This window comes from Nuphar pumila, chromosome 6 (genome assembly GCF_984573655.1).
Source record: "Nuphar pumila chromosome 6, dmNupPumi1.hap1.1, whole genome shotgun sequence".
NCBI lineage: Eukaryota > Viridiplantae > Streptophyta > Magnoliopsida > Nymphaeales > Nymphaeaceae > Nuphar > Nuphar pumila.
This window is the reverse complement of record NC_143254.1, coordinates 117043088-117115176: the sequence shown is the minus strand read 5'-3', so window position 1 is coordinate 117115176 and position 72089 is coordinate 117043088. Positions and strand designations below refer to the sequence as shown.

At 36.8% G+C, this 72089-nt stretch overlaps 1 protein-coding gene and 1 long non-coding RNA gene across 2 annotated transcripts in view; both read left to right on the top strand.

Annotated features, from left to right (window-relative positions):
- LOC149835857 (uncharacterized) overlaps positions 1-743 on the top strand; it is a 1180-nt gene extending 437 nt beyond the window's left edge. The window contains exon 2 of the long non-coding RNA XR_016432660.1: positions 543-743. This is a non-coding gene — a long non-coding RNA (uncharacterized LOC149835857). The remainder of the gene's footprint in view (positions 1-542) is intronic.
- Positions 744-30005: 29262 nt separating this feature from the next.
- LOC149835856 (tubby-like F-box protein 8) lies at positions 30006-38540 on the top strand. Its single transcript, XM_090008794.1, has 4 exons — positions 30006-30543; positions 30646-30733; positions 36869-36989; positions 37627-38540. Exons 1-4 carry the CDS (start codon positions 30214-30216, stop codon positions 38366-38368), a joined length of 1281 nt encoding a protein of 426 aa, XP_089864920.1. The 5' UTR covers positions 30006-30213; the 3' UTR covers positions 38369-38540.
- Positions 38541-72089: the final 33549 nt, after the last annotated feature.

Below are 72089 nucleotides of genomic sequence, written 5' to 3'. Positions count from 1 at the left end.
AGTTTTTTTACTGCCTAAGAACACATATGAGCATATTATAATCACATATTCTGTTTTTTGACTGCCTTAGCACACATATGAACATGCTATAATAACATATAGAGTTTTTTAACTGCCTTAGAACACATATGAACATGTTATATATCATTTATGATAGAATCACATATAAAATTTTTGGCTTTGCCTGCCTTAGAGCACATATGAGCATGCTATATTCACATATTCAATTTTTTTACTGCCTTAGCACACATACGAGCATGATCGAATCACATATATAGTTTTTTGCTTGCCTTAAAGCACATCTGAGCATGGTAGAATCACATATAGAGTTTTTTTATATGCCTTAGAACACATATGAACATGCTATAATCACATATTCAATTTTTTGACTGCCTTAGCACACATATGAGCATGATAGAATCACATATAGAGTTTTTTTATTGCCTTAGATCACACATGAGCACATGATAGAATCACATACAGTGTGTAATTTATTTCATTATATTTTGTTTATCAATACTGACTGTTCTTTTCTTGTGTAGGCTGCTAGCGATAATCAGGGTAGTGGAGCTGAAGGGACAGATAAAGACAATGAACAAGAAGACGCACAAAATCTTGGCGATGATTAGAGGACTGTGTTGAAGAAGTTCTATTTTTTTTATTTTTCCTAATTGTAATTGTTGAATTGTAAATAATTAAACTTCTTAGTTTTAAGGTGGAACGATTAATTATTATAGATACTTGTTATATGAATTTTTTTGTGTGGTTTGTTTTTTATTTACAGGAAATATAAATTGTACAGGAAATATAAATTGTACAGTTCTCCGTAATTAATTTTTAAATAAATTTTTTTTGATTTTTTTTCGTTTTTGCGACGGATTAGCGACGGATGATTCCGTCGCTATTCATATTAATCTAGCGACGGCTTAGCGACGGAATTAAATCCGTCGCCACGCCGTGGTCGCCGTTTAGTACCGGCGGATTGGCGACGGAATATAGCGCTCGTTATTCCATCGCAATTAGCGACGGACTTGGCGACGGAATAATTCCGTCGCCAGTTAGCGTCGAAATATTCGCGACGTAAGCATACTGTCGCCGCGTTGTCGCTAATCCGTCGCTAACATGGTTAGCGACGGATTAGCGACGGATTAGCGACGAAAGGTGGTCGTCGCTAATCTACTGCTCTGTTGTAGTGTTTGATCATTTTTTCTGCTCCATGTGCATGGGCCAATTCAAATAAAATGAGGGTGAATGCCACAAAGAAGGCTGGTAAACGAAAACAGGGCACGTTCGAGCTGGACTCGTTTATTAGTGGATTAAGCTCTTGACTCTGTTCGCATTCGTGTTTAGCCAAGCAGAACTTGAGCTCAGCTCATTCCTGAATGAGATGAACTGAACACAAGCTGGCTGGTGTAAAAGCATTCTATGTTATTTATACATAGAATATATATATTTATTACACTTAATTGTTCATATTATATATATATATATATATATATATATATATATATATATATTTCTTTGCATCCTTCTCTTTTTTGTATATATATTTTATGCATTTTATATGTTTCACTTAAATATATATTACATAATATATATTCTATCTTTAGGAGCTCTCTCGAGCCAAGCCGAGCCAAACACCCTATGTTCGGGCTCGACCCATTTAAGCTAAACGAGCTTCTCATGTTTTGGCTTACCAGCTATATGAAATGATCATGAACGAGTTCATGATGAGCCGAGTGATGAGCTGTTCGGTTCGTTTATCAGCCTTAGCCACAAAGCCATTTTCCTAATCTTATATCTTGTTTTTTACAACCACAATGCTGGGTTGAGATTTCCATTTATGGTTTTTTATGGGTTTAAAATAGGCTTGGTCAACTCCAGACAGAAATTTCCCCAATAAGGGGCCTGTAAAATATCGGGTCTGGGTGGCAGTGCTCACCCTGACCCTGTGAAACATCAGGACTGGTTGGGCACCACCCCGAAGTCCCCAACCCGACACTCTAAGCGTGCCCACCCCCTGACCCCGACCCCGACTCTCTCTCTCTCTCTCTCTGGAGGCCTCTGACTATTCGGCATCCAGTGGCCTTTCCATGCACGCCCTTGGTGGTTCCATGGTTGGGTCTTCTTAGTTCTTTCTGTTTTTTTTTCACAATTTCATGAATCATGAATGAGTGCTTGGATAGAGTTTTGATTTTAGGAGTTTTGTTTTGTTTTTTTTTAATTAGCATAATGTATGATGTTTATTGAGGTTTAGGTATAATTTGATTTAGTTTTTTTTAATAGCATGAATGTTGAATTTGGGTTTTAGAGTTCTTTGTTTTTTTTTTGAATTAGCATTAAGCATGAATAATGAATGCTTGATTTTGGTTAAAAAATTAAGGGTTTTATTTTTTTAATTAACATAAATCTATGATTTTCTTTAGGATTTAGGGTATTGATTTGGATTTTCCAAATAACAAGAATGTTTAATTAGGATTTTAAGGTTTTTTATATTTTTTTCTTTATAATCATGATTCCATTTTTTAGTGCTTGATTTTGGTTATCAAACCCTTAAATCTTTATTTTTTTTTTGGATTTAAGTTTTTTTATCTTTGGTTTCTCAAATGGCATAAATATTTAAATAGTCATTTTTTAATTAGCATATCTATGAATGACATTTGTTTGGATTTAGGGTTTTGATTTGGTTATTTTTAAAATGACATAAATGTTTAGTTTTAGTTTTAGGGTTTTTTGCTAATTACCACTAGGAATGAATCCATGAATATTGAGTGATTTGATTTTGGTTATAATATTGGAAGTTTTTTATCATTTATCATAAATGCATAATTTCTGATGTTGGCAGAAATTAAGATTTTGATTTGTTTTTTTTTTTTAAATGAGTTGAAGGTTTAATCATGGTTTTAGTGTTTTTATGTGCTTTTCTTTTTTAATTAGCATTAACATAAATCATAAATCATGAGCGCTTGATTTGGTTAGAGTATTAGTTTTTTTTTTTTCAATTAGCATAGATTAGAGATTTATGACTTTTGCTAGGATTTAGGTTTTTGATCTGTTTGTCTCAAATGATATGATTGTCTAATTAGGGTTAATCATTTTTTGTGCCTATTTTTTTCTTTTGAATTAGCAAATGATGATTTTAAGTTTGATTTCTACTAGGATTTTAGGGTTTTCTTTGTATTTTTCAATTAGCAACAATCCTGATTCCATGTTTGATCCTTTATGATTTAAGATTTTTTTTGCATGAATTGTTTTGGTATTTCATATAGCTATACTTTATCTATGTCACAAAGACATGTGGACACCAGGATGCATGACATGGATTTGACTAGAAAGTTCAAAAAAAACTAAAACATAGGACACAGAATTTTTTAATTTTAATCAATAAAAACCTAATTTTTTTTGGTATTTTAATATTTAAACTACATCTTGTATTGAAATAAAACTGAATTTATTAAATAATATTAAAATATTCACCATACATGTGAGTGTGTGTATCTACGTGTCCTCTTGGTCACTAAAGACACGCCACCAAAATGGTGTGTCCTTGTGACAGACTTTTACTGTGGTAGTTTGACTACTAAGATATTTTTGTGATATAGACATTAGATTGATATTGCATGCTTGGGACTTCATTTATCAAAAAGTTTCAGGAGACTAGGTTATTCATAGTTGTAAAAGGTAAGCTTTACAATAACTATTTAATTATTTTTTAAATATATTGTTAGTATAATTTTTATTTTTTCCTTTTTACAGTGCCTTTATGCCCACCCTAGTTTAGATTTCTTGCTCTGCCCCTGGTCAACTCCATTATGATTACAACCAACTCACTGGATCTGAAACGGATTTATGTTGGTTGGATCCGAGGGGAGAGACTGAATGAAATCAAGCTTATTGCAAGCTGCATTCTCTCATGTATATGAAGTCAGTATATGAGAGAGAGAGAGAGAGAGTATTTGGTGTGGATGTAAACAATACCAATGAGTTGAAATGAGAAATCTCATTGCCTATGTGTTCTGGAATTAATCTATTATGATCTGCATGGTCTGTTTAGTGGAGATTGGCTTCTTAATCACCTGATTCCAAATTTTTATGACTTAAATTTTTGTTTTTGTCAAAAAACATGATATAAGGATCAATCTCTAACAAATAAACCACATGTATATAAAAATATAAAATGATGGGAACAAGTGCAAAAGTAGGCTTATGGTTTTTTTTTTTAAAATTCTAATTGTACAGGTGTGACTTACGTGCTTGACTTCATATGAATCAGCTCTTGAATCATCCAATTCCCACTCATGGGTAGATTTTTATAGAGTTAGAAAAATAAAAAACTCAAAATCTTTGTAATATTTTGTGGCTCAAAAACTTGTTCTTTTTTCATTAAAAACCATGATCGAGGTGTCAATTTCTAGCCAATCATATGTTGTGAACACCTCCACAAGGTCGTGATTGTGAAAAAGTGCCATAAAACTCATTTTGAAGGGAGTAGTGTCCGACAGCCTAAACATCATTGGACGTGCAAATCGCACATTTTTTAGATGAAAGGGCTTTTAACATCGGTCTTTACTGTCGCTAAAAGCCTCACAGTTATGTCAAAATAACTGTGAGTCATTTAGCCTCTGAAGGCCATTTCAGCAGAAGAAAAATATCTGCCACTGATAGTGCGCGCCATCAGTGATGGGGTTTGTCCGACCCTTAAGTCCACTATTTAGGCATCTGACACTACTCCCATATATATATATATATATATATATATATATATATATATAGAGAGAGAGAGAGAGAGAGAGAGAGAGAGAGAGAGAGAGACTATCATCAAACAGCAAAAAAGTCCTATTGCATCGCTGATCGCATGTGCGATCAGCAGCGCAAAAACAAATTGCACTGAAAAGGGTTTTTAGTGGTGGTAAAAAACCGTGCTAAAAACTCTTTTTTTGAGTTTTTTTGGATGCACGACCCCACTTCTGAGCCTTGTTGGACGATAATCCAAAAACACGTGCAACTATATTTTTTTAAAAGCGTTTAGGATATAAATTGTTTAGGAGCTATATATAATATTTGATACTAATGAAGGTAAGGAACTGATGAGCTAGAAATCTTAAGTGCAAGTTGTATTGACTCCACGTAGATGTGTTCAACATGGTTTGTTTGCTAAGTATCAAACTTTCGACGTGCTTTTTTTTATGTAAAAATGTGATTATATATATAGAGAGAGAGATGATCGTTCTCGCTCTGCCTTATAGTTTTGAAGTGTTTTATTATAGATCTGAACCGTTAAATGTGTTTATCATGCTTGATTTAAGGGAATCGCCTCTTGGATCATGGTTTTCGATAAAAAAACATGTTTTTATGATTAAAAAAAAGTGGCATATTCGTAGCCATTGATTTTGGATCACTAGAAAAACCTGTAAACAGGTTAGATTCCGGTGATCCAAGAACTGGTTCCCACTAAAGAAAACATATAGATCACGTCTATGATATTAGATGTGAGAAAAAATGTCAAAAACAATGATTTTTGAGGCAGAATGGGGCATAATGAGAAGGTGGGCAGAAGGCGCGCATTACTCATATATATATATATATATATATATATATATATATATATATAGAGAGAGAGAGAGAGAGAGAGAGAGAGAGAGAAAGAGGTTTTTAGAATGATGTCAGTTATGTTAATCCGGCTAATTTAGTTTAGGATTAATCCTCTATAATATGGAGATGAAAATTAGTTTCTTCAACCAACACCATACAGAACAAAAGTTAGATGGTTGGACCAACTAAGTGGAAAGAGGAATGGTGTGTCATGTGTGCTCTTTCTCCACTTATCCAACCTTTGCTAATTTGTATTGAAATGAAGACACTAGAATGGTAGGCAATGTGGAACACGACCTTGATGGTCCAACGCCTGGCCTCAAATATTTCTTCACCCCTAAAGGGGTTTGGCGTAGTGAGATGGGTTCTAGGCCGCTAGTCAGGCGGTATAGGTTCAAATCCTACGAGCATTACCTCTTGCGCAAGCCGAAGCGTAGCAATTCCCTGGTGACAAAGGGTAAGCTAAAGGAATTTTACATTGCCAGCACAGTATTATGGCGGGCAGAGCCAGTGCAGCTGAGGGCGGGTTTCTCCATGTAAATATAAAAAAAAAATGTATTCCTTTCACCCTTTTTCGTGTTTGGATTCCACAAAGAAAGAGAAGTCCCTTTCCGCAATAAGTATGCTGACAATGGCGTTTGTTTAGGACAGCCACACATGGAGGAGTACTGGCCTCCAAGTCAAAGCTCAAAAAGGAGGTTAGACCAGGTCATATTAAATATAATTGATTCACAGACCGTCTTACTTGTTTGAGATGTGAATGGGCCCACTCTCATGGTTTTCAAGCGAGATATGCGGTGGAGATCCATTATAACTTACCCGATTGGTTATATTCAATATGACCTGATCCGCTCAAGGTGCATGCATTTTTACATGATTGACCTCTTCTAAGGGATCTCTCTCATGCGATGATGCAAGAGAGTTGGATCTAGGCATTACTGACTCCAAACTAATCGGATTTGGCAAATCATTTAAAACCAAATCCAGATTCGACTACCCTAAAATCTGAGATTCACATGCATTGAGATTCGAGATATTTTTCACACTCAGATTCAGATTTGAGTGCAAATATTGATAACGAGTCCAGATCCAATTATTAATTGAATCCCACTTTGGATACGGAATCTGACTAAAGGGATTCGGATTTGGTCGGATATCCAACCTGAATGCTAACCCTTATCTATGGGGAAGTCCCAGGTTCATCGAGAGAGAGAGAGTTGCAAGATATTTAAAATAAGTCACAAAATTGTCCTTTTATTTGTAATTATCTAGGGATGGGTAACTGTGGCACATAGTTAAGCTAATCGAAGCCTAATATTTCAGAAATTTGCATGTAACTTTTCATAGTACAGGCAGCTAAATGAAATACTCGGCATACATTAAGTGGCTATATGTAAATCCATTAATACTTTACTATACATATTAGTCTCTCTCTCTCTCGTGTTCATTCAGATGTCTAAAATTAATTAGGAAAAATTTCATTTATGGTGCCAACCTTTATTCCCTAATTTCAAAAAATGGCCATACTTTTTAAATTTCCTTTATGGCTTCACTATTTTTTAAAACTGTCAAATAGAGATTTCAGGTAATTTGATTATTCTGAGTTTTCTATATTTCCTTTTGGAGTTTAAAAATACTTATTTCAAGGTATTATTGGCACTTGAACTCAATTTATCTGAGATGTGACCTAAGTCAATGGTCAATAATAGGAGTATGTCTCTGTTTGACAGTTTTCAAGAAAACAGTGGCACCTATCGAGAAATTGAGAAATATGAGGGCTTTTTTTGGATTAATGATAAAAGGTTGGCCCTAAATGAAATTTTGTCAATTAATTTACAAATTAGCACGAGAATCGCCACAAAAAAAAAAAATTTATATAATATATTAATAAGGGTTTTAGAAGTAAGAACAGAGACAGGTCACCAAACCTCAGTGATTCGTCAACATAATGATGAAAGCCACATCAACAACTTCAATAATTATCTCTAAAAAAATAAACCTTCTGTAATTGACCATTTCTTAACGGGGCAAAAACTTTACCCACAAAACTCAGATATCCACGTGAAGACAGAAAACTGTGTCGACTGAGGTATTCACTCTGAAATAGTACACAATCTTTTTATATTGTTTTTTGAGGAATTTCATTGCAACATCTTGTACCCAAGTAAACATTACCCAAATAAATGCTGCAAAAGTTGAAGACTCTTGTCTATCATCTTCAAATATAAAAATTAGTAGCTTTTAAACAAGTTTATTTAATAAACATCCCAAGTACTTTGAGAAAATATAGTTACTGGTACTTTTTGCTTAATCCAAACTTTTATCATTTTTTTACTAACTGAAAAACATGTTATGGATGGAATCGATTTGACCAAAAAAACTTTTCTTTTTCAGCATCATATTTTTCTGTGACATGAACAGTTGATTTTTGAAGACTCTAAACATGAAAAGTATTTCATGTAAAAGATGTTTTCTCTATGAAGTAAATTATATAGAATACATTTATACGCTCAAATCAAGTAGGTACCTAGCTATCCTAATGGGTTCCAATCCCTCTAGTAAAATTTTTGTTTTTTCATATTTGGTCCTATAAATCTGATTTGCCTGTTTGATTTATAGTACAAACCCGCTCTTGGGATCATGTTTTTATAATTGAAAACTCAACTGCTCAAAAATCATAATTTGAAATTGAAAAAGTATGATCCAATGGTTCATTCTTTTTTACCATGTTGAACATATCCATGAGATTAAATTTGGTCAAAATGTCCACCCTTAACGAGTTTCAAGTAGGGACTTTGGAACTCATGACGGTGATTATATACATATCCACTAGAGTATGAGAAGTGTCGTGTGAATTGTGATTTTCATGACACTTTTGTTCTTTCCTCTTAAATTCAACCATAGGGATGCGATATACATGCTGGGTTTTATGAGGACAAGCTCTTGAATCATTCAATTACGGTACATCAACAAGAGTTTTAAAAGCTTTAAAATCAATGGCTTATAATCTTAGTAAATATGACTTATCTAAAAATTAGTTTTTTTTTTTTATAAAAAATACACTATCCAACAGTTGATTCCTAACAAATTCATCATGTTGATCCCATCTACATGGTTGGATTTGCAAAAAATGTATTGAAAGTGCCCCGTCCACAACGTAGTTCTTATATTTTTAATTCTCATATTCTAGTGACTGTTTTAAGCATTTTTTAAGTTTAGACGTGATTTGATGTGTGTTTAGCTCAATGAAAAAATCAACAGCACCATAAAACTTGATTAACTAAAAAACAATTTTTGTTTATTAAAAGCAAAAAACTCATGCAAGTGTGTTTTTTAGCGAGGTATGTGATTGTCTTGGGCCAATCTTTCAAATAAGATATGTGCAGTGCGGAGCTCTATTGAGTGGAAAATGCATCGAGTGTAAAAACGTGCGGTATGCATTCGCTTGATCGATGACATACAGTGGTAGCATGACATGCGATAAGCATCGATATCGTTATTAGTGCATCGTTGTGTGGCGACACAGATGTAGAGTGTTGTTTGGTTAATCAGTGTCAGTGGATCAAAAGATGTTGCCTTTGAAGATTTGGTTAAGGACCTCTCAGCTTGCAAGAGAAGTCCCACATGTAGCGATTGGACGCATGGGTGTGTGTATGGGTTAGGGCTAATTCTCTCAAGGATCACATTAGGTGATTTCAACCGAGTATGGTGACTCGGGGCTAGATGAGTGAATGCCTAGGCGTTGATGAATGAGTTTTGGTGGTGCTCTTCGCTATGGTGTTCAATCATCAAGTGGTCTTCGGACTGGGGTCACAAAGTCTTGTTCCTTCGGTGATGAGGTTTTGCTATGTCGTGCGCATGGAGCTACAATACGCTTCATGGCACGCAAAGCTAAAGCAAAGTTTGTACCTCTTTCGAAAGTGATAACTGGTATGAGATGGCTATGCATTAAACGATATGGACTATATGGAATGCGCATTTGGAAATGCGCTTGATCAGCTTTTGCTAGGCAGTTGTGCACGGGGTGGTGCACATGGCCAATGAAAATGATTTAGCACATGGAAAGATGTTGGTACATGGCCTTTGACCGTTAGACTGTCCAACTTAGGCAGCTTGGCACGTCGCGGGTTTGTGAAGCATTCTATGCCAATGAATCTGTGACAGAGCAATAGAAAGGCATACGGTGGTAAGGAAGGATCGTTGCATCGCATTGGCTTATTAAAAAAAATAAGCATGTGACAAATTAGTATAAGAGCAGAAAGATTCACAGAGACCTTGTTTTTCATTGTGTGCGACACTAAGAGGGACAACGATGGTTTATCTTGGTTACGTAAATTTTTGCAGCTGAAGTGTGGTTGACCAAGCACAGAAACAAGATGTTGGCATAATGGTATGGAACATCTTGTCGATGACAATGAGAAGTGTAAGGTTGCTATTCAGTTGGCTAAGAAAACGTAGATAAGCCAAAGATCCTATCAATTGTGTGTTAGGCTCACAGGTAGACCATGTCGTTTGCTTTGTACATGCAGAGAATGCATGTTGGATTCTGCTGGATGGATTTATACTTTTGGGTATGGGAGACTCAATTAAACTTCTGGATACTTTCTCAAGATTATAGGTTAGGATAGTACCCACGTTGAGCAGAATGTTCATTGTTTTGGTCTCTTGAGTTGGCAGATCCTCAATAGATTGTGTGTGCAAAAAAAGTTTTTGTTCGTGGATCGTTGGTTCCTACGAGAACGTTTTATTGACTCTAAGAGAAAGTTACAATATGTTGGCTTTAGGAGGAGAGTTTCAGCGTTAAGCCAAAAGTGCCCATGTGAGGACGAGTGTCCAGGAAGATACTCTGAATGACCACTTTTGGGTGATACGCAAGAAGGCGTCCCCCACTTGAGGATTAGTTTGCACAATTGAAAAACCGTAAGTTTGTGCTTATGAGAGTTGATATCTTTGTGGCACGCATTGGTGGACATCTTTTTTTGTGTGGACCACGAAGGGCTTGGAATTGCCCTTGCTAGGGTTGGAAGGTACCTCAATCATGAGCATGAAGATGCTAAGTTTGTCATGCGAGCGAGGATGACCCATTTTTGTTTGAGACTGTATTGGGGTCTCATGAGCAGAGAGTGCTCGATGTTGATAAAGCAGAAGACCATTGTCTAAGTGATCAAAGGTGCGTTAAAGAATAAGACCTGACATGTTAAAGGTTACGACGATGGTGGATATAATTTAGAACAAGTTGAGTAGGCTAAAAAAAAGAGTAAACCAAAGATAAGTACAAAGAGAAACTGACATATCAGTGAAGACTGTATTCTTACATGCATCAGCATTGTCGAAGACGATAATGGTTTTGGGTGGGAGAGAATGTCTCAGGCCGATCTTCCAGAATAAGATATGTGCAGTGTGGAGCTCTACTGAGTGAAAAATGTATCGAGTATAGGAATATACGATATGTGTTCGCTTGATCGATGATGTGAGGCGGTAGCACGACATGCGATAGGCATCGATATCATCGTTAGTGTATCATTGTTTGGCAACACAGACGTGGAGCATTGTTCGGTTAAGCATTGCCAGCGGATTAGAGGATATTGTCTTTGAAATTTTGGTTAAGGACCTCTCAACTTGCAAGATTATCTCACGCGTAGCGGTTGGATACATGGGGATGCGTGTGGGTTAGGGTTAATTCTCTTAGAAATCAACTTAAGTGGTTCCAACTGAGTATGATGACTTGGGGGTAGGCGAGTAAATGCCTAGACGTCAACGAATGAGTGTGGGTGATACTCTTCGCTATAGTGTTCAATTTTCAACTAATTTTCAGACTGGGGGTCACAAGGTCTTGTTCCTTCAGTGATGAGGTTTTACTATGTCGTGTACATAAAACTGTAATACGCTTCATGACACGCAAAGCTAAGGCAAAATTTGTGTATTTTTCATAAGTGATAACTGGTATGGGACAGCTATGCACTAAGCAACATGAACTACATGGAATACACATTTAAAAATGCACTTGATCAGCTTCCGCTAAGCAGCTGCGCATGGTGTGGTGTATAAAAATAATTTAGCACATAGAAAAGTATTGGTAGGTGACCTTTGACCGTTATGCTGGGCAGCTGTGCCTGAGCAATAGAAAGGAACCATAAAGTAAACCAGTGGTAGTGATGGTCCGGGCAATAAATGATCCATAACACGTTACTCTCGCTCTCTCTATACACGTTAATGTGTACGAAGAGGGAGTGTATCTTACACACTATTTATCTCTCAGGACCCTCCTACTTGGAACGGGCAGTTTTGATTTTTTTTTAACCTGACACTACGGATGTGATCTACGTTGTTTTAATAACTGTCTGACTCTTAGATCAACCAAACATGGCACATGAGCAGGTTTTTATAAAGTTTCAAAAATCAACTACATAACATTTTTATAAAAAAAACACATTTATTCTTGACAAATAAACATCTTGAGTACACGTGTCTGATTTGCTAAATGTGACCTAGAGCAATGAAAATCAGTATTGTCCACGCTGTAAAGGTAGAACCAATTCCTCTCGAAAAAAAGATCAGGTGCAATGTGATTGCACACTTTTAGTATGCTGCTGAACCTGATCACCCTCCATAATTGGGGATAAGGCCTGTCAGTTTGGTGCCAAAATAAATGATGGATGGTGATTAGGTGCAACGGCACAGAATGTGTGCATTAACACTGCATTTGATCTCTCTCTCTCTCTCTCTCTCTCTCTATATATATATATATATATATAACCCATTAGAATCTGAGAACTAATGTATGAACCGTGATTTTTTATGAATTTTCTGTACTTTCTCTTGAATACAGATGTGATCTACAGGATTAGTTTTATAAGAACCCGCTCTTGAATCATAAGATTTAGATGTATAAATGAGACATTTTAAAGCTTTAAAATCAATGGCGCTCATAATCTTTATAAATATTCAAGCATTAAAAATCACATTTTTTTTATAAAAAACACATGATCTAATGGCTGATTCCTAGCAAATTCACCGTGCCGAGAACATCCACGTGAATTTACCAAACAGTGTTAAAAATGCCCATATTTTTAAATTCTAATATTCTAGTTTTCGTATTTCAAACAACCATGTGAGCTGCACAACCAGTTATGATAGACCGTTGAGCAACAGAGAGTTAACTTAATTAAAAATAAAATGCAAGTCTACAATGTACTCACAAAAGAGAAATATATAAATTAATTTCAGACTAAAGGTGACAGCTTTCAGGATTTTTAAATACTAAGGGTGTTGACATGGTCTATCATAATCCACGTGTCAAGCTTATCATCGGGTGGTGGCAGTACACAAATTCATGGGAAAAATTGGAATTAATAAGAAGATTAAAGGCTTTTTTGAGTGAAAATTTCACTGCTTTAGAGGGATCTGGTGGTGGAAGGACACACATTCATGCCAAAATTTGGAATTAATAAGAAGATTAAAGGCTTTTTTGAGTAAAATTTTCACTGCTTTAGAGGGTGGTAGCAAGGGGGTGGGCATCGGCCCGGCCCGGGCCGCTAATGGACCGGTCGGCCTGGTCAATGGTTTGGGTTTTGGCCTGGTTCTTAACAGGCTCGTGTTTAAAGAAAAGTTCATGGCCCGGCCCATTGGCCAGCCAATGTGAAGCTGGTTGGGTCCGGCCTGGCCTGGCCCAAACCCAATTATAGGTTATTTTTTAATAAAATTAATATATTAATTTTTAGAATACAAAAAATAAATTAAATTAAAAAATAGAAATTTTAAAATAACACAAAACATTTAAAAGTTTTTTTTAACATTGTATGATATTTCCAAAATAAGAGATATACAGCTTGAAATGGATTCATCCATGTATTTTATGCTATGGATGCAAAATCTATATCCACCCAGGTTAGTATGATGCCCTGCAAAGGACAGAGCACTGTTATGATACGATGCTACACCATGTAAATAATAATAATTAACAAATAGCAAGTTTTCATGCAACTAATTAGGTAAATAGTAATAATGAACAAATAATAAGTTTTCATGCAACTAATTAGATAAATAGTAATAGTTATCCTAGTTAATTTTTAAAACTATTATATTATCAAAAAATTTAATAAATAACTCAAGCCCATCGGGCCGACCCACGTATATATGGGCTGGGTTTCAGCCTGATACCTACAGGACCGAGCCTAAAATCATGGCCCAAACTCGGCCTATGGCGAGCCGAGTCGGCTTGGCCCATTGGGCCGCCTGGCCCGTTGCCTACCCCTAGTGGTAGAAGTAAATGGGAAAATATTGGTTGTACTCTATAGCTGAAACTCAGCTATGCAAGTTTTATTTGATTAAAATTGACCTCACAGATGTATTAACATTCACAGTGAAATGCACTTTGATTGAATGGTTTTTGAGGTAAAAATATAATCTTGTCAATCATGAAATTTTGATGCACAATGGATTGTTGAAATTTGAAGCTATTAAAAAATCTAGTTACATAATGCGATCAAACGAAAACTTTTTTTTGACTAAGAAAATTGTATAGATTATATCCATAGGGCTTGATTCACACAAACAATTAAGCAAATGTTAAAAAGCTGATTATAATCGATGTATTCTTCGGGGTCTCTTTATGGGCTGAGTTCATGAGCTCTAAGTATTTTAGCAATATAAGTTTTTAGGGAGCTAATTCAAATGTTAGTTCTGGAGCTTATAAGTGGATTCTATGAGGTTGTAAAAAAGGTAGAGGCTCTGACATCTTGTGAGGTTGCAGACGAGATTGTTACTCGATTTTGGACAGATCCTTAATAGAGTACACCACTGATATCTCTCGTACCTCATGGTGAAATATGCAGGATTGTTAATTTGAAGAAAATCTATATCAAAGATGGGCTGACGTTATGTGTACATCAGTATAATTTTATACTAGACCTTGAAAGCTTATGACCTAATGTGATAGGATTTCAACTCTCTCGTGGCTCAAACAGGTTGTGATGGAGAGGCTTTGTATGTACAACAAAAATCAACAAGAAAGATATATGGAATTTCATTCAAAATAATGCTCTATCTTATGAGTGATATGATTACGTGTAGCCTAAAAGAGTGTCGCCCAAGGCAACATGGGTTGCTTATCTAGCTGGTCATAGAAGACATCGAAGTTTGAGGTTGCATTGCCAAATAGATGCCCTTTATGTTTCAAGCATAAGGAATCACAATCTCATTCGTTGTTTTTGTGCCTTATTACTCAATTGATTTGAAAACATGTGTACAAACTAATTAGATAAAATATGGTATGTTAAATATTGTTTGATTTTTTTTGTTGTTTCCTTAATAATTCGGGTTTTTGCATTGTCAATAAGCTATTATATTTATTTTTTGCAATGCTTTTTCAATAGCATTTGTCATGTATCTCTGTTGTCTGGCTATTTACCTATATTCTTTGTCTTGTTATTGTAAAAAATTTTGAATTTGTTTAATATAATATGACCACTGAAAAGACTGTGTTGGAGAGGTCTACACCCACATAATATTCTAGTATTGGAACATAGCAGAAAAGCTAAAGAAGAAAATTTATGAATTAAGTCATCCTATGTACTATGAAGCATGAAATAAGCTTGACACATGAATAGAGAGGGAGCAACATCCAATGACATTAATCTAGGTGTCCAACATTTTCCATAAAAAATGCACCATCTGTAAACTCAAAAATTTGTGCTCAAACAATCAGCAACAAACACCTTCAATGTTGGCCAAACAACAACTAACAATTTCAAAGTGGCTCGTATCTAATGTAGAATGTGTAGAAAATATTGAAGAGTGTATGGCCACAATCTTGTCTTCCATCACGAAAGCATAAGGAGGGAGAGGATGACTCAATGCTAAAGAAGAATGACTCATTCGCTCAATCCAATATTGTTACCAACCTCAATGCCCAGATAGATGAAGCTAAAGATGCAGCCACCTATAGTGGCAATAGCAAGATGAAGATGCAGAGTATGGATCATAGAGGAGAAAGATCATGTACAAGGGCGGAGGAGGTACCTCACCAAGGGGAGGATATGAACTCTAAGGTTATGGTTAATATGGACTCTCTCTAGGAAGTGGATGTAAGTGATTGTATTGTGGCTGGATTGGATGCTCAAGGCAAGGTTCAGGTTGGGCTAGAGAGTGCATTGGATGATTGTAAAGATCAGGATCATTCGCAAAAGTCCAAGAATGATGTATTAGAGAAGAAAGTAAAAGCTCTAAGGAAAATGTCACAGCGAAGAACAAGGTCCAATGCTCATGGACAAATGCTTTGTTCATTTATTATTTTGTATATACATGTTTGTAAGATGTTTGCAATCATTGATTAAATTGTCATATATATATATATATATATATATATATATATATATATATATATATATGTGTGTGTGTGTGTGTGTGTGTGTGTGTTTGTTTGTGTGTGTGTGTGAAGCATGTTTATGGGATAACTAGTTTGATTCTTATAGTTCAATGTATAAAAAATATATGTGTGTGTGCATGAAGCATGAACTATTATTCTCTCGTTAAATCAATAACAATGTCTACTAATATTTCTTCACACTTAAAAAGTACATGAAAAATTTAGTTTGGTTCATAAGCATTATGTTAAGTTCTAAAGAAATTGGCTCAAGTTATTTGGTAGTTTTAATTTTATATTAAACCTTTTATGTTAATTGATTATTTAAATAACTTGAATATTAAAAAGTAAAAGTGTCTAATGTGATTAATTGAGTTGTTTAATCAATTAAATTAGTTGAATGTTGCTAAGGTTACCACTACCATGGATGCAATTGACTTGTTGAATATTGTTAAGGCTATCACTAATCATTTCAACTAGTTTGAATAATGTAATTGATTGATTAGTTTGACATGTATATGTGAAATATGTTTTTATGATAACTAGATTATTAAAACATTATATTTGTATGTGTGTAATGCAATAATTAATTTGATTGATTCCAACAAAATTAATTGTGATTAAAGGATCTGCATCTAAAAAATTCAGAAGATTCAACATCCTGCAGGTACCAGTTCTTCTGGTTTCAAACACACCAGTGGGTTCTAACACTAACAAAGGAAGCGAATAAGTAACTGGATCAGATGTATTTTCAACATTTATTGGATATCACACTATGGAACATCGGTCACCCTCTCTTAGAGGTCGTTGTGCAGTTCTGAAATCTGGCAACCAACACATTTCAGTTCAAAGATCTTGAGATGACCATCACGTTAGAGGACATAACACAAATCACCATATTTAAGTGTCATAGGGAGCTAGTGAGTTGACATTAGTGGAGAGATTTCAAGCACATGTGTGATCTTTATTTGGACGTGAATGATGATATATTCAAAGGATAAAGGCTTCAGTTATCATAGTTGAGGAACCACTTTGACCTGAGCATAGGAAGGAGGATAAAGAGAAAGTTACCATGTGTTGAAGGGAAGGGCGGTAGTAGGGTATTGAAGGAGGTGAGAGCATTCTTGTTCTACGTATTTGGCATATACTTATTCATTGATACTAGTGTGAGATCAATTCATGAATCATGCATTGAACTGTTGCAAGACCTGGATTGCTTCGATCAATATACATGGGGTGCAACCTCACTTGCACACTTGTATGCAAGTTTGAGTAGCATGAGGAGTAAAAGAAAAAATATGGATGAGACATTGGTGTTGTTGGAGATATTTATTTCTTTATTATACTTAAACATTGATTTGTACTCAAACATTATTTAACATTGTTGATGTAATATATATTGTATCAATCATTATATTAATCCTTGCAAGTTTGGATATGGGAGCACATAGCCATTATAAGACCCTAGATGTGTGACTGTCTCCATAAATTTTCATATGTTGCAATATAGAATCAGGCATGCAGTAAAAATGTGAATGATCGAAAAGTAGTAGGTCCTCACATGGGATGTGCCCAATGTATTGCATCATTATACAGGCTAATCAGGGCATATGTAAGTATTGTTGATTTCTACAATTTTATAGTAATATGATATAGGACTAACCATGAATAAAACTTCATTTTATATGTAAAGTTATGTCCCTATGAAGATAAAAAGAATGAAGAGAATGTTGATGTGGCTATGGGGGTTAAGGATATCTTGAGGACGAACATTTAGTTGCACAATATGAATGAAGTTTAGCACAAAATGGCTAATCGAGTAATCTGACAGTTTGGGTTTATTCAGCAATCTCATCGCCCTCGCACACTTAGCAAATCTATAAGGATTAGACGAAGGATTACCATATGATATTTCTCTATAAACTTGAAGACTGACAAGATGGTGGCAAAGACATCGACATGTCATCCATGGTACGTGTCATTGATGACAAGAATATAGTTGTTGTATCTCAGTAGGTTGTAGGCAGTCCATCCACAAAGAGGTTTATTGAGGAGGAGGAAGAAGTTGGAAAGAAACATAGAAACACTATAAGTGAAGCAGAAATAGAGTTGGCTATTGCACTATATGAAATCTGCATGCTGAAGGATATTATACGGACTCAAGTTTGCATTTCTGATAATGCAAATAAGGTCATCGAGGAGCTATGATTATGCCGGAAGCATCCACAAGAGGGACTTCTTTATTCGATTATTTTATAAATTTTTATGTAATTGAGATTCATTGTAAATCAATGCAATTATAAATCATTAAATCATTGAATTATCTTTGATTGAATTGTGTATGTAATTCTAAATTTGAATTGTAAATCATAAAAGTAATTCAATGTAAAGTCATAATTTGAATTGTAAGTATTGTAAATTTTAATTATAAACATGTGAATTATAAGTGTTATAAATTTTAGTATAAAAGGTGAATTATGTAAATGTTGAAGCTTTTTATGATATTATAATTATAGATTTTATATCTGTAGATTGTAATTGTAAACATGTGAATTGTGTAAGTGTTGTGAATTTGAATATAATAAGTGATTTTTATATCTATAGATTTTAATTATAAATGGGTAAATTATGTAAATGTTGTCAATTTGATTTGAGCAGGTAAAATTGTATATTTGCAAAGATGCAGAAATCTAAAAAAATAATAGGCAAAATAACTATTTGTGAGGATGAGAAAATTCGCATAACATAATAGACAAAAATAACAAGTATTTGCTAGGATGAGGAAGTCTACATAAAATAATAGGAAAAAATGATAAATATTTGTGAGGATGAGAAAGTTTGTATACATTATTCGTGAACAATGACCAATTTTTATGAACAATTGACCAATACATTTGTGAATTCATCCTAAATATGTGATTTTCTATAATATCTTAAACATCCTAAATCACATATTTTTGAAGAATTCACAAATATAATGGTCAACTGTTTGTAAATTCTTTTTGCAAACTTTCATATTGTTGCAAATATTGGTCATTGTTCGCTTATATTTTTTGTGGACTTTCTTATCCTTACAAATATTGGTTATTGTTTGCTTATATTTTATGAAAACTTTTTCATCTTTGCAAATATTGGTCATTTTTTACCTATCTTTTTTCTGACTTTCTCATCCTTGTAAATTTATAGTTATACCTATTTAATTCAAATTGACATCAAACTGATAACATTTAACATTTAATCTACATATACAAAAATCACCTGCATACAATGAATCTACATATACAAAAATCACATGTTATATTTAAATTCATAATATTTATATAATTCAAATTCACCTGCTTACAATTACACATTCAAACTGATAACATTTAACATTTTGCCAAAAGCAAATTCTGATCACATAATCTTTAAAAAACTTGTTATAGTTCTAAAGATCATTAAACCTTTTGCCGAAAGTAATTTTTTTATCATTTGAACATGTTGTTAGCCACTGGAATATATCATAATCATTAAGTTGTTCATTGTGCAACTGGTCATACAAACGAGATGTCTCCACTTTAATAATTTTCAATTGCTCTTGATTTTAGAATTCATTAAACGAAAACCTATTCAACCACATCTCATTAGTATAATAACAAAGAACAATTATATTACCCAACAAATGTTTATATATTTTATACAACATACCAAGGGTTCGACTTCTCAAATACCATTTGTGCATTGCTTTCAGCCACCATTATTTGTCCTATGTCATGACTATTTTCGTTCTTTCACAATGACATCGTATAGTCATCATCATCGATATCATCTGATTCTTCACTGTCAACGTAATCACTACTGTCACTAATTGACTATTCAGCTGCACAAACTAAATCAAAATTTATTGTATCTATTGCCTCCTTTACTTTCATCCATTTAACACTCATGTATTTCCAACATTCAAGATTAACCATAAAAACTTTACATTCATCATTGCACTTACTATGATGAAGATCATTGGCATTGGTTTGCCCATGTGGTTTTGCATCCTCTAAAGTGATTCTTTGATCATGTACAACATTAATTGTTTATTCTTTATTACTTACGTGGCAAACATCTATAGCCCTAATTGGTTCGAGCAACTACATGTCCTTTGCGTATTTAAGCTTAATGTTTGGGACGTCAATGTCATTCACTATTTGGGACAGTTGGATGATCTCCTACGGACTGAGCTCGAAAGATTGGGTCATAGATAGATGCACATTCTCTATAAGATTTTCATCATTCGATTCATTAACTGCTTTTTATTTAACTTCACAAGCAACAACTTCTTCATTAGCTTTGCGAGCAACTAAGTGAATGTCAACACTAAATAACATCGATTGTACATCATTATCATCCAACACAGCTATCCATATATGTTGGCTATCTACATTCGAAGAACAAATATATTGGATGATCATTGACTCTTACATATATCCAATTTTACAATACACTAAAGTCATAAATTCTTTATAGCTATTATTTTTTTAGACCACCATAGATCTCCAAGTTAGAAAATCAATGCAAAGATATTATATTTTAATTATTTTATAGGTCATCATTAACTGCCTACACCAACCACAAAAAGATATCATTCATCTAACAAAAATATCATATGAGAAAAAATCATTTATATGCACTTCATATATTTAATTAACATAACTACCTATAACAACCACTTTGAAAACCAACTATCCCCTATTCAATGCTTTTGCACAATAAACCCTAGCCCCATTACACCCACAAAATAATAATAAATATGAACTAAAGGATAAGCAAATAAATATAAATCATTTACATCACAAACAAATATATATTTATAAAAAAAACCTTAAACATAGTAAACCTTAAAGGATAAATCTATTTGTAAATATTAAATAAAATATAGGAAAACATACAAAAAACATTCATAGTAATAAACAAACACAAATACACATGGGGCTATTAAATGATCATATCTACACAAAAAATTAGAGTGAAATAATACATACACACACACACACAGAGATATATATATATATATATATATTGTTTGTATATATATATATATATATATATATATATATATATATATATATATATATATATTGTTTGTATATAACTCACCTTTCAACCTAACTTGGGAAGTCGATGAGAAGGATGATACCGCAACCTTGTCAAAATACAATATCAAAAAGCACCCTAGTTTTGTCATAAGGAGAGAGGAACAATGTTGAGGGTTCTACAGAAAAAATATGATTCTTTTAAGACAAACAAAAAAATTGAACAAAAATGAGTTTATATATGATTCAGCAAGCATGCGGAGTTACACAGATTCATATGTCAAATATTTGTTTTGATAGACACATATTTGTAGATCTTTTTGTTACTGGAAGGAGGTTCGCACAATATCACACAAATTTAGTATCATATATGTGACTTTAGTCTCGTATTTGAGAAGTTACGAGGTTCAGTTTAACAAGATGTTCACAAATATTTGTACGCGGACTTCATGAAGTATATGCAAATTAAGTAAGATATTTGTGAGGTTACGCAACTCAGGTTCACACTTTTTTTATGTGAATTTTGTATTATATATGCAAGCTTAGTCAGATATTTGCAAAGTTTAGAGGTTTGGGTTTAATAGAATGTTCACAAATATGATTATGCAAACTTCGTGATATCCAAAAAAAATGTGAACCTCCTTTTAAGTGAGAGTTTGCAATACCTTATGAGCAAAACGATATATCACGCGAACTTTGTTAATTTTGCACATGCAAAGAGTAAAAATGTCTTAACGAAATTGGTGATTTGTGACTTTGGACATTGGAATTTTTTTGAAAATTGTGAGGTATTTCAAGAAACTTGTTATTTTTTCTGTACACTATAATCATTTTCTGTTTTTATCTACCCGGGATTACTTATGAATTCACTTCATAGTAATTTCATGCCAAAATTTATGCATATATAACCACGGGAACTATTTCAAGTACGAAGACCCATCATTTTAGAGAGCATGAGTTGGGAGAGAGCCAACCAAGCAATTGATGATGGCACACAATATGCCTCATGAATAACCATGGGAAGATGGTGTCAGCCACAAAAAGCATGGGAGTTGTTGCCACTTTAACTCATGTAGTTGTTGTGCTCTCTCTAAAAAAATAATAATATGTATTTGTTGTGATGCATATTATGCATCTCGTTGCAACCACTTAAAAGTAGTTGCATTTTTAACTAGCTTGGTGAGCTTGTGTTGGTTGCAACCTACAAGCTGAAAACCGCTCACCTAATGAGCTGGCCAGCGAGTAACTAGCATGTATTCATTGCTTTCATATTCCTTGACGTCTTTATGATAGAAGCTCATGTGACTACCATCAATCTAAATACTTGTTATTGATTTCATGAGCCACATAGCGTTGGGACCATAGTTGGCCAACCTTAGTTACTTGGGGGCAAAACCATGTGGGGTCCAACTCATGACTTGGCAAGTCACCAGGGTTTTGACTATGTATCAATTCGGTTGACTCGACCAAGTCAAGTTCTTATATAATTTAATTTTTTATTACACAAATCTCTCTCTCTCTCTCTCTCACAGTAATGTACAACTTTCATACCATTTATCTTCTAGACTATACTAAACCCTTTTAAAAAACATACTTGCATATATTTTTTTCTTAATTTAAATTAACTCGTAGATGTATTCTCCATGCTTTATTTGGTAGAAAATATGTATTAGTTTACATATTTTCATGTTATAAATATGTTTTGAGCTCAACAAAAAAATCAACAATTCATATTACACAAAAAACTTGATTATCTAAAAATCAACAATTTTTGTTAAATTGATTCAATCCAAAACATGATTTTTAGTGAATAAGTAATGATAAATACATCTACAAGTTTTGATTAAGCAAAAAAAAACATGCAAGTACATTTTTAAAGAGGCCTATGATGGTTTGGTAGATAAATTGTTTGAATTAGACCAAAACCTGGGCATCCCAGTTTTACTGGTTTTCTACCGAGTTTTATGCCCAAAACAGGGATGTCAATGGGTCCAGGACCCGACCTGGACCAACCCTACAGGGTCCAGGTATGATGATAAATAAGAAAACCCAATTAAGACCCAGGTTCGGATCCGAAGGTCCGGTTAATACATAGATCCGGGTATAGTTTGTGAAATTCTATACCAGACCCAGGCCCGACCACAGTTTCGATTAAGACTCGCAATTTTTCAATGTAAAAATGATAAAAAAATATTATTTAATCGGGTATGATCCGGGTCTGGTTCATGTAGTTCTTATCGGATCTGGGTATGATTTTTCTTATAGTGGACCCGATTAAACTCAGATCTGGACCTGATACTATACCCAAAAATTGGGTCCAAGTCTGGTATCGCTGAGTCCGAACCAAACCCGACCCGTTGACACCCCTAGTCCAAAACAAGCTTTTGGTTGAACCGTTTGATGTAGGGATGGCAGTGGACCAGGGGAAAGCGGGGCCCCACCTCGCCCCGTTTGGACCGGAGATGAAGGGTATGAAGCGGGGATGGAGGCGGGCACGAAGGTTAACATCCATCGCCGTTCGGGGATGGACGTACCCTTTTCCCCATCCCCGCCACGATCCCCGCCTCATCCCCGCCCCGTCCCTGCCACTTTTCCCCGCCTCATCCCCGTTTGAACCGGGGATGGAAGACACGAAACGGGGATGAAGGTGGGGGTGGATGTTAAAATCCATCCCCTCTAATCTTGAGGCGGGGTGGGGGTGGAGACCTTGTCCCCCGCCCCGCCCCGCCCCACTGCCATCCCTAATTCGTACTGTCAAATTTAAAGGAAAAAAAAAAACAATACAACCCATGAAAATGTAGATTTACGCTCTAGTTCTCATATTTATATATATATATTAGAATATTAAAAGATTCTGATAAAATTTTGATATTTTAAAAATATCAGTGATATTTGCGACATAGATTCAGATCCAAGAGGGGGCTAATGTGGATCGGGTAGAGTTGAAGTGGATCCACACGTAAATGCATTCACCTTTGTCTTTCATCATCATCCCAATCTTTATTTCAACTACATAGTGTCAGTCAGCGTTAATAATTCATCATACTGTTCTCTTTTGTCTAGAGCTACAACTGGAGTCACTATCATCTTCCAAATATCTTCTTACCTTGATCTTGTCAGTGCAAACGGGGCACATCAAAGTCAACCCATATCTTAAGCCATAAATTAGTTGGATTCCACGAAGGCTTGCAGAAAGAGTGTGGTGGTGGTTAAACTCAAGGCCCTAGATAATTTGTAGAGTTGAATTTACAATTTGTTTTGTCGACCCAGGTTGGGGTTGGGGTGAACCCAGGTAAAACCAGACCCAAACCAGATTTGAGATTATGGTATCAAGTCCTGATCCGAGTCTAATCGGATCCACTATAAGAGAAATCATTCCCGAATCTTATAAGGATTACATGAGTCAGACCCAGGCCATATATACCCAGTAAACTAATATTTTGTATTGTTTTTACATTGAAAATTTGTGGATCTTAATTAAAACTCAGGTCAGGCCCGGGTCTAGTATGAAATTTCATAAACCATACCTGACTCCATATATTAATTAGGTCCTTTGGGTCCCACTCAGATTCTAATTGGTCTTATTTATCACTAAACCCTGAACCTATAGGGTTTGGTTCAGTTTGGGTCTGAGTCAAACCCGACCTGTTAACACCCCTACATACCAGGGCTCCACTCATCTAATAGGAGCAACTTGTGAATGTCACAAAGTTGACAAGAGATATGAGTTTGGTAACCAATCAGACACAAGGGCCCAATTAGACAACACTGAGTTAGGAGGAATTGCACGTCGAACCTAGACTTGCTATCTTTTTCAGTGTGCATCTTTGTTGCGGGGTTAAAGCTGGCGGTACTTTCTAATCGGCTAAGTGGAAACTGGTGCTTATGCTAATTCACTGGGTGAATAAGATATCAGATCACCGTGGGGGTGGCTCACATGGCCAGCGGGGTGGTCGTGAGGGTACTAAGATGAAGGCGCCAGATCAAACCCGACTGGGCTTTCAGAGGTAGGTCATGAAAGGAAGGGTGATAGTGGGCCTTGTCGGGGGTTTTCTCGGTTTCTCATCATTGTATATAGGGAGTGATGGTGGGTGCTTACCGTGCCTGCAGAGCTTTGAAAAAATTGTTTTTTATTTTTTATCAAATCTGACCTTACAGATATGATCTAGATGCTTGATTTTGTAGAAATCAACTTTTAGATCGTGATTCCAACACCCAATTAGGTTTGTGTACAATTTTAAAAAATATTCAATGCTTAAATTTTTTTTTTCAAAAAAAAAAAATGATCCAAGTGTAATTTTCTAGCAAATCAATCATGCATATTTTTTAAAAGCAATCTGAAAACCCTATCTTGGTACGCACAAAAAAGCGTCAGACACTATATATATTATTTATACGAACCATATCCGATATCCGCGGAGTGCAACATGAAAGATCCATAACTCACTCACTTTTCATATAAGGGTGCGATGTGAAGCTGCATATACCTTTCCACGAGTAATGGATATGGGTCAAACAAATACTTTTTTCGCACGCCAGCTGGCCAAGAAATCTTTTTTCTTTCAGAAAATTCCCATAGACGTACCCAACGTTACTGTAATTTAACTTTAACTTCAGGTGCCACCTTTTTAAAATACGAAAAAAATAATCCCATCTCTGTGTAAATGCAGAAAACAGTCCCAACTCTTATCTCAGTCTACTTAACCTGAGTTAACCTTTGAGTTAATTAATGTAAAATAACCTAACTAACCTTTTGTACAACATCTACAAAAACAAGATTTAAAAGTCTTGGCTGGGAAACAAGGGGCTGGCCCACTAATGAACAGGCTGACTGGGTTGAGCCTCGTCCTAATTGGGTCAAGCATTTCATGAATAAATAAATAAATAATCATTATATGCTTTACATGAAGACTTTACTACGTATAGTCACGTTTTTTCAAACATGAAAAATCAATGGCTCACAATACATTTAAAACTTTAGCACTTTTAAAAATACATTTACACATCAAAATTTTATAATCTAAAATATGTCACTCACTAAATTAAATGAATGATAAAAATCCAATATGCAAAGTCGATCATTGAAAATATGTCACCATCAATTATGTATATACAGAAATGGGTAGGTACCTTACGTTTTATGTGCCTACCGACCTGGAACAGGGATTTTTAAGTTGTGTTTAAAAAATCTAACCATACAAATGTGTTTTGCATGATTGATTTGTTAGAAAATCACATTTGCATCATGTTTTTTTGAGGAAATTTTTTTTGTAAACATTGAATATTTTTGAAAATTTTAGACCATTGATTTTTGAATCTTATAAAAACCTAACTTGCTATTGGAATCTAACGATCCAAAAGTTGATTCCCACAAAATCAAGCATGTAAGTTATATCTGTATGGTCATATTTGATAAAAAAATAAAAACAATTTTTCAAAGCTCGATAGGCATGTGGTAGGCACAAAAACCATCGGACACCTACGCATCACTATATATATATATGGTTGCTAGACCATGAGAACTGGATAGAATCCATGTGAGCTGCCTGATGAGAGGAGATCAAATGGTTGTGGATTGTGGCCTAATTTTAGTTCCTGCCTCACATAAGAGGCCAACCATCCACTCGAGGGTCCTCTCTCTCCCTCTCTATAGTAGGGATGGCAGTGGACCGGGTGGGGGACAAGGTCTCCACCCCCACCCCGTCTCAAAATCCTACCCTCCATCCTGTTTCATGTCCTCCATCCCCGGTCTAAATAGGGTGAGGTGGGGTGAGGCCCCTTTTCAGCTCTGTCCACTGTCATCTCTAAAGAAGGATCGGGGACGGGGCAGGGTGGGGCAAGGCGGAGATCATGGGGTTGGACGGGAGAAAGCATAAGTCCATCCCTGCTTTCATGCCCGCACGGGTTTTGATTTTAACCTCCATTCCCATTTCATGTCCTCCATCCCCGGTCCAAACGGGGCTGGGCCCCGTTTCTCCCCGGTCCACTGTCATCCCTACTATCTAGGACTAGACAAAGCTCATCTCGTTTGGATTTCACTTGGCGGAAGCCCATTGATAGCTTGACCCGTTGCCTACCCTTAGTGATTACTAGCATAAATTAAGGCTGAAAAATGAGACGAACCACTCGTAGTTTGACTCATAAAGAGCTCCTTCAAACTCAAAAAAACGGGTTCAGTAAGCCCAATAAGAAAAACAGATGTTCAGCTCAGCTTGGCTGGCGTGGATCATTAAGTAATAGTAAATATGCTGTAGCTATAATTTTGGTATAATTTAAAGTAGTGTAAAAAGTTTTTGGCTTGCAAACGATTAGGTTGAGAGTTCAAATCCTATGGCTTTGAGCTTTGAAATAAACATGTTAAATTTGGACTTGACTCTACGTCTAAAATTCAAATGCTATTAATTTTGGGTTAATAGTTGCTACAATTGTGTGCATGTATAAATGCTATTAACTTTTATGTTTTTATATTTTTTGGTCCAAGTTGAATAAGCAGAATCCAACCTCTGCAAATTTGCAAAAAATCAATGGTTGTAAATGTACATTTTTTTAATTCATCCCAAAAACATGATTAGGGAGTAGTTTCCCACTAAAATCTAGCATGCCCAACACATCTTCGAAGCTAGATTGAATCAAAACAACTTGCAACAAAAGATTCCCACTAAATTGTAGCCACATTTGACTCATTTATTAACTCAAGCTCATCATAAGCTTGATCTTGACCTGACTCACTACAACTTGGAGCCCTCATGCTCGGTTCGTTCAGCTTGTTTACCACTTGCAATTTAGATGTACTTAAACTATTGCTTGAAAAATGTGAGGTATGAGTGAAATTTTGTGCCAAAGGAGGTCCTTGTTTAAAATTTTAGGCAAACGGAGTTAACTCCACATAAAAAAAAACGAGACATTTTTTAAACTTTACTTAGAAAAAGGTTTTTATTTGAATTTTGCCTTTTTTGATGGACTTTACTTTCATGTTGATAAAAGAATTAAAAAAAATATAAAAAAAAAGTGGGAAACGTACGTTTGCAAATCAATGCGGTGGTTGTGAGAGAAGGTGCAGAACGTTGAAATTTTGTCATCATGGTCATTTTTGGTATTTCAAAATATTCCTTGGAGGCGTCTTCAGGTTCCTCCCGTGTCCTCTTTATTATGCCGTTGTAGACTTAAAAAGGACATGAGTTTGATTGAATTAAGTATCCTTTAAAAATAATGCTTTTGACTTATGAACTGTCTAAATCGCACGACCGAAATTCAAGGGGGCTTCGACGTAATTTCCTCAGTTTGTAGGGACAACCTCGGGACAGATTACACAAGCAATGTTATGATGGGCCAATTTTTTGTCCTTCATATTATCTCAAATGACTATCATATCCTTTTCAGAGTTAATAAAGGGCATGAATCTCTCTCTCTCTCTCTCTCTCTCTCTTTTTTTTTACTTTACATTTCGCAAAAAAAGTTTTGTTGACTGGGCTTTTAAAAGCTCATTCAAAACTTGTAAAATAAATTTGGTAAGCCAAAAAAAAAGAATAACAGGCATTCAGCTTGGCTAATTAACTAGTAATAAATATCTCAGTGTAAATGGTTGCAACTATCATTATCGAGATTTTCTCCATAAGAGAAAACCATGCAATCAATTATACGATTTGTTTTTTGAGAAAAACTCAGGAAAACATCAACATATTTAAATTTTAAAAATACAAAAGAAAATATAAAAACATTAAAAGTATAAAAAAATATAAATATCATGTGAATAATGAGATATTTGTAATATTTTGAAAATATTGTATTTCTTCAAGATTGCATAGCAATAATTGTGACTATGGTTGATGGGTTTGGCTTGCAAGCAATCAGTGTAGATTTCAAAGTCTATTATTTACAATTTTGAAAAGTGTATTTGATTAGCAAATGAGCTAGTTTGAACTTGGTTTAAGAGGTTTGGAGCCCAAATTCTATTATTTTCTATTCTGGCAAAGTGCTTTTTTTTTTTATGAATATACCAGCTTGAACTTAGCCTAGCCATGAACTCGAGCTCGGCTTGGCTTGCCACAAGAATGAGGTAAGTTTGAACACTCTCTCTTTGGTTCGTTCTACTTGTTTACCAGCCCCAGTTGCACCATGTCAGCTATGACAAGCTCTCTTGAACTTGACATGGACTTGGACCCAAGGTCAATTTGCATCTTTGTAGAACGCCAAGCAAGTCTCCAACTTCTTTTTCAAAAATTTTCAAGCCAAAACTTTCTTTACTTGGTTAAACCAACGATGTAGCGGGATGGAATCTAGGTTCAAATTCCATGGCCGTCATCCCTTGCGAGTCATCTCTTGTGAGTGTGGCGATTGTTTGGAGAAAAGTGATACACCCTCAGAGAGTTTTATGCTGTCAGGACAATGATGGTAAGTATGGCAGGCAGATTGAATGCGGTTAGGTCTCTGATCTTGAAGAGGGTTTTTCTATTTAAATATCAAAAAGTCTTTCTCAAATCTATTTTTGTCAAAGTTGAACCTTGGCTTTGAGTTGCTCTATGTATTATTAGCCATAGCCACATTCACAAGAACAACTAGTTACTCTTGGCTCCTATTAAGGCTCAAAACCTCGACACCAACCCGTCAAGACTCTGGTCAAAAAAGCTCATCTAGACTGTGACAGTAAACTTAAGTCAAGTCCACACATTCTGCAGCAAGTGAATCGATCTTCATATGCTACAACAACCTATGGGCACTTAGCGCCTTTTACAACCCAAATTAGACTTTAATGACTACCACACTATGCATAAAAATGCACTGTTAGCTTTCATTAAGTTTTTTATTCAAATAAAGGGTAATTGAGTCAATAAAATCACTGAAAAGGATGAAACAATAAATTCCTTCCAGATTAATTAAATATCGATTAAGACAAAAAAAAAAGCGGTAGCCAATAAAAAAAGAAAAAGAGAGAGAGGTTAAAAAAGTGGGTGAAAAAAAAAAACAATTCAAAGAGTGAGAGTGAGAGAGAGAGAGAGAGAGAGAGGAAGTTACCAGAGAATTGTAAAAGCAGTCACACCCACACACCATCATCACCTCTCTCTCTCTCTCTCTCTGTTCTTCCAAACCACTCTGGTTTCATTTCTTGCTGAGAACCACCACACCATTCTCGTTCAAAACCTCCCATCGTCGGCGTCCATGGCGGTTCCCGTTGAGGTCTAGAGAGAGAGAGATAAGATGTCGTTCAGGAGCATATGGAGGGATGGACTGGGGAGCCTGTCGAGGAGGAGCATGGAGTCGAGGGTGGTGAGGCCGTCGGATGAGGAGGAGGAGCGGCGGCGGCAGGTGGAGGTGGAGGGGAAGGAGGAGGGTTGCTGGTCGGGTCTGCCGCCGGAGCTTCTGAGGGACGTGATGAAGCGGTTGGAGGCGAGCGAGAGCGCCTGGCCAGCGCGCCGGAACGTTGTCGCCTGCGCCGCCGTCTGCCGCTCCTGGCGCCAGATGTGCAAGGAGGTCGTCGCCGCCCCCGAGCTCTGCGCCAAGCTCACCTTCCCCCTCTCCCTCAAGCAGGTTGCTTTCCCCCATCCCTACCACCTTCCTCTTCTTCTTCTTCTTCTTCTTCTTCTCTCTCTCTCTGCTTTTTTTGAGTTGTTGGTGATTTGGATCTGACAGCCGGGGCCAAGGAGCGGACCGATTCAATGCTACATAAAGAGGAACAAAGGGGCGTCTACGTACCATCTCTACTTGGGTCTTAGCCCTGGTGAGCTATCTTCCTTCTTTCTTTCTCTTTTACCTTCTTTGTTTTTTGTTTTTCTGGGTATTTGTTTGCTCTCTTTGGTTCTTTTTGAGTTTTGGTTGTTTGGTTTCTTTGGTTTCAAAGGTTGGAAAAGAAAGGAAGGGGAAATTATGTCTTCTATTTATGATGGCGTAACGGACAGGAAAACATGATCTTTGTGGGTTGGAAAGTGTTTTGTTAATCCTTGATAGGCTATTGGGATTGAATGTGCATATTTGTTTCTGTGGATGTGTTTGCAAATTCACGGCTTGATTTGTTTATTGTGACTACGTAGATGAAGCTTTTGGTTGGTTTAATCGGGGTCAATTGGAAAATGTTCCTTTTATGCCTAAAATGAAGCTCCACCTTGCCATTGTGTTTCTTTCTTGGTTCAGCTTTCCTAAATTTATTAAGTTTGTTAGGTCTATGCGTGAATATGCGAACGATCCTCGTGGGATGACTTGTGATGGGTGCTTTTCTCCTGTAACTTATCGTTTCAATTTTATAGTAAGCATGTGCAAATGCACGGTGCATCTTTTCTCTTCTCATGGATCTACGTCTCTAGGAGTAGAAATGCTGAGCGGAAGTGTATAATGAAAGGAAGAATCTTAGGTTGGCATCAGGATCGGAATAACCAAGAATTGGTATTCGCTGATGGTGATTCAATCCCCCAAAAACTGAGTAAATCTTCTGGTTTTGATCTTGTATAAATTAACCATTTGCCTATCAAAGTCTACAAGACAACTTTTATAAGGTCTTTCTAAAATGGTTTAACACGCAAACTGATAGAATTGTCTGGTGCCTTGTAACGATGGGCAGATGTAGAGATTAAAAAAAAAGTCTGTTTAGTTGGTGGCTTCAGAGTCTTGCACGTTCCTCCTTTGACCTTTTGAAAACACGAAATTTCTGAATGCTGATGCTGTTTGATGTTGCAAACGTGCAACAAACTGGTTCCAACAGCAATTTCCAGGAACCAGTGGACAAAATCCGTTACACTGTTAATTCCCATCATAAAGTTGGTCATGCTTCAAACTGTGGAAAAGGGTATGCATTGATCTTGGCTGCTTGGTTTTGTAATTTGACTTCCTTGAAGGTTCAGGGTTATCTTCATTGGACTGGCATCTTGCGCCCGGCATATTTGGTGTGTTTTAGGTGGTGGATGGTGGGCTGCTGCCAGTGTGGTATTTGGATATATCATCATCTGAAGGGAAGCTTGCAGTGCCGCCTGGCGTAAGGTCCTGCATGTGTTTGATAACTAAAGCAAAGGAGGCCCTATTTTACTAGGTTCATTTAAAGAAATGTCTATTGAATGTAAGGTTTGCTATTTCACTTGATTGGTTTATGGTATGTTCAAATAGACTCCCTATAAATTAAGTTATGAAGCAGTTAATACAAAAGAGCCAAATGGAGTTGCTTATAATTGACTCAGATTGGTTTTCTTTTCTGGTGAATGTGGTGACCTGGTAAGTTCAGTTTGATTTTCATGGTTCTGGATATAGTGAGCAAGAAATATTCTGGGACGATTGATAAAATAAACCACCAGAAATTCTATTTGTGTAGATGAGGAAATTTCAGAAAAGCTGAATCTTACCCTTGGATTTTTAGCTAGTGATAATGTGACATGTCAGGAGTGAATTGAAGAGCTTATTTTTAATCTTAGATGTTTGCACACTTGTTCTGGGCAACTTGGCATTCACCAAAGGAAAAATTAAAATGAAGAAGAGATCATTCACTGCATATCCGATGTTTTACATCAGATAATGGTGGATAACCTTAACACTCGGACAACTTATTGCATGGTTGAAAGATGATTTCTGTGTGACAGATAAGTCCTAATGGAATATTGTATTTTAGTTGACATAATTCCTTAAGTGAATTCTTCTGCATTGGGGAATAGCTGGTTGCTTAAATGTAACTGCCTCACTAATGTGGTGCATTGATTGTTTATTTGTCTCAAACTTGTATGTTTACATCCTCAAATCTCAATTAGTGTTGTTTTAATTTATAATCTATGTCACCTGGGTATGGGTGCGGGTACGACACGGCAATTCCAAAAAATGTGGGTATGGGGGACACGGCTATATATATATATATATATATATATATATATATATATATATATATATATTAAGTGTCACATAAATATAAAATAAACTGGGTATAATCTAAATATATATTATATACTGAAAGTAGTTCGGAACGCGAGGGATAAGGTATATAAGGAGGTTTATGACAAGTTGGATACCAAAGAGGGTGAGAAGGATATTTATAGGCTTGCAAAGATGAGAGATAGGAAATCGAGGGATCTAGGTATCGTTAGATGTATCAAAGATGAAACACAAAGGGTTTTAGTCAAAGATGAGGAGATTAAGGAGAGATGGAAAGATTATTTTGATAAGCTATTTAATGAAAGTCATGCTCAGGATCTTGGAGACTTTTCAATTCCTTTTCATGAGATGAATCATGACTTCATGCGCAAGATTCAAAAGAAAGAAATTGCAGAGACTTTGAAGAAAATGAAATCAAGAAGGGCAGTTGGCCCAGATGGTATACCTATCGAGGCTTGGAAATGCTTGGGAGAGAAAGGTTTAGAATGGTTGACAAATCTTTTTAACAAGATTTGGCGGACAAATAAGATGCCTAATGAGTGGAGGAAGAGTGCTTTGGTGCCTCTATATAAGAATAAGGGTGATATACAAGATTGCACAAACTATCGTGGTATAAAACTCATGAGTCATACTATGAAACTTTGGGAGAGGGTGATTGAGTCTAGGTTGAGGAAGATTGTCATGATATCGGAGAATCAATTTGGTTTTATGCCTGGAAGATCAACTATGGAAGCTATACATCTTCTTAGACAACTTATTGAGAGAAATAGAGAGAGGAACAAAGATTTGCATATGGTTTTTATTGATTTGGAGAAGGCTTACGATAGAGTACCTAGGGACGTTCTCTGGTGGACAATGATGAAGAAAGGTGTTTCTCTCAAGTACATTAGTATAATTAAAGATATGTATGAAGGAGTAGTAACCAATGTCCGCACTTGTGGAGGGGTGACAACCAATTTTTCTATAACGGTTGGGTTACATCAAGGATCTGCTTTAAGCCCTTTCCTATTTGCTATAGTGATGGATGAGCTTACGAGATCAATTCAAGAAAATGTGTCGTGGTGTATGTTGTTTGCTGATGATATTGTTTTGATTGATGAGTCTAGAGCTGGGGTTAATGCTAAGTTAGAATTATGGAGACAGACATTGGAAGCAAGAGGTTTTAAGTTGAGTAAGAGTAAGACAGAATACATGGAATGTCGATTTAGTAAGCAACGAAGTAGTGATGGGAGTGTAGTGAAGCTTGGTGAGCACGAAATACCGGTGGATGATTCTTTCAAATATTTGGGATCTATCATTCAAAAGTATGGAGAAATTGATGGAGATGTAAATCATAGGATAAAGGTTGGGTGGATGAAATGGAAGAGTGCAACTGGAGTGTTGTGCGATCGTAGAATGCCATTGCGGTTGAAGGGAAAGTTTTATAGGACGGCTATTAGGCCCACTTTACTATATAGTACGGAATGTTGGGCTGCCAAGAGACATCATATTCAAAAAATGAGTGTAGCTGAGATGCGTATGCTGAGATGGATGTGTGGAAATACAATAAAAGATAAGATTTGGAACGAGGAGATACGTAAGAAGGTAGGCGTTGCACCCATTGAAAATAAGATGAGAGAGAATCGTTTACGGTGGTTTGGACATATTCGACGAAGGCCTAATGATGCTCCAGTTAGAAGGGTGGAGAAATGGGAAAATATATTAGTTAAAAGAGGTCGGGGTAGGCCTAGGAAGACATGGATGGAGGTGATAAGAAAGGATATGAATGCTTTGAATCTCACCGAGGACATGGCATTGGATAGAAATGAATGGAGGAGAAGGATTTATGTGGAAGACCCATAATGATTTTCTTTGTTGGTTCATATCGCCGACCCCAATTGTTTTGGGATGAAGGCGTAGTTGTTGTTGTTGTTGTATACTGAAAATATAAAGTTACAAACTGAAAATATAATTATAAATTATAAATTGAATACAAACTTGTATGTACTGAGGGTAAAATGGCATGTCCAGGTGTCGACGTATGTCGACACACGATACGCTTGTTGACACGGTTACGGAGGGCAAAATGGAGTGGCCGTGTGACACAACTTTTAAGTAGTGTACCATTTAGAATTGCTGACATAAGATGACTAGTTTCTCAATTTTGAGATGAAGCTCTACCTGTACCTACTTGTGCATGTGTGTGTGTCAGAGAGAGAGAGAGAGAGAGAGAGAGAGAGAGAGAGAGAGAGAGAGAGAGAGAGAGAGAGAGAGAGAGAGAGAGAGAGAGAGATTCATGTTCCTATAAGTTAAATTAGTAGTTGGATGAAATGTCCAACTTGAGCTTTTATTCAAGCATGGCAACCAGAATCCTGCAGCTTTGTGGGTACGACACGGCAATTCCAAAAAATGTGGGTATGGGGGAATATATATACATATATATATATATATATATATATATATATTCAGTATCACATAAATACAAAATAAACTGGATATAATCTAAATATATATTATATACTGAAAATATAAAGTTACAAACTAAAAATATAATTATAAATTATAAATTGAATACAAACTTGTATGTACTGAGGGTTAAATGGCATGTCCAGGTGTGGACATATGTTGACACGGGATACGCTTGTTGACACGGGATACGCTTGTTGACACGATTACGGAGGGCAAAATGGAGTGTCCGTGTGACATAGCTTTTAAGTAGTGTACCATTTAGAATTGCTGACATAAGATGACTAGTTTCTCAATTTTGAGATGAAGCTCTACCTGTACCTACTTGTGCATGTGTGTGTGTCAGAGAGAGAGAGAGAGAGAGAGAGAGAGAGAGAGAGATTCATGTTCCTATAAGTTAAATTAGTAGTTGGATGAAATGTCCAACTTGAGCTTTTATTCAAGCATGTCAACCAGAATCCTGCAGCTTTGTGGGTACGAACACGGCAATTCCAAAAAATGTGGGTATGGGGGAATATATATATATATACATATATATATATATATATATATATATATATATATATATATATATATATTCAGTATCACATAAATACAAAATAAACTGGATATAATCTAAATATATATTATATACTGAAAATATAAAGTTACAAACTAAAAATATAATTATAAATTATAAATTGAATACAAACTTGTATGTACTGAGGGTTAAATGGCATGTCCAGGTGTCGACGTATGTTGACACGGGATACGCTTGTTGACACGATTACGGAGGGCAAAATGGAGTGTCCGTGTGACATAGCTTTTAAGTAGTGTACCATTTAGAATTGCTGACATAAGATGACTAGTTTCTCAATTTTGAGATGAAGCTCTACCTGTACCTACTTGTGCATGTGTGTGTGTCTCATGTTCCTATAAGTTGAAGTAGTAATTGGATGAAATGTCCAACTTGAGCTTTTATTCAAGCATGGCAACCAGAATCCTGCAGCTTTGCAATAAAAGTTGTTTTGACAGCCTAGTTAACTTTTATCAGAATGCTCCTCACGATTTGGCATATTCTTCAGTCACTCGGGTATAAATCCATCCTTGTGCAGGCTGAGGTTTAGGGTGCAAGAGTACTTTAAGAGATAAATGTTGCTGCTGTTTCTCTCCTATTATTTCTTGTTGTTGAATATCAAAAAGTTCTAGCACATCTAGATTTTACTCAGTTGTAACTTTGTCTTAAAGATAGCTATTCAAGAATGAGAGTCTATTCAGCTTAATAAAATGTCTATTTTCAATTCAACCAAATAACTTAGTGAACTTCAAATAAAGTTGAACTGTAGAAATGTTGACGGATCTTGGAATACATCGCCCTGTTTCCTTATTATGTTGATACCCCTGGCTGTTTTATGAATTGAGTTTACTGGTTAAGTAAATATCAATCCAATCATAGGACTTGGAAACGTAACTCATATGGCCTTCCTTCCTCGGGTCAAGGGATAGTGTGTCAGCTAGCATTATGATAGATTCATCAAGTTTAACAGTTGTCTTATTTGTGAGAGGGCATTTTCTCATTTTGTTGCAGAGAATGGAAAATTTCTACTTGCTGCAAAAAAACTCAGACGCCCTACTCATGCAGAGTACATTATATCAATGGATGCAGAGGACATATCCCGAAACAGTAGCAGCTACATGGGAAAATTGAGGTATGAAGATAAGCAGGAAATCCATTTCGTCGTCTTCAAATTCCGTAACAACAGCAACACTTATGTCTTAATAGTTAGTATTTATCCTAGTATTTGATATCAATAACAATGTTGAAGTCTAAATTATTTCAAGAACCATGAAAGCCATGAACATATTTACATCTCTGAATTGTCCCAGGATTTCTTCCTGAAAACTTACATCATTTTTGCAGAAACCCAATTTAGTAGCTAAAGCATGGCCTTCTTATTGTTCCATGAGCAATTTTCGTTGGTGATGGAGATAATCTGTCATATAATTTGTTTCATGGGAGATTATGCTACATACCGTTGTAAAGTTGTAAACAGCTCAGTTTGATTGTCTGTATCAGACCTTGCGTGGCGCCCATGTGTGCAATCCGGGCCCCTGGCCAAGTCATTTCTACAGGAACCTGCTCTGACCAGCAAAGTAGAACCCTTATCCTTTACAGAAAACTCTTAGATGTAGGTGTTCTGAATCTTGATCTGGTTCCAGATTAGTTGGTTCATGGCTAAGCACATTCTTGGGCAATACGTTTATCAACTGCATCACTTCAAAGTTGAGTGTGCACTTCAGGGCCTTTTCTCACACACTCTTTTGTTGGACTTGTTTTGTTTACAGATCAAACTTTTTAGGAACAAAATTTGCTCTCTTTGACAGCCAGCCCCCATGTACTGGGGCTGTGATGTCCACAGGCAGGTCAAGCCGGAGATTCTACTCCAGGAAGGTCTCTCCTAAGGTGCCTGCTGGTAGCTATGGCATTGCCCATATAGCCTATGAGCTTAATATGCTTGGCACACGGGGGCCAAGGCGCATGCGTTGCACCATGCACTCCATCCCAGCTTCTGCCCTTGAGCCTGGAGGTTGTGTTCCATACTTCGCAGAGCTTCCCTGCTCCATAGAGGAGTCCTTCTCTAGCATCTCCTTGTCTCACTCTATGGACCACATTGTTGGGAGAGAGCTGGGTCCAACAGATTCATTTACCAGCAGTGCCCGGTTTGTCAGTAGTGCCCGATTTTCAGAAATATCTATGGATATGGTTGGGAAGGAGGGTCCATTGGTACTGAAGAACAAGGCACCTAGGTGGCATGAACAGCTACAATGCTGGTGCTTGAACTTCCGTGGGCGTGTCACAGTGGCTTCTGTGAAGAATTTCCAGCTGATTGCTGCTGCAGAGTCTCCAGAGCCAGCCGCTGTTGGGACCTCTCAGAGTGGTGGAGCAAGTGAGCATGACAGGATACTGCTACAGTTTGGCAAGATTGGGAAGGACATCTTCACCATGGATTACCGTTACCCGCTTTCTGCATTTCAGGCATTCGGGATTTGTCTGAGCAGCTTTGACACCAAGTTGGCTTGTGAATGAAATCTTATGGAATGTATACTGTAAGTTTCATGACTTGTGGTAGGATTAGGAACACATAAATGTTGTACTCAAAACTGTTCCAGTAATTGCTTGAAAAAAAGGTTTATCCGTAGGATTTTCACCACAGTTGCGCAAAATGAATGTGGTTAGAATGAATTTTCCATTTCTGAAACTGTGTAGAGAAGACATGTTGGAATTGGTATCTGGACAGATTATCCTTTGTTCAGTTTGTTGTTTTTTCTTGCAATGATAGCCTAGGCATGTGGTTCACTGATCTCTCTTCAGATGATGTGGGTCCCACTCTCTGTGCTGCATAACTTGGTTCTTGGGGGTTTAGTCCATGTACCCCACTCACTTTCATGATCCGTACTCCATAGCCCACCTTGATTTCAGTGACCTCATTCCCAAAAAAGTGAGTTCCCTTTTGCCTTTGGAGCAATGCATCTCCTCGTAATGAAAGGTTAAATGAATTATATTAATGAATGTGCATCCTAGTTGAATCTTGTCATGATGTTTGTCTTTTCGCCATCAACTTTTGCTGTTTCTTAGGTGATGTGTACAGATGATGGCCATTTATAGGTTGAGCGGGTATCATCATGGTGACCCGCTTGTGGCAGCACCCTTTGGTTACAGATGCAGGGCATTCTTGGATTGCACTTTCAGATAATCTTATCCAAAAAATTGTAATTTTTTCCCATCAACTTTTGCTGTTTCTTAGGTGATGTGTACAGATGATGGCCATTTATAGGTTGAGCGGGTATCATCATGGTGACCCGCTAGTGGCAGCACCCTTTGGTTACAGACGCAGGGCATTCTTGGATTGCACTTTCAGATAATCTTATCCAAAAAATTGTAATAATCAATACTCGAGAGATCAGCGCCAGTCTAATGGACTGCAGCTGATCGGATCGGCTACAGACTCCTAGAATGGCATTTGGTCGGCGTCAATCTAAGAGACTGGATCCAATCTACTTGATCTGAATATAAAATCAGGTCAAATTTGGGTCAGATTGGGTCCAAACCCACTTAGATCGACGCTAGATGAGAGGTCTGGCTATGATCTATTAGTTTTGGATCTGAATTGAGTAAAAAAATCCAGAATAGCTTGAACCTGTTGAAACACACTTGTGAAAAGATGTCTATATCTTGATATTTATAAGTTCGATTGGTTTGGTGTATTAGAAAGCTAATATTCTTGATATTTATAAGTTCAAATTTAGGATCAAAACTAAATTCAACTATTTAAAAGGTAAAAAAATGCCCTTAAAATGGTTCCTACTTTCCATAAGTTATTTCAAAAACCAAAAACCAATGTAGGATTTCAGTGGTTTAAAATACTAGAAACCTCTAATTTTGGTTGAACTGAAGAACCTACTTCGCTATTCGTGCCGTAGGATTATGAGACGAGAACATGGATTATGTGGCGTATCGACCATGCGAGCAGCAGATGGAGACTATGAGACGAGAACATAATGTACTACGAGGCAATCCTGCACGTAAACTACAGTGGCACGCATCGCGACAGTGTGACGACGGTACGCGCGGATACTCTTTTCTTCTTTCTTGTCTTTCCTTTTTCTCTTCTTTTCCGTCTTCCCCTCCGTAGACTGGGGTGAGGGAGGGAGGAATTCGGCTGAGAGAGGAAAAGGGGGTAGGGTTGTCAAGGGTGGTGGCTAGCTGGTCGGAAACCCCAACCGAGGTGGGTATTCGGCTGTCCGGTGGGGTGGCCGACGACAGGGGTGAGGCCGCCCGCGGTGGTGGTGGTGTTCCGGCTGGACAGAGGTGGTGGCCGGCGAAGCTCGACTGCCGACTGAAAAAAAAGGGGGTCCCGATGGTGGTCGGGCACCCTCAGCTGGTCGGCAAGGTGATGGCCGATGGTGGGGGTTTGACCGGCGGATGGTGGCGTCCTGCTCGTCCGGCGAAAACAGAGGAGCTCGGAGGTGGTCTGGCTACAGCCGACCTGTAACAGTTCGGCAACTGAAAGGAGGAGGAAAGGGGGGAAAATCCAGTGACGGGCGGTGGTGGCGCACGGTGGCAGGAGCCGGAGGGAGGTGGCCTGGGGAGCTTGACAACTGGCAGCGGTCAGTGAGGTTTGGCTCGGGCTCGGTCAAACCTATGACTAATAAATCCATATCAGTGGAAGGCTACATCTATTCTTCGGTTCTCAAGACTTTAGCGAAATTGTATGAGGCGAAAGCGACGTAGACTCGAGTTTAAGTCTTATCCAACCCAGAGAGAATGATGTAGGAGCAGATCACATGAAATTCAAGTTCAAGAGATCCATTTGGATCATGCTTTAGTTTTGGTTTTTCTTACTTAGATTTGGATTTTTATTTTTATTTTTATGAAATGGATCTATCTCATATCCAATTGAGAATTAGGGTTTTCTCTTTTTACCCTATAAGTACTAGTTATACAGATTGTTAGAGGATAGCTTATGGATAAACTATTGTTTTAAAAAAAAAAAAATGTAATTTTAATTGATATTTTCTATTATACCTTTCTTACCAAGCTTTCTTTCTTTCTTTCGGAGTAGGCATAATTTAGTCTTGTTATCTTAAATCCGACCTTGTATTTACATCAGTTAGCCACTACATACATAAAAGTAGGATGTCTTTCTTGAACGAGGAAGCTATGTTTTGCATGTGTTATCTTTGTATATATTGTGCATGCCGCTACCAAATCCAGCATGAAATAATCAATCACAAGCAATGCAAATATCCATTGTCGTCTATTTCACTCTTACTAAAAGGAATGTGGGATGAACTATCATCTTATATCAGGATTCCTAAGTGCTCATGCAGAGTCACGAAGGTCATCCAAGACCTACAGCAGCAGGAGCGACTAATACAATTCTCAATGGATTTAAATGATAGCTACAGTGCCATTCGAAGCCAACTCTTACTTATGAAACCAATTCCGTCCATCGCCTTGGTCATCCTGGAAGAGCAACAACATTTACTGCGGGTCATTCCTGCCCGCCCTAGAGACAGCCATTAGGGATGAAAACAACAAGGCTGGATAAGGACGCCAATGCCCTCCATGAGATCACTGCGGCAAACTTAGGGACATTAAAGCCAAGTGCTTTCATCTTCATGGCTTTTCAACCCGTACAAGGATGATTTATTCTAAGTTTCCTTCCAACGCCCTAAGCCTGTGCCATTGTTGTTGCCATTTCAAAGCCACCTCCAAGTCCATCTACTAGACGATCTTCTGCGTTATTTACCCAGGTAACCATGGTCCTCAAGCCAAACCTGGCAGGTAAAATAACAAATCCTTCGGATTGATTTTTTGGGATGTATCTAATTTAAATTCGGATAAAATCCAACTACATTACATTGTATTATAAGACAATTATTTCTAGTCTTTATTTACTAGTTCTAGTCTTTTATCACGTGTTTTGAATTAAGATTCAATTATACCTAATCAAGTATGTTTCAAATTGAGATTTGAAGTCAGATTCTGTTTTGGTATGATTTGATATGTACCCAGTGCATGCCTCCTGCCCCTCCCCGCTACTTGGCAGTAAGGGTCAACTGGTCGGGTATGACCCTAACTTGAATCTTACCAGGTTCAATAGAATCCAGATCTGATAATAGAGATGATGTTCAATTACGAAATTGGTCAAATCTATAGGGTCCAATTAGCATGCCAAGTCTGATATGGTTTATAAAATTTCATACCAGACCTAGGTTCTACCTGAATTCCAAATAAGATTGAGAAAACATAGAAAAATTGGACAAGATGGAATTGGCTAAGCATTGCCATCAAATAAAAAAATGAATCAGAATTAATGGTTTTGTCCTATTACCACATCTTCCTTCCCAAGTTAAGGTTGGGGAATACCAGTAAGTTGAGATTTCAATGAACTTCATAATATTTATTTATTGATCAGAACAAAACTCTTAGTGAGTTTCTGTTGCCTTTTTTTTTGTCATTCATACTTTAGTTGCCAAAAATGGGTATGGTTATTGGTATAAAACAATGGTATTGATACGTGATGACTTAAAAAGTTTAGGTATAAATTTATTTGAAACACATATTGATGTGACTTTTATAAATATTAATACAAGTTTCTAATAAATGTTGATACAATTTCTAAAAGAATTGGTATGAGTTTATAAAAAGTTGATGTGAAACATATATTTTTATAAAGATACCTACAAACTGGAATAGCTAAATATACATTTAATCAATCATTATCTTATAATAAAATTTATAAATCATAACATTTAAAAGTCTTGATGAAAATAGCATCTTTATAAAATGAAATTGTTCATAAATGTTAACAGAAATGAATTTGATAATCATTTATAATTGAATAGTTATGCATTATTCATGTCATTGGGATGAGTATTTTAAGAATTTGATACTTCTATTTCTAGTTTTCAACACGAGTTTATTGATATTTGGTACAAATATAACTAATACGCGACCAGAGTACCGATGCAACTACGCTTCATCCTTCTCTTAAAATTTTCAATGTAAAAAAATAAACAAAAAATTTATTTTAGCAGGTATGAAGCGAGTTTGGCTTATGTGATCGTGGTAGCACCCGATTATGGTTGTCTATGGTGAAGGTCCGAACCGTTTTCACCCGTACTTACTTGGAAAGAATGGGAAAAAGGCATCGAGGGGAGGTCGTGTGGTCCGTACGGCTCACCCTCTGAAGAGGGCGGCTTGGCAAGTTAATTATGGACCTCTCCTTTTGCGCGAAGCAGGTTATATGTTACCCCCCCCCGAACAGGGCATCTCATGCTCGAGGGTCCCAAAAAGCACCACGTATTTAAGCATGTGTGTCTCGTATCCCCATGTTTGTTAGCATTAATTAGCGTTGCATTTTGATGTGATTGCAAAGACTTAAGTACCCTTTCCTCCATTGGTGCAAAAAAAACGTGATGATTCTAGAAAAGGAGTGGTTGTAAAGACTTAAGTGCCCCAAAGATGATTATTTAAGACCCAGTCTCTGCACTGCAGGATTATCCGAGAAAAAAATCTCCCCTGGAGGAGGCCATGAACATCAACCCTCTCACTCTCTCTCTCCCTTCTATTTCTGCTTCTATGCACATCCAATAGAAGATCTTACATTGCTCCATCAAGCACCGACTGACCTGCACATTGACTGTTGTGGAGGCTGATTCAGAGTTTTTACCCTTACAGGAGGAGGGTTTGGGGGCTCCTCCCAGCGTGGGTAGCATCATTCAACTAAATGAGTTGTGGATCCTGATTCAGAGTTTTTACCCTTACAGGAGAGGGGTCTGGGGGCTCCTCCCAGTGTGGGTAGCATCATTCAACTTGAAGAGTTGTGGAGCCTGATTCAGAGTTTTTGCCCTTATAGGAGGAGGGTTTGGGGGCTCCTCCCAATGTGGATAGCATCATTCAACTTGATGAGTTGTGGAGCCTGATTCAGAGTTCTTGCCCTTACAGGAGGGGGGTTTGGGGGCTCCTCCCAGCGTGGGTAGCATCGTTCAACTTGATGAGTTGTGGAGCCTGATTCATAGTTTTTGCCCTTACAGGAGGGGGTTTGGGGGCTCCTCCCAGCATGGGTAGCATCATTCAACTTGATGAGTTGTGGAGCCTGATTTAGAGCTTTTGCCCTTACAGAAGGGGGGTCCGGGGGCTCCCCCCCAACACGGGTCCCAAAAACACTACAAATCACTATAGTGATTTATGAAAAATACTACAAATCGTTGTTGAAAGACCAAATAACACTATAAATCGTTGTGGGGCTTGTTGGAGACCCGAAAACACTACAAATCGGTGTAGGAAGGCCCGACAATACTATAAATCGTTGTTGGAAGGTCGGATAATACAAAAAATCGTTGTTGAGCTCGTTAGAGACCCAAAAACACTACAAATTGTTATAGGAAGGCTTGACAATACTACAAATTGTTGTTGGAAGACCAGACAACACTATAAATCACTGTGGGGCTCGTTGGAGACCCGACAACACTAAAAATCGCTATAGGGGAGTCATTGAAAAAATCATGGAAAAGAAACAGAAAAAGAAAAATAGAAAAATCGTGGGAAGGGGTGTTACGAAAACCTCGAGCAAGAAAAAACCGAAGGAAACATGAGCCCCACGATTGAACAAAACGCTTTATTGCTCTTTTTTGATAGTTAAAAGAGGGACCCGCGTCGGGGGGGGGGGGGGAGCCCTCGGACCCCCCTCCTGTAAGGGCAACAACTCTAAATCAGGCTCCACAACTCATCAAGTTGAATGATGCTACCCACGCTGAGAGGAGCCCCCAAACCCCCTCCTGTAAGGGCAAAAACTATGAATCAGGCTCTACAACTCATCAAGTTGAACGATGCTACAGTCAGTGTGCAGGTCAGTCAGTGTTTGATGGAGCAATGTAGGATCATCTGTTGGATGTGCACAGAAGTAGAAAGAGAAGGGAGAGAGAGAGTGAGAGGGTTGATGTTCATGGCCTTTTCCAGGGGGAACTCTTTGCCTCCCTTGATTTCTTCTCTAGAGAGAGAGGGTTTTACAGTGTTTTACGGAGAAGGAAGAAGAAGATGGTGACGATGAAAAGTTCAAACAGACATTTTTGATGGCTCAGGTTCATTTCGCCGGATGACCATCGGATCGCCGGCTCACCATCGTTTCGCTGGATCATCATCGGCGAAACGATTAAGGTTCGTTTTGTTGTGTAGACTTTGAAGAGTCAACATCATCCTCGACTTTCTGGATGGAGGACATTTTTGTCCTTTACAAGGGTGATACTTTAATGTTTCAAAGAGATGCAAAGACTTAAACTGATCATAACAATTTAAATCCCAATAATAGAAACAATATCTTTAAATACATTCAAAATATAACAACATATGCAGCCAAGGCATATCATGATGTATAAGCATGCTAATGGACCATGTAATGATTTAAATAGAAAAATAATGAAAATACCTACCAGGGCAATGAGAGAGTAATATGTAAAGGCCACTTATGAGCTAAGAACTAATACACAAGAAAAAAACTCACAAGAATATATATATATATATATATATATATATATATATATATATATTACAATGTAACTAGAATATAACTAAGATAGTTAAATAGAATTTTTCTTCTTTTAGTTGTAGTATTTTTTTGGACTGGTCAACACAAAGTTGACTACTCAAAAGAGACATTGAGGCTGGCCCAACAACTCCAAATAGAGCCATTGGACATGCTCTAACATCTCTTTTGAGACTCTTGAGTTTGTGTATAAATATGGGATGACTCCCCTCTCATGTATGCTTCTTGCATTAGTTCATTATCAATAAAATATTATTTTTAATATTGTGTTAACCACCTTGTGGATTTGGTGTGTGAGCCCATTTTGTGGCTTGTGTGTATTCTTTTGGTGCTTTGGTGAAATTCTTTGAGTGTCCACTTTGATGATTTGATGAACATCTTTGGAGGGCTTGTTTTTTATCATGGTATCAGAGCTTAGAGATTAAACTGATTTTTTGGTGCATTAGGAAGCATGCTACTCAAGATTTGAAAAAGTTGAAGCCTCTTTTGCAAAACCCATTCAAGTGCTTGTGAGATCATGATTGTACTTCAAGGAAAAAGTTTATGGTACACACTTTGTGCTCTTCACTGGTGGTGCTCTCTTGGTGGTGAAGTGCTCGTGATCTTCTTTGTTTTTTCTCTCTTTCTTTCTCTCTCTCTTATTTTTCTCCCTCCTCTATATCTTCATTTTATTTCTTTAGCCCTTGTAAACATGGATGACAATGATAATGTCACCATAAAACCCATCAAGCTCATTGACATAAATTATGTAACAAAGTAAAATCCCAATGATGACTCCCTCACCCACCAAGAAACCTTCTACTTGAACCTTAAGACTGTGGATCCCCTAATTTTGAAAGGAAAAACAAGGGTGATCCGAAAAAAGATTTTGGATTCGAAAAAAGATATGAATTTGAGATACAAGAGAATGTGAGCTTTGTTCTTCAAGTAGCACACCTTTCTTCTTCCATTGATCTGAGAACAACCGCTCTAGGAACTTCAAAATCTTTGATGATTGGATTTTAGCTTATAAGTGACTCAAATACAATTCCTAAAAAAAGGTGTGGTTGATGGTGTGGAGCATCATCAACAATCGAAAACATGAAAACAAAGAAAAATATGGGGATTAAAAATAAACACACACTAAATAAAATAAATAAAATAAATAAAATCAAATAAGGTAAAAGAATCTTACCACCGGCTTAGGTAGCCCTTCTAAGATGACTCCGACAAGCGATAAAATCAATAGGGCATGGGCTTAGGGAGGCTTAGATTGGGCAAGATGAATCTTAAAACATGTGATTTAGACCTAGATTTCACAGGTAGGTTTGGCAGGGTGTGGGCATTTGGGCTAGGTTAGACTCTCACAACAACAACAACAACACTCTCATGTTCAAGATTTAGATGTTGAACTAGGGAGTCTTCTATTTATAGATTTGTTATTGGGCATGAATCCTAATCCTATTGGGTTTGGGGTACAAAGGTCTTAATCCACCTTTGGATGACATGGTGAAATCTTATTGGCTGAAAGTTTGAGGTGATTGATTTTTGTTTTTTAGGTTGAATTCTATTGGTCGGCAATTCCTAACTTGAGAATTAAGAAATCTAGGACTGTCTCAGTTCATCGAATTATTATAGAGTTTTTTTAGGAAAGGGATGATGAGTTGGAATGAGGTTTGTCTTAATCTCTCATGCACTATAAGCCAAATAGCAGCAAAACCTTGCTAACAACAATTCACTAACGACAATTCATGCTAATGACTATTTATTGACAACAATTGGCATCCTAACAAAAAGTTGTTAATTAGGTCTATTGATAATGACAGGTGTACCTCTAGAGTTCACTCTTGACAACAATTAGGTTCATTCCTTATGACAAGTGTACCTCTGAGGTTAATTTCTAACAGGTGTACCTTGTCATCATAAACAAGATTTGACTGCATTGATAGATTGACTTGTTTTGGGTATAAATTTCTATCTGAGTGTCAGATTAAAGTGACTTTTAATGTACTAAAAAGTTAGCATGATCAACTTTAATCCATCTTTTCAGTGAAGAACCAAATTAGAACATTTTTTAGTCAAAATCATACTCAAACTTGGACTTACCTAAAAAGATAGGTTTTTTACTGAACAAGTCACCTTGTTTATGTCATAACTTTATGTTCTGACGTTGTATTGACCTTATTTTTATCATATTAGAAAGATAGGACCCTCTACATTATTGACAACAATTCATAAAATATTAATTCTAATTCAAGGATTGTTAATGATAACCTATTAATTGCAAATAAAAATTAAATTATTGTAAACCAAGACAACTTTGATAGGTTGGCTTGTTTCGGCCATATCTCTCTAACTGAATGTCATCAAAACATGGTTTGATGAATTGAAAAACTAACATCATCAAATTTAAGTCACCTTTTGAGTTCATACCAAATTCAATCATTTTGATGGTAAAGAATTTATCTAAATTGAGATATAATTAAAAATGCAAGATTTTCACTACACAAGTTGCCTTATTTTGGTCATAACTTTTGGTATGTGAATGATGACCAAGTCTAAAATGACTACCATTTTTTTTTCAAAATAAATTTCTCCCTTGCTAAAAATTTTGGAAATGAATTTTGAGAATGAAAATTTGCATCACCTGACTGGATATTTGCCTTGGACAGTGTTGCAAAATAAGAAGGGTGAATGTTGAATGAGTGTGTGCAACTTGCATTACTTAGCAACAATTTGAATATTTGCCAATGTTGGTCTGACTTCATTTTCCAGTTTTTGCCCCTAAGCGAAGCCCTTATAAAATAAACAAGCTCACTATTTTTCACTATGATAATTCTCTTGTTAGGCCCTCAAATTTTAAACTAGTGATAAAAATGCATGCATAAGCTCATGCTTCAATAGATATCAATCTAATCTCACAAAGATTGTGACTCTAAAGACTTCTAAATGAGTGAGACTCTTGGTCATCTAGGTCCGAAATGAGAGCTTCAAGCACATGAGAGCTTGAGACTTTTCATTCTGATGCACTTTAACTTCCTCACTTCAAATCTTACATCAAACTAATACATGTTGAATATTTCTAAGTGGTTATCCATTTTTTAAAGACTTTGAAAGAATGATAGGATATGGATCATCAAAATTGAGAAATGAAAGACGAGAATGGAAATGATGACAAGAATTAGTGAAATGATAATAATACTTTTTCTTTTTGAGGTGAATGAACTTTTTTTCTTTTGGACTTTTGGGTATCACAAGTCTCAAAGGATATAACAAAAAAGGTTGGATATGACATTCTTAAATGTGATGTTCAAAGAAAAGCAAGTGGGTAAGGGATCCTGGGCATATCCTGCTTGAGTCTTCAATTGTAGGGGAACCATTGAAACTTGTGGAGCTTCTTTTCTCACTTTGTTTTCTCTTTTTCTACTTAATAATGCCTTTTTTAGCATTTTTTACTTTTTGGAACTTTTTTTTTGCATTTTTATGCTCTTTATAAAAAATGCCCCAAGATAAGGCTTGAATGGATAGGCTTTGCATTTTACAATGAGATAACCAACTATATTATTTTCTGGAATATTATAGAAGGTACCAGTGCATAAGATTGTCCACATGATTAATCAAAAGAGGTGATGAGAAGCAAAGTCAAAGCCCAAGGTAATCTTATCATTCTTCAGCTTGGAGAGTTTTTCCTCTAAGTATATCATCATAGCCTTAAACCATAGAATATGAAACCCAACATAACCTTGCATGATTCATCTTTTGTTTCTTTTAGAATTCACAAAAAGATTCATCCTTCTATTTTACTGCCAACATATGAATTTTATGCTTCTTTCTCATAGAGAGCTCTGCCTTCAAGCTTCTTCTTCACAACAATGGAAAGAAAATTGGCAATTGCTCATAATGCAAAAGTGGGATGAAGTGTGTGTGAACGTCTCATAAATGCAACGACTTTTGGGCAAAATCCATTCAAATAACGAAAACTTTGCATCAAAAAAGGTGATTTTAAGAAATTTAAAATTTTTGATTTTCAAAATTTACTATTTTTTTGGATTTTTTGTTTTCACATTTTATGTTTTAAATGACTATTTACAAGAGATGATCAAAGCAAGACATTCACATTCCAACCTCTGGGCCAGTATGAAAAACATGGTGAGCTTTGAATATGCACCATTAATAGACTGCAAATGCTATGAAGATATGTCTACGATATTTGCTTTTTAAGGTATAATGTGACATATATTTTAGTTTTGTCCTTCTCCCTTCTAACCTTGATCTTTCAATGGATTGAGATTTAGACATTTATTGTGATGTTACCCTAGATGTGGTTATGTAAAATGACAGATAATGTGCAGTTAATGTGGCTTCAACCAAAAAATTCTTAGGTTACTTGATTTGAAATAAACAAAGTTTTTGTAGTTTCTATTATATGTCTATGCTTTCTTTCAGACAAACCATTTTGTTGTGGGGTGTAGGGACAATTTTTGATGTGTGATACAATTTAATTATAGATAATCTTTAAATTTTTTTGATAAAAATTCTCCCCCTTAATCAGTGCGAAAGATAAAAATATCACTTTAAAACTTGTTCTTTAACGAATTGTAAAATATTTGAAGGTATGAAAAAACTTTAGATTTGTGTTTAAGGAAATAAATCCGTGTGTTTCTAGTTAAATCATCAACAAAGATTACATAATATGCAAACCCACCCTTAGATATAACATCCGAATGTACTAACTCAAGCGATCATGTAGAGACAAAAGTTCTTTCTTGGAATAACAAATTTTTCATTTTGCCAAGAATACAATCTTCACATATGTAAAATTTTCAAGATTATAATTTTTTTCATTTTTGAAAAGTGCTGGATTTTGGATACATTAGGATGGCCAAGCATTTTATTTCATAAATTCAAATCTAGTTTCTAAAGATTATAACAAAAAGTATTCTTGGGCATTTTCAAAAAATTCATGTAGTATAAATCTCCTTCTCTATGGCCTTACCCAATCAAATTCCCTAATTGAGGATCGTGCACTCGACAACCAATAGAAGAGAAAGAAACATTATACCCATGGTCAGATAATTGAAAGGCAAATAAAAGACAGGTTTAATTTGGGAATATATCTAATTTTTGAAATAAAAAACTTTTTTGAAATATTTTTGAAATTTTCTATCCCCTTTATCTCAAGAGATGTCCCATTAGAAAATACATTTGATCTGCTTGAGTTATAACATTTGTATAAAATAACACAATTCAGTATCATATGAAATGAGGCATCTATGTCAAAAAGCCAAAGAGATTTACCAGAGCCAGAGTTGCCAACAGAAAAGATTGTGGCTCCAGTTGATGAAGCTCCTTTGAATAGAGGTTGAAGAGCTTCTATAAGTTGAGTCAAGGACATGTTCTCAATAGTAAAATCTTGCGTAGTTTTGAATTCACTTGACTCTTGTATAACTGAGTCCTCTTATAAGGTTTTTTCAACTTAGGACAATACGCCTTGACGTGTCCCGATTCACGATAATAATAGCAAATATTTTTTTCTTCTTAAAGTCATTGCCTTTTTTTTCATAGTGATTATTGTTTGGTTTTCATAGTGATTATTGTTTGGCCTTCCATAATGTGGTGGTTTGTAAGCATGGACATGGTTTCTTGGCACCGAGTCATCATCATGTTTAGATGTCTTTTTTTAAACTGATTCTCCTTTATACTTAGCTCTTCAATAAAGGGGACTTTCCCTCTATGAAAAAGGGCCAATTTTGTAGACTCAAACTCCGGTCTTAGACCATTGATGAATTGATAGAAATGTTCTGCATCAATTTGTCTTTGGCGAAGTTCTACGTCTTTGGGACAATGCCATCTAGGTTCAAGAAGAGCCAACTCATTTCAAAGACCGAACAACTCATTAAAGTATTCTCTAATACTTTTTTCTCTTTGAGTTATAGTACTTATTTGGTCTTGCAAATTGCATATGTGTGCAATATCTTTAAGAGAATACATTCTCTTAAGATAGTTTCATGCATTATTTGCACGTTCAAACTTGGTTAGACTAGAGCACTTCTTGATATTGACACTATTAATGAGCCAAAACATAATCTTGGCATGCCCCATTCTCCATTCTTTTCATTTTTTCTCATAGGTGACCATAGCATTGGTCTTTTCAACCTCTGCAAGAGGTATTTTTTCCTCTCATTTTATCTTAGTAAGAATTAGTTTGGATTTTGAATCGGCCAAGCGTATTGATCATAGCTCGATGAGACTTTCCAAGACAACATGTTTCACTACAGGAAATTTAAGTTTTACTAGAGCAAAAACTGCGCCACTAAAAGCCTCGCCGAAAAAGCTTTTATTGGCGCATTTTATATTCGCCAATAAATACTTTCATTGGCGCAGATTTTGCGCCAGTAAAAAGGTTTCACTAGTGCAAATACAATACCAGCATTGAATTTGTGTCAGTAAAGACTTTTACTGGTGCACTAAATAAGTGTGTCAGTAAAAGTAGTTAAGTAGAAAAAAAATATAAAAAGATATACGCTTGTTGTACATTAGCTGCGCAACCAGTAACATATTAACAAGCAATACACCTTGTATGCATGCCTGGATGCACAAGTAGTTGTATGCTATGCATAATGCACATTATATAACCAACATGTGAAAACGGAGAAACACATGACCAAGTCACTGTTGCCTAAATGTATTAGTTCTTGAAAGTTAGAATAAAAATTGATGTACAGGTGAAGTATATTGTGTTCCAATAGGACAGACTTTCTGCTTCAGAAACCACATGGAAAACCTTCTATTGTATCAATGAAAAATTGAAGTTGAAATTTTCCGCTTTAGACTCGGTTGATTGAAATGTTGTGGCACAGAAAGTGCACCGATGTTTCTTATTGCATCAAAGTTCTTTTGTACCTCTCTCACAGAACTTTTAGTATATGGTCTGTCACTGCATTGGCCTTTTGTCCTTCCATTGATGCAACTTATGTCACATGGGTGCGGGTGCGGGGATGCGGCACTTCCAAAAAACCCGGGTGTGGGGGTGCGGCAGGGGCAAAAATGTATATATATATATATATATATATATATATATATATATATATATATATATATATATATATATATATATAATTTTGAAGTTTTAACAGTTAACATTATCATAATATCATTCATCATGCATGCAGTATATCAACCTAAATATCAAATTATCAATCAAATAAGTAAAGCAATTACATAAATCGACCTAAATATCAATCAAATAAGTAAAGCATAAAAGAACTAAATTACATACCAAAGTATATCCTAATGAAGTAATGGATGTTAATAATTTTCTTCTTCATCATCAAATGCATCATTAGAAGGAATACTGAGCTCAACTAAATCCATGTTTGTTATGTTGAAATCATGTTCTCCCTCGAAGTCACAGTCTTTTGGGTTTACATCCCAAAATTTGGATGTTACTTGCCTGTGTTACAAATACAATTTGAAAATGTTAAATACAATACAAGTTTATTTAAATGAAAACTAAGAAATAATCAAATAACTAAGAGAGCAAATTAGTACTTGTATTCATCATTGCTTCGCGAAAGTAATCAAAGATTTGAATGAACATATACTAAATCCTCTACACGCTTGTTGGTGAGTTTGTTTCTCTTCATGTTGTGGATCTGAGAATATGTGCTCCAATTTCTTTCACGACAAGATGAACTAGTAGGTTGCGATAGCAATCTTAATGCAAGACGTTGGAGAAGAGGTGTTTCTGATCCAAATGTTGACCACCATGTGATAGGATCTATATTATCTTCTTCTCTCGCGAATAATGTCGGTCCATGTAATCTCGAAGATGAAAAATTTTCAAACTCTTGTGTGACTTGATGTAGAAGATATGCTTCTGGAAAAAGTCTTGTTATACACATATTTCTATGTCTTGATAGCTCTGGGTCTAAATTTGGAGGGACACAACCAATACCACCAGCTCGCCACTTATTTGCATAATATTTTGGATTAAGAGAATGTGTCATGCAATGCAAAGGAGTGTTGCTCTTATCTCATCTTCTGACTAAAATTGAATGAATATGATTAAAAAAATCTGAATCATCCAATGCAAGATTTTTTTCTTCATGCTTGAAAACTATAGCTTGTATTTTTTTAATCATATTATCCCACATTTCATAAACTCTATGAAGCATGGGCTCATCCTTATCAACTTCTCTTAACATTTTCCAAATAGGTTGCATAAATTGAAGGAAGTATACCACTCTGTCCTAAAACTCATCATCAAGAATGAATTTTTTAATTTCTTGAGCCTTGATATCATCATCAACACGATAGAATGTCTAATTTTCATCAGTCACCATTTTAATCAAAGTATTCTTCACTCTTTTAATCATCTTCATCATCATAATGATGGACGCAAAACGTGTTTCAACGACCTTCAACAATTTCAAATCAGAATGCCTATTAAATATAGCATTAGCACGATGGTGGTTAACAATAAAATTTTTAATGCTTTTGACATTTCTTTCTAAATCTTCAATCCATAAACATAAAGCATATGCTTGTGAATTTTCTTCTTCTTTGGGGTTGCAGATGCTCTTTAGGGCTAGATTTAAGTTGTGTGTTACATAGGGAGTCCAAAAAATATGAGGGTACTCACTTTCCAAACTCAACGCTGCACTTTTACAAACTGGAGCGTTGTCTGTAATGATTTGTACCACTTTCTGATCACCCACTTATTTTATCACTTCTATAAACAATCTCTTCAAATACTCTGCATTTTTATATTCCCCAGATGCATCAACTGCTTTCAAGAATATTGAGCCACTAAGTGAACAAACAATGAAATTGATTAATGGATGCCTTTCAATATTTGTCCATCCATCATACACAATAGAAACTCTATTTTGCTACCATGAATATTTTTTAATCTACAGCAACCTCTCCACATTTGCCCTCTCTTCTGCAAGAAGTGTGGTTCATATTTTTTCTAAGCTTGGAGGCACATAACCACTCAAATTATAATTTGCCAAGGAGGTTACTAAATCCTTCTAATAAGAAATTCTAGCTGCATTAAATGGGAGTGAACCAGAATAAAAAATACCTCCCAACTTTTCTACCCAATTCTTCTCTTTCATATGTATTGAATGTTGCTTGTATCGTTCCTCTACCTCCTACATTGACTTTTCTTTTTTTTCAGCATCTTCTTGGTGGCTTGCAAATGCCATGTTAACTTCACAAGAATCGGCCATTGCCTTTCTCTTGTCATATTCTCATGTCCTGGTATCTTCAACAAATGAGTCTTCACTCTTGTGTAAGACCCAACAAAATCTCTTTCGTAGAGCTTGCATCGAAATCTCTTGTTTTCACCACCTCCTTCTCCAGTTTTTGCAAGTTTATCTACATGTACCCATAGTGGCCCCATATTATCAATCCCACTGCAACTATCAGCAAAACTAGCAGCAAAACTCACATGTTGGGATGAGGATGACGCAAGTCCTTTTCCTTTATCTGTCGTTTTTATCTTAAAAACAAAAAAAAAATACATTCAAATTTTCAAATCAATTATACTCGACCCCCTCCCCCTTTCAAAAACACAGGGAGAAGGGGGGGCTCAGCCCCTCTCCTACCGACCCAACAAGAGAGCGAGAGCGAGGGGGGCTCGGCCCCTCCCCTGTCGAAAACAGAGAGAGCAGGGGGGGCTCAGCCCCTCCCCTGCCGACCCAACAAGAGAGCGAGAGAGGGGGCTCAGCCCCTCCCCTGAAATCAAAGGGAGTAGGGTGGGGGGCTCGGCCTCTCCCCTACCAAAAACAGGGAGGGGCTCAGCCCCTTCCCTATCGAAAACAGAGGGAGCAGGGGGTGCTCCGCCCCTCCCCTATCGACCCAACAAGAGAGCGAGAGGGGGGGCTCGCCCCTCCCCTATCGACAACAGAGGGAGCAGGGGGGGGGGGGGGGGGGGCACAGCCCCTCCCCTGTCGACCCAACAAGAGAGCGAGAGGGGGGAGGGGCTCGGCTCCTCCCCTGCCGACCCAAAAAGAGAGCGAGAGGGGGGGGGGCTCAGCCCCTCCCCTGCCGACCCAACAAGAGAGCGAGAGGGGGGCGCTTGGCCCCTTCTCTGTCGACCCAACAAGAGAGCGAGAAGTGAAGGGGGTGCTCGGCCCCTCCCCTGTCGACCCAACAAGAGAGTGAGAGGGGGGGGGGGGGGGGGCTCGGCCCCTCACCTGTTGAAAACAAAGGGAGCGAGAGGGGGGCTCGGCCCCTCTCCTGCTGACCCAACAAGAGAGCGAGAGGGTGCAAGGGGGGCTTGGCCCCTCCCCTGCCGACACAAGAAGAGAGCGAGAGAGGGTACGTACCTGCGAAAGGAGAGGAGGAGCCTGGGAGGTGGAGTTGGGCGTCGGTAGGAGAGAGCTCGAGCTCAAGGGGAGAGGAGAGGAGAGATTAGGGGCAAAAAAACATTTTTGCCCTAATCCTCCTTTTCATCGGGGAATTTTTTTTAACACCAAAAAGTGGACAAAAATGACCCTGGATGCGTTGACCGCACCTAGGGTCGTGTTGATCGCACCCGGTGCCGCACCCGTGTCGCGTTGCGTCGACGCGGGTGCGGCACCTGTTTTGCCGAGTCCCTGTGACTTAGGATGCAACCTACAACAGTTGAAAGTTGAACCCGTGAAAATCTAAGCCTAAATAAAAAAATTCTATTTTTGGTATTATCCCTATTTAAATGGTTAAGAGTTGCACATGAATGCCTTTTAAGTTTTTGGTGAGTTGAGAAATAGAATGATGCTTCCCTGAAGCGAGAATCAATCTTGTGAAATCAATACAGTGGGAAAGCAACAAAAGAAGGTAAGGGAAAGAGAAATATGATTCAAAAGAGAATACTAAATGCAGGCAGACCAATATTCAAATGGAATAACACAGAATAAAAATAACAGAACCCTTGGTTGTAGAAAACACAAATATAGATAGACATGGTGTAAAATACACTCTGTATCTACCTTCACCAAGACATCAAGATCAGGATATGGCTTAATGTTGGCCTCTTTCTCCCTTCTAGACAACTCTTCCAGAATATCTGCCCCAACAATTACACAATAGGAATGCATAAAGCTTCATACATGAATATATCAACTTAAAAGAAGAATACATTAAATTAAACATTACGTACTATAACGTGAACAAACTCCTTGACATCTAGCTGAGAAAGCTAATGTTTCCCTGATCGTCAATTCTCCGATATGGAGATCATGCTGGCTAATGTATACAGAGGTTCTTTGAGAAACAAACTCTTCCATCCCATGTCCATTATATGTTATCCTTCTAGAAGTCTAATATTTCAATAAAATTGGATACCCATCAGTTCTGGAACAAGTTTTTACCATCTATTGGTATAAAGTGAAAAATTGGATGGTTGTGTTAGTACCTCCAAATTTGAATCAAGCTTTCCCGCCAGAGCTAAAACAAAAAGTAGTCTTCCCAGAACTTGGTGGACCCAAAACCAGCGTCATCCTACAAATTATAGGCTAGCAAGTAAATAATTCTGACACCAAAAACTTCTGATGAGACAAATAGATTGGTTGTAAGAGAGCTGAGCAGTGTATCTCTTCATTGCTATTGCCTGCCACCACAACAAAATAAAAGAAAGAAAAAATTATTCAGATGAATCAGTTCTCCAAAGTTCTGCATATCTCACAAAAGAATCATGACATGTCCTTGATTATTGGTTTTGCTTTACTTGGTATTATGAAAATGAGAAATATGGGTATGACAGGATTTTTATCCTTTTGGTGCATATGGGGAGCGAGATAAAAAGTTGTACATATTTTGCTCTTTTTGCTTGTACTATGAAGAAGGTTGCCCAAGCAACACAAGAAATGATGAGAAAAATTGAACCCTTGACCCAATCCTTGTCTGTTGATCTTTCTATGGTGGTCGCCTGTGGTCTTAGGATGAGCATGCTTATTCCACACCATCTCAAGAACTGTCCCTTTGTACATAGTCATAAGCATAGCCCCTGCTACTGTCAGCAATGTTCCTACTATCTTTGCTTGGATCCTGAGCTTTTTTAGGTGTATTTCCTCCATTCTAATAACACTAATTAAATGAAACCATCATTTTCTCACTATACACACACTAGATGAATATGTTACCTGCAGAGGTTGCACTCCTGCATCAGCAGGATGAAAATAATAAATACGTACCATCTATTAGAGATCAGTTCAAAGCTGAAACTTAATGGAAGACAACATCCACATACAGAAAAAAATAAAGATCACATTCTAGGTACAACAAGATGAAGAATGAAATTGTGGAATCATACTTGTAAAAAGATCAACATAAGAAAAGAAAAGAACTAATATTCATAAATGCACTTCATATATGCATAATCAAATACCAAGGTTAAGAAAAAAGAAAAAAGTAATAGCTAAAGACAGTAATCCCCATCTAACTCTAGGCATTGAAGCAAGGTTTTAGAAAAGGCAACTGGAATAACAATCACTAAAGATGGGTCTTCTTAGTAAAGCTTCTAAATTGCACAAGAAGAGATATATATGGCATAGAATAATTCAAATAGCAATATTCAACGCACACAATCAATATTGTGCAAAGCATGAGGCAATGCAAGATGCTATAACACTCATTAGGTGAAGCACCATGAAGTACAAGCTTCATAAATAATTGAAATATTAAAATATGCAGAATAATATGGAAAAACAAGAATGACAACTAAGTTTGCAAAACAATGTTCAGCAATTTATGAATATGAATCAACATTCAGTAAATATGTACTGTGTATGCATGCATTGCGATAAACAACATGTTTGCCCCATTTACAATCAGTCATTAGTTAATGAAGGGAATCAAGCAAACAAACCCTGATACTAATCTTGTAAAACTAGCAAAACCTTATTCTTGATTAAAGTTGTGATTGAAAATGTGCTGATAAGAGATATGGCATAAAGAACAGGGCCCAAAAAGAGCGGATAACAGAACATGGCTTAGTGTTCAAAATTGCTATTGTGAAAATCGGAAGGAGAAATGCCCAGAACTAGCACACAAATTCCATATAAGCATAAAATCAGAAGCAAAACCACCAAAAAAGGAGTCACTTATCAATGACACAGATATAATTCCTCTGCAACAACATGAATCTTGAATTCAAAAAGTTAAGACACCAAAAAAATAAAGCAAAATTAAGATCACCTTCCCTCTCATCTTATGACAAGAGATTGGGATGAAGAAGAGATCTGGATCGAGCATCGTGAACCTGCTCTCTTTGATATTTTGGAAGAAGCCCTCGCTCTTGTACTTTCCCGTGAGCTTCCACGGCGTCTGGATCTCCATTGAGATATATGAACACCCTAAAATTCTTTTCCATCTCTGCATAATTCCTCCGGAACACCTCCAGCAAGTGGTAGGCGATCGAGAACCTGCCGTCGTCACCGGCATCTGAAACGGTCTTTACATGAAAACTCCCGTTTGAAAAAGATGAACTGTAGAAGGGAAAGAAAGAAAGAGTAGGAAAATGGAATAGAAAAGGCGGGAAGGATCGTACCCTGGAGAGGAAGGGGAGGGAAGAGGGATCGGTCGACGGCCGTCGGGAGGACATCTTCTTGGAACCCTCGCCGCTCCTCCCACTACCGATCCCTCTCCATGTGATCCTTCGCCCTCTTCCCGTTCTCCTTCACCCTCGTCCTGCTCTTTCGCCCTCTCCCCATACTTCTCCTTCGCCCCGCCGCTCCTCTCTGACCCCTGAATTTGGTTTTTTTTTTTGAGAGGGAGTGAAAAGGAGGGAGGGAGCTCTCACACGAAAACTAAAAAAAAAAAGATGTTTAAAATGTACTTTTACTGGTGCACTGCCTGATTTCGTCAGAAAAGTGGACTCTTCACTGGCGCACTTTTACAGTGTGCCAAAAAAAATGGATTTTACTGGAGAAACTTAATTCACCAGTAAATAATGTATTTTCACTGGCGCTAAAAACATAGCGCCAGTGAAATACTTTTACTGGCGCCTAGGGTTACGCCAGTAAATTACCTTCTTCTTGTTGTGGATCTCTCTACTAGACATTGGTTTTCTTGTGTAATAAATGAAAACAAAAAGAAAAATAGGAAAAATAGTTTAGTTTATTTCTTTGTTATTCAAGACAATTTCTTGTTCATTATTTTCTATGTTATCTTTTTATCTGTTCCCATAGAACAAAATAGTGACGGTTATGGATTGTTTCTACACTAGTTATTGGGGTGACATCTGGTCAAGTTGTCATGATGTTTGAATGAGTTTTTGGTTGTTTTTTATGAAACTAACTTCATAGATTTGATGTACATGGTTTGCCTGGGAAAATCAGATCTTGGATCATCCCATTACAACCCAGGATTTCATAAGGCTTCAAAAAGCAATAGCCCCACAATTCTGAAAAAAATGGCTCATAAAATCATGTTTTTTCTTCTTTGAAAAACCACAATTCAAGTGTCAATCTCTAGCATTTGGACCATCATGAACACACTTATGAGGCCGGATTAAGTTAGCACAACCTACACCTGTGATTTGAAGCTCATTCGAATGGTCAGGTCGCCACAACCAAATGTTGCCCCTACTTAAAATTCTCTTTTACCATCTTGATTTTTCTTATTTTAGCCTTTTATTGTTAAAAATCATAGTTGCCAGAAACAAACTTAGGTACTAGTGTGAGGAGTCACTAGAATATGATAACTAATGTGTGAACTGTGATTTTCATGTTCTTTTCTCTTGAATCTAACCGTGCGGATGTGATCTACATGTTTGATTTTATAAGAACCCGCTCTTGAATCATCAGATTGTGATGCATAAACAAGCTTTTTTTAAGTCTTTAAAATCAATGGTATAATCATAATAAATAATGAAACATTCAAAAATCATATTTTTCATAAAAATACACGCTCCAATTGTTGATTCCTATCAAATTCATCATGCAAAGCACATCCACATGTTGGATTTGCAAAAAAAGGTGTCAAAAATTCTCATATTTCTAGTTCTCATATTTCAATTCTCATATTCTAGTGACTCCTAGTGCGAGTGTGTGAAGGTTGAAAATTTTTCATGTACATTCTCATTTGAAAGGTATATTCATATGACTTCCAAAAATATTGATACGAGTTTCTCATAAACATTGAAACGGCTTCTAAAAAAAATTGGTAGGAGTTTCTAAAAAGTTGATATTAATTGCCTATTTTTATAAAGATACCTACACATTATGTTGACGATAAGCCCTTCTCACCTCTCTCTCTCCTTGATTTAAGGGATTTGATCTCATCTCATCTAAACGGTTACAGGAATATCTCTGCATATCAAGTTGGTTATGAAAACTGTATATCGTACCATTGTGATAATTTCCAAGTTAGTTATATGTTGTGCATTATAAATACTATATCCCTGAATGATTCAATAATAAGAAAAAAGATAGTGAGAGTGTTTGTTGTGGACGTAGGTCTAGAATGACTAAACCACGTTAATTTCTTCTTGTGGCAAATCATGTTCACAATCGCAATAAGTATCAAAGTGATACCTACAAATCACTATGGTGGCATCTCATAAATCGCAACAGGTATCAAAGTGATACCTAAAAAACGCTATGGTGGCATCTCATAAATTGCAACAGGTATCAAAGTGATACCTACAAATCGCAACAGGTATCAAAGTGATACCTGCAAATCACTACATGGTGGTATCTCGTAAGTCGCAACATGGTATCAGAGCGTAGTTTATCTCTGGCTGTTGTATCATTCTCTCATCACTGTCGAGTGTTTTTATTCGATGTGTACATTTTCTCCTCATGGCGAACAACTCGTCAGGACAACCTCAATTTCCAACAGAGCAGATCCTCGTTCAGGATTAGGTACCTAATATAAAAATCACATCGATGTTATTGAATGATGTAAATTATCTTTCTTGGTCCAAATTGATTTCCCTGTATTTAAGCGGTAGAGCTAAGCTCAGATATATTAATGGAGAAATAACTAGGCCAAGCATAAATGACCCCAAATATCGTGATTGGAGGTCTGCTAATGACCTTGTTATGTCTTGGCTTCTTAATTCGATAGAAAATCAAATTGCTGAGGGTTTTTATTTTTAAATATCACTCAAGAAATATGGACCACTGCTGAAGAAATGTATAGCGAGCAAAACAATATAGCTCGCATGTATCTGGCTTTTTGGGGACAATGAAATGCCTATGAGATGAATATGAGTCTTATACATCCACATGCACGGATATGATTTCCTTCAAAAAATTTGTGAAAAAGAAAAGGCATTCCAATTGCTCGCTGGGCTCATAAATGAATTTAATCAAGTTCGAAGCCATATTTTGTTATTAACCGAATTACCATCGGTTAACAATATATGTTCTATCATAATGAAAGAGAAAACTCATCATCGAGTAATGAATGTAGAAAAGTCTCTCTCTGAAGCATCTGATAGAGCTCTTTTTACTGATGTTGTAGCTTGTGTAGCAGAAAATTATGAATCGTTAGGACACAAACCAAGAAACAAGATTTCCTATACTTTTTGTAAAAAAAATGGACATACCCGAGATAGATGTTGGAACCTTCACGGTAAACCAGGAACTGCTCTAGCTCGACGTCCTCATGAAGTCATACCATCCGATCATGTGGCTACCACTTCAAACCCAAATGATAAAGTTAGCTCAGAAGATCTGTCTATTCAATTGAAGAATATTGCTGAGCTTCTTAAAACTGTTTGTCAAAAAAATGATCAAGTAGCTATGACAGCCTCCATATCCTCTCTGTCAAATCTATGTACTATTTCTGCTCTTCACAATGATAAAAGTTGGGTCATTGATTCTAGAGCAAGTGAACATATGTGTTCGACCATAGCCGATAAATCCAGGCTAAGACTAATTTTCGGTAGCAAGCATGTTGTCATTGCAGATGGAACAAAAGTTGAGGTAACAAATATTAGTAGATTTTAGTTGTTTGATCGTGCAAAAGAACTGGATGTTATGGTAGTCCCAAGTTTGTCAGCTAACTTATTATCTGTGTTAAAAATTACCAATGAGCTTAATTGCGATATCACTTTCTCAGCATATAATGTGATATTTCAGGATAGAGCGACAAAGAATGTGATTGGTGAAGGAAAATTTTCAGATGGTCTTTATGTGCTTGGAAGACATGAAAGGGCCATGCTTGCTGGAAAATATGAAGGATGTCTGTGGCATAAACGCCTAGGACACCCGTCAAGCCAGTCGTTGAACATTCTGTTTCTTGATTCTCAATTTGATTTTCAATTTGATTGTCATTTGTGTGATGTTTGTAGATATGCTCGAATGACTAGACTTCCATTTCCTAGATCAGATAATATTGTTGAAAGACCATTTGATCTAATTCATACCGATGTATGGGGACCTTCTCCTGTGACATCTTACTCTGGTTTTAGATATTATCTTACATTCATTAACGATTTTTCAAAGGCTACCTAGATTTATTTGCTTAAGACCAAAGATGAAGTCCTTGGTAAATTTAAAGATTTTTTCTCTATGGTAGAAAACCAATATAGCTAAAAAATCAAGATCCTAAGATCTGGCAACGACACTAAGTATAAAAATACTCAGTTTAATGAATTTGAAAAATAAAAGGGTATAGATCATTAATTTACTTGTGTAGGTTCTCCTCAACAAAATGGAGTAGCCGAAAGGAAAAATCGTCATTTGCTTGAAGTTACCAGGGCCCTGCTATTCCAAATGAATGTTTCCAAAATTTTTGGAGTGATGCAGTTCTAACTACTTGCTACATTATTAATCGTCTGCCTAGCAAGATCTTAGAGAAACACTCTCCTCTTGAAATTCTAAAGGGACGGAAACTCAATTTAAATCACATGAGAACCTTTGGATGTGTTGTATTTATAGCCAAACAAGGATCGGATAAACTTAGCAGTTGTGCTTCCAAATGTGTCTTTTTGTGGTATTCTGCATCTCAAAAGGGGTATAAATGCTATAATGTAGAAGAACGCCTTTTTATCTCTAGGGATGTCGAATTCGACGAAAATGTGTCATACTTTCAACAAAGTCAATGCCAGAGGGAGACAATAACTAGGGACATATTTGAGAAAAACTATCCTAAAAAAGAAGTAGTTCTGCCCGCGACTGACACATGTGAGGAAATTGCAACCAGCATAGGAAGAACTTTGGATTCATCGCAAGAGGCAAACTCTGAAACAAAAAATGTTGAAAATCAACCATTGCTAAGAAGGTAAGAGCATCAAACTAGAGCTCCTATTCATTTAAATGATTATGTTATATTCTTAGTCACGTACTCTATTGAAAATTATATTGGGTTTCACAAAGTTAGCAAGACTCACAAAGCCTACATCAATCGCATTTCTCGGGTTAAGGAGTCATTCACGTATGAAGAGGCTAGAATTGATCCAATATGGGTTCGAGCTATGAATGAAGAGTTGCAAGCTCTTTATAAAAATAAGACTTGGGAAGTTGTTCAATTACCTCTTGGAAAAAAGGCAGTCAGATGTCGCTGGGTATATAAGATAAAGCATAACAACGACGGGACGATAGAGAGATACAAGGCCAGGTTGGTGGCTAAAGGGTATACTCAGACTCAAGGTCTCGATTACGATGAAACATTTGCTCCCGTTGCCAAAATGAATACCGTCAGAATTCTTTTATTTGTTGCTTGTAACTACAATTGGCCTCTCTATTAATTAGATGTCAAAATTGCTTTCTTGCAGGGAGACTTAAAAGAAGAAGTATATATGAAACTTCCACCTGGACATCCTGAAGAAGAAAATACCGATAGAGTATGAAAACTACATAAATCCATTTATGGCTTAAAACAATCTCCCAGGGCATGGTACCATCGATTGAGCAGTTGTTTGGAACAACATAAATTTGTCAGAAGTAATGCTGACAATTCAATGTTTGTCAAAGGAGAAGGAAATCATTTGGTCATTATCTTGGTATATGTGGATGATATCATTTTGACAGGTACAGGTAATGAAGGCATTCAAGAAACAAAGAGGCTTATGCATGACACTTTTGACATAAAAGATTTAGGCAAACTTCGCTACTTCTTAGGCATTGAAATTGCTCATTAAAAAAAGGGTTTGTTTTTATCTCAAAGGAAATATACGTTAGATCTTCTTAAAAGTGCAAGAAAAATTAGGTGCAAGCCTGTAGAAACTCTGGTGGAAAGTGGACAAAAATCTATTATCTCTCTTGATGATGTAACAATTAATAAAGAAGGATACCAGAGACTAGTTGGAAAACTAATCTACTTAACTATTACTCGATCGGCCATTACATATGTCGTCAATCTCGCGAGCCAATGTATGAATGCTCCCCAGAAACTACATTGGAAAATCGTAAATCGAATATTGCAGTATCTGAAAGGAACGCCATGCCAAGGATTGTGGTATAAACAGAACGATTATCATCAAATTCAGGGGTTCACTGATGCAGACTGGGTAGGAAGTTCAGACAGAAGGTCTACCACGGGATATTGTGTATTTGTTGGTGGCAATATGGTTACCTGGAAAAGCAAAAAACAAGGGGTGGTTGCCAGATCCAGTGCAGAAGCCGAGTATAGGGCCATGGCAACTACTGCCAGTGAAATAACATGGGCCAAAACACTCCTAACATAAATGAAGATGTCAGTCAATTTACCTATTTCCATGTTCTGTGACAATCAAGCGGCAATACATATTGTAGCAAATTCAGTCTTTCATGAACGAACTAAGCATATCGAAATCGATTGTCATTATATACGTGAAAAGGTTCAAAGAGGAGAGATCTCTACTTCATATACTAAAAGTGCAGAACAACTTGCTGACAGATTCACCAAAGGACTGAGTCGAGATCATCATCATAGTCTTCTCGACAAGTGGGGTTGTGCAAACATCTACACCCCACTTGAGGGGGAGTGTTGACGATAAGCTCTTCTCACCTCTCTCTCTCTCTCTCATTGATTTAAGGGATCTGATCTCATCTTATCTAAACGGTTACAGGAATATCTCTGCGTATTAATTTGGTTATGGAAACTGTATATCGTACCATTGTGATAATTTCCAAGTTAGTTACATGTGCATTATAAATATTGTATCTCTGAATGATTCAATAATAAGAAAAAAGAGAGTGAGAGCATTTGTCATGGACGTAGGTCTAGAATGACCAAACCATGTTAATTTCTTCTTGTGGCAAATCGTGTTCACAATCACTACAGGTGTCAAAGTGATACCTACAAATCGCTATGATGGCATCTCATAAATCGCAATAGGTATCAAAGTGATACCTACAAATTGCAACAGGTATCAAAGTGATACCTACAAATCGCTACATGGTGATATCTCGTAAATCACAACACATTAAAATAGTTAAACTTATGCCATTAATCATTACTGTATAATATTTTTTTATAAATTATTTAAGTCTTAATAAAATAGTGTTTCTATAAAATGAAATTGTTGATTGCATATAAAAATGTTATTATAAACGGGCTTGATACTCATTTATAATACAATAAAAATGTGTTTTTGTTTAAGATGGTTCATGTTTTTCAAGTGTCTTGGATGGGTTTCTTAAACATTAGATGCATTTGATTATGGTTTCTGTTTGTACCGGTATCAAGTACTGATACAGTTAATGCAACTATAGGTAAAATAAAAGCCTTTTTCCAACAACATCACAATTTCACTTGTCTAAATTCAAATTTCATGATTCTGGACTGAGCTTTCAAAGTTATTAATGCTCATCCCTATAATCAAAATCCATCTTATGATCTTGTTATTTCACGCTTTTTTAATTAAGTCTAACCACATAGATGTGATTTGAACGACCCAAAGGAAAATTTCGATTTAAAGGCCTATATTTTACCCCTAATACCAAAATATGGGCTCTGAAATTCAAAAGATGCGCCTCTATTTTTCTAAAAACTGTGAAACAAGGGCTTGCATTTGTTATTGTCCATCAACTCAGGTTAAATCACAAATCAAATTACAACTGTGACTTTTTTCAATAAGATCACGGCTGGAAAATGAGTCGAGCAGTGCGTGTTTAGACTTGACTTGCCAAACACACACTTGTGTTTGTGGCTCGTCTCGTATAGATGAAAAGCTTAGCTCAGCTCATCTTGCAACAAACACTATTGTTCAAGCTCATCTCACAAAAACTCACGTGATCATGACGAGCCGACTTTCAACTCGGCTCGAGCTCGCATTTGAGAACTTGTGAGCATTGCTTAGCTCACAAGTTCGTATAAGCTTTGTTCGGCTTTAAGTGTAATAATCTCGTTTAAGCTTCTGAGCATTTTTTAGCTCATAAATTCCAACGAGCTCAATTTGAGCAGCTCATTTAGCTAACAAGATCCAACTGACTATATGTATGTCTCATTTTCATACGCAAACACGGGGTGGACTACCAGAGAATCTCTCTCTCTCTCTCTCTCTCTCTCTCTCTCTCTCTCTCTCTCTCTCTCTTCGTGGTGACAAGCAAGTATTAGGTAGTTGATGGGTCAGCTGGTTGTAATTATAATGTATGAAGCAAAAGAAGATAACTCAAATGAGCAATGCCCTCTTTAAGAATGAGACGGTAACTAAGCAAAAGAAGGATGACTGTATATATTTACTAGATAAATCAATGCAGTTGATTCAGGAAAAACCATTAATTGATGATCAGTAGACATACAAAATGCAGTATTGAAGTCAAATAATGGAGATTGTAAGATGAATATGCTAAGCTTAACATATAAAGAATTTGCAATGAGGGTACAAACTTAAGGTGGAGTCACTATGACAACATCATTGCAAAATGTACAATGCACTGAGGCGTAGAATTTAAGAGAGTTGTTGACCATGTTGACCATCTTTATGATTGTCTATGTCAATATATGTTTACGAGGAGTAGTTTCAATGTGAAAATTGCAAGTGAAAGTTGTTAATGGATTGTTCTAAAACTTTATAACAGAAATCCCTTTATCTTTATTTCTCCTCTTTTTCTAGGCTGAACCTCTCATTTTCTCAAGTAACTGGCCAATTTTTCATAACTGAAGACTGATGCAGTTGCATACACTGTTATTCCAGTCGACCAACCGAGAAAACATCTCATAAAAGGCAAAAAAAAGGCTAAGTTTACATGGAAAGGCTTGCTACTTTCCTATCATATGAAACAAATGAAAATTTTAATTTAGCAGGCACTCAAAATGTTGGACAAAGTATTTTACACCATATCAAAGCATTTACATTCATTATGCATGCTTGCATTGATAGTTAGAGGGTATATAAGAGATTTGTGTTAGATTTTCTATTTTAGATTAGAGTTAGACTTAGAACCAGACCAAACTCTATAAATAAAAGCATTGGGTCTTCTTTTTAAAGTTATGAAATTATTGAATTGGTCTCTCTCTTTCTCTTTCTTTGGATGACCCTTTCTCCAGGCATCTTCTTCTTTCTCTCTTATCTCTTCTTTTCCTTTCTGATCCACGTGAGGATTAGACTTCCAATGGTTGATTGTTCACCTCCATCAGAAGGCCCAAGCTTTTTTGACATTTTGATCGTGAGGTCTTGCCATCGATCCCATCGACGTTACTATTGCATTGTTGCATTGCATATCATGTGTGAGTGTTGCAGAATATGAGAGACACCATCCCAACCTATTGCAGACCTCTAAGGTACTCCTAGGATATCTCTGTAACCTTAGATAATCTTTTTTCTAAGTTTTAAAACTTCAAAATCGAAACTTCTCCTTATTGGATACCTGATTTGAATAAATCAAGTTCCCCTGACATACTGCATCATTATCCTCTGCCCAAAAATTATACTAGGCCTTTCAATACGTTCCTAGACCTCCCTAAAATGTTGGACTAAGTCTTACAAGTTTTAAACTTAGATTCACAACCAAACTCCTTTTTTAACCTAAATTTGTATCCCGATGGGACTTTGAATGCCTTGATTTTTCTAAATTGGTAACCCCTGACCATTAACACCCATTCTCTATCTCCAGAACTTTTACCAAACTCTTCCACACATTCCTAGGCCTCTCTAGGACCTCTGGTTTGAGTCCCACATGATTAAGATTTTGTTTCATACCCGAACCACTCACCCAATTCCAAAATAGTCTCATTTTAGCCCACTGATTTATCTAGTCGCAACCCATAACTCACATGCAGGATTTGGTTGCTGCATGTAACTAAGCATGCAAGTTCAGATCTAAAGGTTCTAAGGGATAACTAAGGACGTGTACAAGGATTGGGCGCACTTCGAAAAAGGTCTAAGGTTCTTTGTTGTGGCAAACAAAGTGGTATGAGCAAGACAGAGCCAAGTGGGTAATCAGGTAAGACGGATTGAGCTCAGTTGGCTAATCTAATATGGTTCAAGGTCAAGAACTCATATGACCTCATATAGGGACTCAAGAGAGGTCTAGGGATATGAGGTAATTTCTGAGACATGTGTTGGATAGAGCGAAAGGTTGCAGGAGGTCACAGAAACTGAGTTTAGGCAAAATAGATAAAGTGTGGCTTTGGTTTTTAGGTTTCAGAAAGTAGGAAAAAGTTAATATAAGGCTATAGATGGGTCCTAGGGGTACTTGGGAGGTTTATAGCAGGCTTGGATAATGTCTTCCATGTTCTGCAACTCTGACACACGATGTGTAATGTAGAAAAATTAACAGGATTGGCGGAAAGCACGATCACATAGTCAAAACGTCGAATAAGCATGAGCCTTTCCGATGGAGGTGGATGACCAACCCTTGGGGATTTGGTCCTCTTGTAGTTCAATGAGATATCAAAGAGGGAAATGAGAGAGAGAGAGATAAGATGCAAGGAGGTAGGAATGTTAAGAGAGAAAGAGACCAATTCAATAGTTTCATAACTCCAAAAGGAAGACCCAAGTCTTTTATTTATAGTGTTTGGCTTGGGTCTAGGTCCAACTCCATTAAAAAATAAAAAACTTAATCCAAATCCTCCATACACTCTCTAACTATCAAAACAAAATGGTCCTAACTAGCAATCATAACTAAACTAGAAAGAAGATTTTTTTTTAGTCAAGTCCTAATTACCATAATCTAATTACTAAAATCAACAATGCATAAAATAAAAAATATTTTATGCTAGACGTATATAACAAAATAGAAAATAAAAAGTAAAAGAGAAAGGGAGAGACATCCTCGACCCCTTAATTTGAAAAGTAGGGGGTGCCCCCTCTTTCATTTGTTTTCTTTCATTTCTTCTTTACAAGGTGACCCCCACTTGTTGATTTTGTAGTTCCTCTAATTTAACCACTTTTTTTTATTTTCCTTCTCCTCTCTTGATGTGCCAAGTGTCCTTGTGTGTAAGAAAAGTTTCTCTCTTTATAGGAAGTTCTCTTTGTGTGTCATGTATCCTTCGTGGGATTCATATCCTCCTCTCTTGCTTGAATATGAAGATAAGAAGTGTCCTTTGACTTTTTCACCATATCATCAACCACATAAGCTTCCACATCAACATACGGGATCCCACACAACTTAGAGTAGGCCCCCCATGGGCATGATGTAGAATCTTGGATTTTGAGTATGATTTCTAAGGCATCTTTCACGGTACGGGTTATATAACAAGTGTTGAGGATGACTCTTGGAGTTTGACCTGTATAGACCCGACTCACTATTCTATAAATAATGGGCCACAAATTAATATCAAAACCCAATGTCCCACTATACCTGCTCTATTGGAGCAAAAAAATCGAGACATCAAATTCTACTAAAATCAAAAGAACATCATAATAAATTAGAACCCATTTCTAGCCATAACAAACCACCATGCTCCACACCACTTTTTCCCCAAAGTGGGAGAGACCACGACCCAATTAATTGGTCGCTCTACTCAGATCAAATATGAAGTTTTGGTCAATCCCATGTATTGCGATGATTCTTTGGTTGTTCTCTTGCAGTTTCAAAACCTGTACCCAACTCTTGTATTGTGTTGTGTCTAGGTGAAAGAGCTTGGGATATTGTTGCCCTACCATGATGTCGGCATGAGTGCAGCTCCATGCACTTGCAAAAAATGTAGCTTGTTGCTTCGGCATTGGGGTGACTTGCAACACATGCTCGTTCCTTGCATTTGGATGAAACACGTTGCACACCAACTTGTATAGGATGAGCCACCTCTGTGCATGGGAAAGTGCTCATGTTTGCAGCCTTGTTAGGACTATGAAGATGCTTGAAGCAGATAAGTTAGTGAGCTGCAAAAAGAGAGGGTGCAGTGATGCTGGAAAGCCAATGTCCGTAAGGGGTTGCAACATCGACTCATTGGGACAACGAGAATTAGGGTGAGGTTGCTGATCAGTTTTCTGCAAAACTGCTTTCTTTGATTGCCATGTGATCTTCTTGCTACTGTCTTGTTCTTGGGAGACTAAGACAGTGGTCTCACACTCATTTTCCACTATGCTTGACTCACCTCCTAGGTCATCGCTTATTGCTGCAGTTAGGCGCTGATCCTCCACCACGAGTGTGTGTTCCTTATGCAAGGTTGTACTGCCACCATGGCTGTAATTGCCCCAACTGTTGTGAGTTGCAGGTTGGTTGAGCTACTAGCTCGATTAGATATGCTCTCGCCCCATGGCATGTGGTTGTGGCTTTGGTGATGGCCACACTAAGGAAGGAACCATCGTCGATGGCAAACTTGTTGGTAAAGATCTTGCATCTAGCAAGGGTTTTTCCACCCAATCTATTTCAGTTGCCTTTTTGTGACTGCTTTCTTTGTAGTTTTTTCATGCTTTTTTTGGACAAATTATGTCTTTGCGGAGTCTAGACGTGAATAACTCATGCCCCCAAACTAATATGTCGAATATACTTCTATGCACATGCCAAGCCGCCTCATCAATACATCTTAGGAGTTTAGCAACTTGCAGGTTTGTCTCTTCAGCGAGACGCTCCCTGATCACGACATCAACTCGAAGACTCGTATCAATGAGAGTATTCATCACCATCGCAAATGGTTTTTGCTTCAATATCTAACTCCAAACATATCAGATCAAGGTTTCACCAGGTATAAAGATAACTAAGGTCACCACTCATCATGACTAGGGATAGGTTCAGTTGGTCATAGGCCAGAAAAATCAGGTTGCAGTAGAAACATTATATCTCAAGATACAGACCACAAAAAATCTTAAAAATTGGTCAGTATTTTCCAAACATATATATGAGCTCAGCCACCAAATTTTAGGCTAAAACTCTTAAGGGTTGGGGCTCAATGAATTTTTGAAGTTGGGGGTCGTTATCAGAACTGGATCCAGGTACAAGATCTGATCAGGTCTGACTATGAAAATTTTTTAGGGTAAACCAAGGCAGATCTGGGCAAGATTTTTTTACAAAAAAAATCTCAACACATGGGGGAGATAGAAAATAAGTTTTTTGGAATTCTGTCCTAAACCAAAAATTTGTCTCTAAGTAGAAATCTGACCCAACTTGGGAGGGGCCTATCAGGGTCGATACGACTCTGATTCGAGTGAAATCATATTCTAAATTGGTGTTCATGATATGTAGAATCTATGTGAAAAATATCAGAGTCAATGGACTCTACTGTAGGTCACACCAACTAGAATATGTCGAGGTGTGTGGAGCACTCAATTAGAATAGGGTTAGTCATCTATGGATCAAATCTCTGGTAACTGGATCTTGCTTTCCATGTCTAGATCTGGGTCATGGACATTTTACTACTCTTGAAATCTTCTAGGCTTCGCTCTGATACCACTTGTTATGATCCCAGGAC

What these genes read in the sequence shown, in the direction of transcription:
- LOC149835856 (XM_090008794.1), top strand. Translation starts at nt 30,214, where the DNA reads ATGTCGTTCAGGAGCATATGGAGGGATGGACTGGGGAGCCTGTCGAGG. An exon ending in CTACTTGGGTCTTAGCCCTG is followed by an intron (nt 30,734 to 36,868) that starts GTGAGCTATCTT and finishes ATTTTGTTGCAG; the next exon opens with AGAATGGAAAATTTCTACTT. An exon ending in AGCTACATGGGAAAATTGAG is followed by an intron (nt 36,990 to 37,626) that starts GTATGAAGATAA and finishes TTTTGTTTACAG; the next exon opens with ATCAAACTTTTTAGGAACAA.